We start from the raw sequence: 70751 nt of genomic DNA on the forward strand, positions 1-70751 counted from the left end.
AGGCTGGCTAAACAAGTATCAAATGAGTTCCCATAAACGGTGAAATCATCCATGAATATCTCAATGCATACTTCCAACAGATCCGAAAAAATGCTCATCATACATCGTTGAAAAGTCCCCGGTGCATTACACAATCCAAATGGCATTCTTCGGTATGCATATGTACCAAAAGGGCACGTGAATGTGGTCTTCTCTTGATCCTCTGGATTAACGTAGATTTGGAAATAGTCGCTGTATCTATCAAGGAAACAAAAATACTGTTTGTCTGCCAATCTCTCCAGCATCTGATCAATGAAAGGTAAAGGAAAATGATCCTTCTTTGTGGCTTCGTTCAACTTCCTGTAGTCGATGCACATACTCCATCCTGTCACTAATCTGGTGGGTACCAATTCATTCTTCTCATTTTTGACAATTTGTATCCCAGACTTCTTTGGCACCATATGGACAGGGCTGACCCACTCACTGTCAGGAATGGAGTAAATGATTCCTAAAGCAAGCAACTTCAATACCTCCTTTAGGACCTCCTCTCGCATGTTCGGGTTCAGCTTCCGTTGTGCATCTCGATGAGCCTTTGCACTTTCTTCTAAACGGATGTGGTGCATGCAAAGATCCGGACTTATTCCCACCAAATCTGAGAGAGTCCATCCTATTGCCTTTTTGTTCCTTTTGATGACCTCCAACAACTCCTTCTCTTGTTCCTTGGTCAAGTTGTTGTTGACTATTACTGGAAATGTCCCGTCCTCCTCCAAGTAAGCGTACTTAAGGCCTGGTGGAAGTGTTTTCAGCTCTTTTTTCGTTCCATTCGTCTCCTGGGGCAAGGGATTTTTGTCTGAAATTTCCGGTAAAGTCTCTTTCCCCGACCCAGGAGATTTTTCCAAGCTGGCCACATAAGCTGATCCCTTGGACCTAGCTGATTCCGGGCTTCTGCAGAATTCCATAATGGCCTCTGTGAGCTCTTCATCTGTCAATTCTTCTGTGTTCACTGCTGCACACCATCCCACAACTTCTTTGTCAATCGAATGGCTCAACTCCGAGTTGTCGATTTGTTCCTGTATCAATTCTGTCTCAAGATATTCTTGGACTAAAGGGTTAATAACATCAATAGCGTAGAGATTCTCAACATCTAAAGGTCTTTTCATCCCCTCATCTATGCTAAAGGTATATTTTTCCCCATTATAGTCCAAGCAAATTGTTCCATCAAACACATCGATAATGGTCTTAGCCGTACGCAAAAATGGCCTCCCTAAAAGTACCCCACTAGACTCAGCAGACTCATTATCATTCATCTTGATCACGTAAAAATCAGCAGGATATAGAAATTCATGCACTTTGACTATAATATTTTCCAACACTCCTTCAGGGCAAATGCAAGTTCTATCTGCTAGCTGGATCACTACCTTGGTAGCAACCATTCTTACCCCAGTTAACTTCTTATAGATCGAAAGTGGCAAAACATTTATTGATGCCCCTAGATCACACATGGCATGCTCAACTTTGATATCCCCTAAAGAGATGGGTAATGTGAACATACCTGGGTCGGTGCATTTCGAGGGCATCCTTCTTTTCTGTATCACAGCAGACGCAGTTTCTCCAATCACAATCTTCCCATCTAGCTTGGTTTTCCCTGCAATAAACTCCTTGATGAACTTACTGAAGGCGGGCATTTTCAAGGCTTGCAAGAATGGCAAGTTGATTTCCAACTTGCTGAAAATCTCCATGAGATCCTCTGTATCATCTTTTTTCTTCTTCGCCTCCCCTCGATATGGAAATGGTTTTGCTCGTTTTACTGCATTTGTGGAAGTCCCAGCCTGGGTTTCATCAACTGCTTTGTTTCCTTCCTTACTTACTTCCTCAGGTTCGGGGTCTAGGAAGAACGGGTCCCTTGATCGAGGTAGGGATCCCCCTAAGTCTCCCTTCTGGAGGTCGTCCTGAATAAGGATCTCCCTTGGTCTAGTGCCTTCCTCTTCAGTTTCCAACGTCGGCCCTTCATAACCCCACCCAGATCTCAAGGTGATTTGACTAATGTTTGCTCGGTCTGGCGGTTTGACGGTAGCAGGAAGTTTGCCTTCATTCCCTCGCACCTCATTCAAGGAAACTGCGATCTGGGAAAGTTATTTCGCCATCATGTCCATGGCGGCTTTTTGTCCAGACTGAGCATCTTGCAACTTGTGCACCATGTCATTGTTGGAATGTAGGTTACCTTGCATGAACTGCTATGAATTTACCAGATCATGGACCATGTCATCCAAACTCCGTTGTGGTCTGAAGTTGAATTGACCAAAATTTTGTCCTTGACCTTGGTTCTGTCGATAATTGCCTTGATGATTGTTGTATTGGTTATTCGACCCTTGATTATTGTACTGGCCACCAGACCCTTGATTTCCTTGGTGGTTCTGTTGGGAATTCTGAAAGTTGCCTTGGTTATTCCTTTGGTGAGGTGGCACATAGGAGTTTCCCGAATTGTTTTGGTTATTCTGATTCATATTTCCCCAATTTGTGTTGTCTTGATTCCTATATCCCGCTTGCAGCTGGCCTTCTTGATTCCTTCCTGACCAGTTATGTTGCCTCTCTGGGGGGGGTGTGTAATTCGTGATTTGCTGCGAGGGCGATTGATTCTGGTCATTTTCACTCCATCGAAAATTGGGATGAGTCCTCCACGGTGCGTCCTTCTGTCTTCCTTGGTTCCAACTTCCATCTGTATTCCAACTTCCCATCGAATTCGCCTGGGTATGACATTCCTCTTCGCTAGGTTGACCATAATAAGGCTGAATCTGTCTTTCCTCCGGACCCAGGGATTTCTCACTCCTTGATGGAGCGTGGGGGTTGTATTTTTCAATCGCATTCAACAGTGCTTTCTCCAATTGGTCTATCCTATCTTCCACCTTCTTATCAGTTTGCTCCGTTGCTGCGTTGACCTATCCCCTTCTCGAAGAATTCATCAGGTCCTTTGATTCGGGGTTTGCACCTTCATAAAACAGATAATAAGTTTCCGCCTCGATCATCCGATGATTAGGACAAGCATCCAGCAATCCCTTGAACCGAGACCAGTAAGAACTAAGGGACTCATCATACTCCTGCTTGCACTCCTAGATCTCTTTTTTCAGAGCGTTCGTCTTGTTGGATGGGAAAAAATAGTCCAGAAATTCTAGTTTGAAATCCTTCCACGTATTGATCGAGTCCGGCGGAAGCCTTAGTAGCCAAGTGTTCGCCTCCCCTTTGAGGGCAAACGGTATTGCACGCAGACGGTAGTCCTCCTCCGTCGCCTCATTAGGTCGCTTCTGAATGCTACACAATTTGCTGAATTCATTTAAAAACTCATAAGGGCATTCGTTCCTCCGTCCAGAGAACGTGGGCAGAACTCCGAGCACATTTGTTTTGATGTCGATTGACCTCCGGCGTGGGTTCGAGACTATAGCGTGAGCGGGTTCACCGTCAAGATGAGCGGTGAGCGACCCTATCTCCGGATCGGGATCTACTAGATGGGCCATATTTGGGTCTTCCTCCTCCTCGGTCTCGGAATGCTCTGGTGCTGTTGACGATCCTGGGTTCTCCTCGGTCGACGAATTCCACTCCTTTTCACTCTCTGACTCGAACGGGAATGGATCCTCCGTTCTCAATCCTGATCTAGTGGTGATGGTAGATGTAGATTCCTTGACTCGCCACTCGTACTGGCCACTCCCTGATCCAGATGAGCTTGCCCAACTTCCAGATTGGAAGCCTGCTCTCATAAACTGTCAAGGGAAAAGGAAATAACATAAATTAAAATATTTACACCAAATCCTTAAATGAAATAACAACAAACGCCATCCATCCCCGGCAACGGCGCCACTTGAAAGGTTCTCTGGTCTACGCGTGTTCAAATAGGAAATAGCAGGTTCCCTAGATCCAGCAAGTCCACCAGATCACTCGGTCTAGGAACTCGTGGGTCGCGAGGAATCCCGGTCGTCGGACACACAGATCACTTTTTCTTTCAAAAAACTCTCAACCACTTTACTAAACCTAGTATAGGGAAGTAGGGATCGATCCCACAGAGAAGGATGCGTAATACTCACGTTTAAGGATTTGGGAGTGTTTTTGGTGTTGGCTGCTGCCACGCATTTTCTTGGGTTGAGGAAAATCAAAATTAACTTGACTTGGGAACTTTTAAAAATTCTTAAACTAACAGCTAGACCTAGGAAATAAACCTACTGTGGGGACCATGTCTGAAAAAAAGCAAGGTACGGCTGAAAAGTTGGCAGAATAACTAACTCTCGTACCGACTGACAGTGACATCGTCTTCTACAACCAAAATTGCGTAAAACTTCTTAAGAAAAGCAGCATGAGCAAAATAAAAACAGAGCTACTGACTTGAAATCAAATTTATGCATAATAAACGAAGAACTTAACAGATCTGCATACCCTAGACGAAGTAAAATAGAAACCAAGAAGAAAAAAAACAAGATCTATCGAACTACTATCTTTCCACACGTCGAATCCAACCTCAGACGCTAAATCCACTCCGGATCCAAGCGTCCGACATGAACTCCAAACAGCAGAAACTCTCCATCACGTCAGATTTTAAAAAAAAAAGAACTCCGAATACTCAAACAACCACAGATCTGTCATCAAATTCCACATCAAACACCTCAACATCAAAATAAACAGAGATCGACATAACAATTGAAAAAATAAGCTAACAGCAGAGAGATCTATGCAAAATGACTTGAAATTTAACCGCTAAACGCAGATCCACGAACGGTAAAACAATTAAGCATCATCAACATCAAGGTCGACTCCCAAAAGTGAAGTTCGGCGGTGAAAACAAGCAAAAGAACTGAAATTAAAACTAATTGTATCTTCGCCCTCACTCGGACGGTGTTGCCAAACACGAGATTTTCTAGAAAGTACCCTTCCGATCACGACCACCCCAGATCCATTCCCAAGTGTGTGTAAAGTGTGTGAGCTAAGAAGAGTGAAAAAAAAAAACTCTCCCCCTTTTGCGTTGCATGCTCTTCTATATATATAGGCGTTTGAGTGGGCCCGGCGAGAGATAAGACTTTGTTGCCCTCAGCTGTAGACTCCTCTGTCACGCCAATTTTCCTTGTAAATCCTGCTCACTTCGTTCCTTTCCTTCGCTAGACCATCTCCTTCAGTACTTCCTTGATCTAGCGACTTTCTTCACACACCTGGCTTAGGAAACGTGTTAGACCCAGCAAATTATAACATTTTTCGCACATTACCGATGCATGAAATTAGCCTTATCAGTCTCTCAACCATTACTGGAACGGTTAGTAGTTCGTTTTATTGGCGACTTGCTTGTGTATTCAAGAATTACAGATGAACATGTTAATCACTTACAGTCAGTATTTCAAGTTCGGCGAGATGAATAACTCTATGCTAAGTTGGGTAAAGATGAGTTTTTGCTAGAACATGTGGTATTGTTGGGACACATGGTGCCAGGTCGTGGAATAGAAATGGATCTACAAAAGATTGAACTGGTTTTCAACTGGAAATGTTTCTCGATTATTATTCAATTGATAATGAAGTTAGTACGGCATAGTTCTTCTTTTATACGAAGTGAAGCATATCAAAAGATTTTTAATGAGTGGAAGCATCGGTTGAATATGTCACCTATTTTGGTTATCTCCGCTGGTACAAGATATTATGTTATTTATAGTGATCCGCTGAAACATGGATTTGGTTATCTTTTGACTTAATGGAAAATTTATTGCTTATGCGTCGTAACAATCGCAAGTACATGAGGTTTTCTTATTCTGTTCAAAATCTGTTATTAGCGACATTATTTTGCTTTGAAGATTTGACATCATTATCTGAAGGAACGCTTATGTGGTATTCTAGTATGTTATATATTGACTGAGATTCGCGATTTACTATCTCAGTCTTGTTAAAGTCTTTTTGTGAGTTTCACCTCAGAAAGGAGTCATGCGATTCGACCAAAAAGGTTAGCACTACCTCCAGAATTAGCACAGATTCATAATGTTTTCTACGTCAGTAGGATTCGACTTTATCGATCTGATCCTTCACATGTTCTGAAAGATTCTGATATACAGATTTCTAAAAATTTGACTTATATAGAAGAACTTGTCATTATAGTGGAACGCCAGATAAAACAATTGCGAAGAAAAGATATTCCAATGGTAAAAGTTATTTGGCAAAATCATGGAGTCGAAGAGACGACATAAGAAACAGAGGAAAAGATGAGAAAAAAAAAACTATCTACATTTATTTACTGGTTAGCAATTTCTTTGAGTACGTTAGCATAGAGAGAAATGAATTTTGCGGACAAAATTCTTAAAGAGGGGAAGAATTGTGACATGTCTAACCCGAAACATGCATCATTGCATATTTATATTGTTAGTTGTCTAATAAATATATATTGATACTTAAATATATATATACACGTAGGGGTGCACTATGGTGCCATCATAGATAGGATAACACCATACCACCAATATAGTCCGTTAGATCTCATTTATGGACGTCTAGGATTAAGTTTCGTGAAAAAACACGGGTTTGCAGTCTACTGTATTAGATATTGCAGTCGTGGTAGACTGCAATATTGTTGTGGTAAGACTGCAATATTCAATGAACAGCACTGCAATCTGGTAACGTAAAATTAGAAATTTCCTATTTTACTCCTCCGTGTTTTTACACGTGGCAGCATGGCAAGCACACGATTTTCAGATCCAATAATCTAAAATGGTGGTATGATGTTACAATAAAGAGGATTGTGATCTTAATACATCCCTATATTGCATATATATTGAAAAAGTATATGTGTGAGTGCATATGTAATAATGTGAATTTGTGTATGAAAATATAGCATTACAAGTCAATATGTGCATGGAAATATAATGTGTATATGTACAAGTTGTTATATACATGTAGAAAAGTGAACGTGACTAGTGTCCTAATTATTAATGTATGTTTGTATATTTTATATTTAATATATGAAATGATGTTTTTTAGTAATCTTCATCTCACCACTAAATATATGAGTGACACGTAGCACTAGTACTTAACTAAGAATATGCCATTTGGAGTTAAACTATCAAATTCATATGCATGAGTCGGCAAGTGACCGATGTGGATGTTTATAAATTATTCTTCCTATTTATGCATAAATATAGATATATATAAAAAAGAAAAAGAAAGAGATTTTTAGGATAGTTAAGTGGAAGATAAAAAAAAAGGGAAGAAAGCTTTCAGCAAATAGCATCACGTGTTGTGGAGCGAGAAATAGGAACAAGTTCCTAACTAGATAAATTATCGTACAGGTGTGTATAAATTACACTTTTAATTTTACATATTTTATGTGATTGATTGCTATGTGTTAAATTGGAGTGAGTATTTGAATCATATGATGTGAGCCTAAAATGGTTATGTGTTATTTGATATTGATGGTGGAATATTGAATATGTGAGTGGTGCTATGGATATATTTTTATATAGCATTAGAATTATTTGTATCATTAGATTAAAGATGATATGTGACAGTCTTGCCCTGGGTTCTACGGGTCATATTCAATGATAAAGGACCTACGGGCCAAAGAAAATGTGCAAAGAGGGGCCTTCGTGAAAAGGTCAAATAATTAAAAAGAACCTTCGGGTCAAATATAATGGAAATCCCAGGCAGATACCAGGCTTGATCTGAAACAAAACAATAAAAAGAACGGAGAGACATATGCATATGAATATTAAATTGTTATGATATTTATTACGTCTGGTGATATATTTTGGTGAAAGAACGTGTTTGACTTTTGTGATGTAAAATTAAAGGCAAGGTTTATACGCACTGAGTTGCGGCTCATATAAACCACTAATATTTTTCAGGAATAAGATATCAATGATGCGTGGGTTGATGTGAGTTACAGTTATTATAAAGGTCGGCGGCTGATGCGTTTTGGCAACCTTCCCCTCCTCATCATTTTTGCATGTAGATAAATGTGTAGTATATAGAGTGGTGAGAGGGTCCCACTACTGTGTAGAATGTTTTGAAATATGTATTTGATAAATAGTGGTTTTTGAAATTATATAATATGTGTGTTTTATGTACTTGAAGTGTAGTTATTATTTTACAATTTTGAATTTATATATAGTAAGTGTATAAGTCATAAGGGTTGAGGTGTGACACAAATAGTTTCAATTCGATATTATTGGTCAAAACCGATAATTAATGACAGAAAATAAAAATGAATTTAATTTACTCCTCATCCCTGAAAATTTGTCACATATTTGATATTTCCATTTCCGCCCATCTTATAAAATTTGTCATATTTCACTTTTTACTAATTTTTGTAGTGAATCCCACATTCCGCTTATTCATTCTCTCACATTTTTATTGTAAAACTAATATTTAAATGTAGTACTTTAATCCACTAAATTTTTCAACTCACTTTTTGTTACATTTTTTAAAATTTATGTCCAGTTAAAATGTGATAAAATTTAAGGAACAAAGTGAGTAATAGTATACTGTCTTAAGTTAAAACGTCGTGATTGGATTTGTAAAGGTGAAAATAATCATCGTAAACCATAAATTGGGATTAGAATATACTATCAAATTGGATATGCACGAATAATTCCGAGCACCTCTGGCTCTAAATGTACTCGAATGTTTCCTAACTCATCTAAAGTACATTGTGAATATGTCGGTGCTCGAAAACTCCCTTAATAAGTGAGCACTGTATTAGACATTATTGTATGAAGCGTCGAGTTCGAGCCTTCTTGACATCAATTGTAATTTCCTCCTTTATGTGGGAGTTAATTTTTTTATTTTTTTAAAAAGCATTAATAGTCTATGCTTGGATATATAATTCACTCACTTATTTATAAATCCCTTAAGACCATAAATTTTACTTATTCACACTCGTTTTTATGTGGAGTACAAAATATAGTCGAATAGTGCTCAAATTATTCATTTTATTTACAATATGCTGGCCCAAGTAGTCATGCATGAACATAAATACACGTCCATTTTCTCGTGAAACTCAAACTTTGTATAGATAGATGGAGAATGTAAATAAAATAGTTTTTTATGTATCTCCGAATATTAAAAGCCACGGGATATAAATGCAGATTTGGTCTTCTAAAATAATGTTGGCAAATCAATCGAATAAATTAAACACGTCAAATCAGATATTGGCAAATATATAATCCCAAAAAATCAAGAGGAATATATGTTAATAAGTACTCGTACAATGGTAAATTGCTTTTATGACAATAACCATGCCCAAATTTTAGAATTATACATGAAAACATGCTATAAAAAGCCAAGCCAATAGCATACTTTCTATATCAATCTCATATTTTCTCTATCAATCTCATAATTAAGTTAATTTCTAGAAAATGGAATCAAAAAGAGTTGTTAGCACCATGATGGTTGTTTATATGGGACTCATTTGCATGTCTTTGCTCTCAAGCTCTGTATCTGCAGGTGTGCTTATACATCGATTTTTTTATTCATTTTAATTATATATGTTTACATATACAAGTAAGAACTATTAAACTGATTATTTTCTTTATTATTATTTTCTTTTGTGATTTTCAGCGGAAAGACGTGAGAAAGAAACATGGATTCTTCAAGGGCCATGCTCAAACTATCCAAATTGCAATGATCATTGTGTTAAAACACGATATGCAAAATATGGAGGAAAATGTATTCCACTTGTTCCAGGAAAAAGTGACTCCCTCGTCTGTGTATGCTTAGCGCAAAATTAGATATTGTTATGATGATATATTGTTTGATGAAGTACTAATCATGTATGGAGGATATATTTAAAACCCTTCATTTAAAAGAAATTCTACCGAATTCTCGTCTAGTTGTGTATTCATTTTCATGAGAAATTCTAGAAAACATATATCTATTAATATAACGTGCATTGCTAAAATTTATTAATGCAATTCAGATTCGAATTCATTATGTCTAAATATAACGCGTGTAAATAATAGTTCATCCAGTCCATATATATCTCCATTTCTCATTAAATAATGCCCAATTGGCGATGATTTTACGCAGTCGAGTATATTATAAAGAGAAGATAAATTTACATACTCCTTTAATTTAGAATTGGATAGGATTAAATTTTTGAGAAGGTTCATAATTTTATGTGGTCGAGTATATTAAATTGGAAGTGTGTATTTTTTTTTAAGAGGATCAACAATGGTCCCCCATCAACCACGTGATAACTCGAACCCTCGATCTATAGATTAGAGGTGAAGCGTCTTACCAACTAAGATGCGCTTCGTTGCCTATTTGAATCTGTGATTGAGAAGGTGCATATTTATATTAGTCGAAGATTTAACCTTTCACTTTGATTTTTTTATTTAGACGCATAATTCGTTGAATATGATACTGTTTGAGTAACCCCCATAAAAATACTCTTTTGTTGCATTCTGTTTGATGGGTGAATAATATTTCATTCAAAAATATTCTGAGTAAGCCATATTCTCTTATTTTCATATAACTAATGACAAATATTATCATCTTAATATTTCTATGATAAATTTGCAATAAAAAGAATGCACATTGTGTGTATTGTAAATTAACACTATGAAATTAAATTACTGTATTTATTTGCAAATTAAGTTAATAACTCAATAGAGGACTATATACCTTTTCAAATAAATTTTCATTTACATTTATATTTCAGATTAATTTTTTTTCTGTCTTTCGTATTGTTCTTGGTTTTTTTTTTCAAAAACAAATTACTCAATCATTTATCTCAATATATGAATTAAAAAAAAAGTATGACTTTTTTACCTTATTTAAATTGGAACTATATACTTAATAAACTAATGTAGTACTAATAATGATGAAGCATTTTTCTTTTAGACTATCCTTAAACTTTAGTGTTATTTTTATTAAGTAAAGGTACTAATGAGAAATGCAGAGGATGATTAAGTAAACTGAAAATTTAGTTAAATGAATGAAACCATTATTTCCCGAGATTATAAAATTCTTAATAAAATCAAATAGTTTCATCTAATTAGATATTATTGGTCAAAACCGATAATTAATGACAGAAAACAAAAATGAATTTAATTTACTCCCCCACCCCTGAAAATTTGTCACGTACTATTTTATATTTCCATTTCTGCTTATCCTATAAAATTTGTCACATTTCACTTTTCACCATTTTTTTTAATAATGAACCCCACATTCCATTTACTCATTCTCACTTACATTTTTTTTATTATAAAATTAATATTTAAATGTAGTATCTCATTCCACTAAATTTTTCAACTCACCTTCCATTACATTTCTTAAAATTTATGTCCACCAAAATGTGATAAAATTTTAAGGAACAAAGTGAGTAATAGTATACTGTCTTAAGTTAAAACGTCGTGATTGGATTTGTAAAGGTGCAAATAATCATCTCTAAATCAAAAATTGGGATTAGAATATACTATCAAATTGGATATGCACGAATATTTCCGAGCACCTCTGAATGTACTAGAATGTTTCTTAACTTGTCACAAGTATATTGTGAATATTGTCGGTGCTCGAAAACTCCCGTAATAAGTGAGCACCGTATTATACATTATCGTATGAGGTGCCGAGTTCGAACCTTCTTGACATTAATTGTAATTTCTTCTTTTATATAGAAGTTAATTTTTTTTTAAAGCATTAATAGTCTATGCTTGGATATATAATTCACTCACTTGTTTATAAATCTCTTAAGACCATAAATTTTACTTATTCAAACTCATTTTTATATGGAGTACAAAATATAGTCGAATAGTGCTCAAATAATTCATTTTATTTACAATATGCTGGCCCAAGTAGTCATGCATGAACATAAATACACGTCCATTTTCTCGTGAAACTCAAACTTTGTATAGATAGATGGAGAATGTAAATAAAATAGTTTTTTATGTATCTCCGAATATTAAAAGCCACGGGATATAAATGCAGATTTGGTCTTCTAAAATAATGTTGGCAAATCAATCGATTAAATTAAACACGTCAAATCAGATATTGGCAAATATATAATCCCAAAATATCAAGAGGAATATATGTTAATTAGTACAATGGTAAATTGCTTTTATGACAATAACCATGCCCAAATTTTAGAATTATTCCTGAAAACATGCTATAAAAAGCCAAGCCAATAGCACACTTTCTATATCAATCTCGTATTTTCTCTATCAATCTCATAATTAAGTTAATTTCTAGAAAATGGAATCGAAAAGAGTTAGCATCATGATGGTTGTTTATATGGGACTCATTTGCATGTCTTTGCTCTCAAGCTCTGTATCTGCAGGTGTGCTTATACATCTATTTTTTTTATTCATTTTAATTATATATGTTTACATATACAAGTAAGAGCTATTAAACTGATTATTTTCTTTATTTTTTTTATTTTTTTGTGATTTTCAGCGGAAAGACGTGAGAAAGAAACATGGATTCTTCAAGGGTCATGCTCAAACTATCCAAATTGTAATGATCATTGTGTTAAAACAGGATATGCAAAATATGGAGGAAAATGTATTTCACTTGTTCCAGGAAAAAGTGACTCCCTCGTCTGTGTATGCTTAGCGCAAAATTAGATATTGTTATGATGATATATTGTTTGATGAAGTACTAATCATGTATGGAGGATATATTTAAAACCCTTCATTTAAAAGAAATTCTACCGAATTCTCGTCTAGTTGTGTATTCATTTTCATGAGAAATTCTAGAAAACATATATCTATTAATATAACGTGCATTGCTAAAATTTATTAATGTAATTCAGATTCGAATTCATTATATCTCCAGTGTTTGAAACACGTATATAAATATAACGGGCGCAGATAATAGTTCATCCAGTCCATATATATCTCCATTTCTCATTAAACAATGCCCAATTGGCGATTATTTTATGCAGTCGAGTATATAATAAAGAGAAGATAAATTTACATACTCCTTTAATTTAGAATTGGATAGGATTGAATTTTTGAGAAGGTTCATAATTTTATGCGGTCGAGTATATTAAATTGGAAGTGTGTTTTTTTTTAAGAGGTTCAACAATAGTTCCCTATCTACGAACCTTCAATCTATAGATTGGAGGTGAATAGTTTTACCAACTGAGTCTACTTGAGGTTGTGATTGAGGTGCATAATTATTTTTGTTGAAGATTTAACCTTTCACTTTGATTTTTTTATTTAGACGCATAATTCGTTGAATACTCTTTTGCTGCATTCTTTTCGAGTAAAACCCCCCCCTAAGAATACTCTTTTGCTGCATTCTTTTTGATGGGTGAATAAAATTTCATGCAAAAATATTCTGAGTAAGCCATCTTCTCTTATTTTCATATAACTAATGACAAATATTATCATCTTAATATTTCTATGATAAATTTGCAATAAAAAAGAATACACATTGCATGTATTATAAATAACAACAATATTCCTTCTGCTCTATATTGCAGGGCAAACTATGCAAGGGGCAGTGATCATACGCAGCATCACTAATGATCAACCATCATTCATCATTGGGAGGATTGTCCTCACGGTCGACAGGCTCCGATTGCAGGGATGAGGTTGTAGAGTTCACAGACTCAGCAGGTGAGTATGTGTTCGATGCTACACCATTCACAGCTGATGTCTTGTCCGCACTAGACTTAGCCTGGGGAACGAGCCCTTTCGCTTCCATTGCTGCTTGCTCTTTGGCCCGTCGAGCCTTTTCCAACACCTCATTCTGCAGCAACATATACAGCTTAGATCTTAGATTGCCACAACTGGCAATTCTTAGAAGCCTTGTTAGAAACAAACTATACTTCAACTGAAAAAGATTTCAAAGAAAGGGCAGAATGCATATAACATATAGTAGCAAAGGCACATTTGATTCACAATGTACTATTATCGTAGCTTACATCGGTAATGGCTTGCAAATGTACTAATGTAGGACATACAACATTGTTGTATTTCAAACTGACTATCACAACAGCACATGAACTAAAGGAACTTTCATGCTTTGGCTTATAGCTACAATGAATATAAGATTTAGCTAGCGACAAGTTTGCGATCTTGAACTTTTTCAACTTTTATGAGTACTAATTTTAGATGTTTTATTCGTAATTGGTCATCTCTATTTCATATGAATGCATAATCATGATCCAAAGCTTCAAAAGGCATCTACTTACCAATATGAACCACAATTCATATTACACCAAATCAAATTATCCGAGTCACCCCAGTTTTGAAAAGTGGAAATTCGAAAAATTAATTAAACCAACTTCCCATATTATGCTGGGCGAAAGCTACACTCTTTTTTTGTATATCTTGAGTGTTGAGATTTCTTGAGAAAATGTTACAATCTTTCAAACAATAGTTAAGGGAGACCATGATGTGACCATGTCACAAACTGATTATTGATCCATTGGAATTTATCTCCATGAAAACGATGTGAATCACTCTACCATGATAATAATCAAGTAAGCAAATTTCAAACATAATGACAAATGAACCGTTTGTTGGCACAGTGGAGTATCACATTACAAAATAAGGATGAATTTAAAAGGCTTATTTTCATACACTTGAAAAGGTCACAAACATTTCCAAATTCCAAACACAACAAGACTTGCTAGACTCATCATGTGTCTAATTTCTCTCAACGACGTTTAAAAATCGAAATACTGTTAAATCCTCTATAGTAAGGAGGTATTTACTTTGAGTGATAGGATAGATAGATAAAATAATACATGCTAATGTACCATCCATGTATTGATTAATTTTGAAATTGTTTGATTATCCAATGCTTCAAATACTCGATCATAGATTCATATGTCCTTTCAAACACCCCATAAAGGAATTAGGGGCACCACAGCATATCATGGCCTAAAAACAAAAGCAGATGGAGTGTAGAAACCAGTTCTCTCTCCAAAGCTCACAAGCAACACACCAGCCCTTTCAATGGTGAATTATCCCTTCTACACACTCATATGAATGACAAATGACGCAGTGGCTAACGAGCCAAAGTGTGTGGTAAGATATAGCCCCCTCATCACATGACATGAATCGTATACACAAGCAGTGATTTAGTACCTGAAACTCTTCTACTTGCTTCTGTTGTTCAGCTTGCAATCTGCCAATGGAGCTCAGAAACTCACCCACGGCCGACTCTACACGCTCATTAAGTGCTTCAGCCACTGCCTTTCCCAAGAAAAATGCATCTAAAATTGTTCTGCTCTCATTCTCACCTGAAAAATGACAACTTTTTCTTAGCTAGCGAAAATCATTTTCATCTTAAGCTAGTTTATTGTCATTACAATCGACATAATACATAATTGTCTCAAATCCCTATCAAAATTACAAATTGTATTCCCATTCTTAACTGATTTTTTTTTGAAAAAGGTAATTTCCAGTACAGACTTGTTTGTAGCATAGAATTTGCAGTTCCAATATCTGAATTCCAACTCTATGAACAGAAACCTAAATAGCTGGAACATAAACCCTAAAGAGCAACCACCAAGAGCACATAGAGAGAGGGGGGAATTACGGAAATTAAACAAAATAGGGTATTGAGATTGGTAAGCGGAGACAGTAAGGAGAAGAGGCGTACCGGAATTGCGAGTGCAGTTGCAGGTGAATGTAGTGGATGGAGATCTGGAGGAGTGGAGGTGAAGGTTGGAGGGGGAAAAGGGGAGGGCAGGTGGCTTGATAGAGCAGCGAGGGGCATGGATTATGGATGGGGAAGGAATGGAATAGGAGGGTGGGCAATGGGATGCTGTCAATCGCCCACTCATTTCCCTTCTCCCTTCGTCTTCTCTCTCCGATTACAGAAGCTGATCAAGTCCAGAAGTCGTAGGCGTCTCGTAGATTTACTGGAGACCACCCGATTAAAAATACCCAAAATTTAGTTATTTATAGGGAGATTAAAAAAATATTCATAGGTTATTTCTAACTCGCATTTTCTTCAAATTTCTTGATTTTGAAAAAAAAATTTATGTCCAATCTTACATAACTCAACAATGAAATGTTGAGTCAACTTGTTACAACTTCTATACTTCATGATTCGATTAGTGTTATTCTCATTTATCCAAACTAATCCACATTATAAGAATTTGGTAAGAGCATCCACAATGCGGCTAGCGCACTGGCTAGTCGATTCGCGTCGCTAGTCGGTCGGCTAGCCGAACCATTGGAGTCGGCCAGCGTCTTTTCGGCGAGAAAATAGGCGAGCGCACGCCGATTTGCGAGCGCTCGCCGCCATTGCAGGCTCGCGATCGGCCAGTGCAATTTTTTATTTTTTTATTTTTAAAATTTTTTGAAACACTATATATACGCGATTTTAGTTTCATTTTCATTTGCACCACTTGTATTAACGAGTTTTCTCTCTCTCTAAATTTCTATACAAGAGCAACATCGAGTGATGGACAACAACAACGAGTCCAGTCCGGCGACGAGTGGATCTCAGACTCCCACGGTACCCATGAGGTCTGGATGGGGGCAGATGGGCGGCCAAATGGGCGGGATGGGCTGGCAGATGGGCCAAGGGTACAACAACCCTTGGCAACAGTTGATGGGGTTGATGGCGGGCACGCAGGGGGGATGCCGGGCGGGGGGCAGGCAACGCCGGGGTGGGGAGTGTTGGTGCACGCAGCGGAAGAGCATGTAAATAAATCACATAATAATCAGATCTATTTAGCAGATTATTTAGACAAAATCTATTCGCGTAATTATCACATGTATCATGCTCATAACTTGAATTAATCATGCTTTAAGAATATTGAAAACCTAAAACATGCTTTTCTACGGAGTAGAATAATACCTAATTAATTCTCCAAAGAATTGAAGATGGCTAGCGACTTCTCCACGTGTAGCTTTAAGTACTAGACCACAAATCTTCTCTCTGGTTCCCGAACTGTACTCTAATATCAGTGTGGGCTGATCTTACTAGAATACTAGGACTTAAATAAAGAAGACAGAAGAAATCCTTTCTGGAATAGGACTCAAATTCGAAATCTCCTACAGCTGGGAGAGGTCGAAATTTTCGAAAATTACAATATGAGAAATTGTGTTTTCTGTCTCCTTTATTCTCCTATTTATATTAAGTTCCTTTTGGGCCCAGACAGGGATCTATGGAAGGCTTTGGATATGGGCTCATCCAATTTACTTTTTACTAATTAAATTGAACCCACAATTTAATATAAGTTATAATTGGAATATTACGAGCAGCCACTACAGAAGTAATATTGAACTCTCCCCATCCAAATCCGAAATTATAAGTAATCCGGGTTTCCGTTTATCTTTCATTTCCCGTGCTTAAGATTAATATGTCCATTAATTAATTAATGTCTGCTATTGACTTAATTAATTAACTTCTTATTAATTCCAAGAGTGGACTTAGCATGAAACACTCATTTATTATTCATAGAGTAATCATACTCCAACTAGCTAGGTTCCGAATAATAAAACTTAGTTTCGCGCTCCTCTTGAGGACATTATCAAACGAGACTCACCTCGTGCACGATTCAATATAATAGCAATCCTAGCACCGCTAGATATCGATCACCACTGCCCAATATATCAGGATAATTGGGCTACGAAAAACCCGCACCATTTGATAAGTCAAAGCAATGCATAATCAATACCGTATGCTCAATGCTAACCTACATTGATTAAGAAATAAATATTTATCAAGACCTCGCCTTTCAGTAGATAGCCCAAGGCAAGTCTTGCTGTTAGATCCGTTCAGTGCTATACCACACCAATGTCATCTTATTTCAGTAAGGCTTAGAAATATACGGACTGACATTGCAACCTTTCTCGATGGGTAGTCTAATTCCATCTAGGTTGTGAAATTCATATTTTTCTTTGTTTAGAACTGACCGTATTACCTTAAAGTGGACGACGCCCACAACCGGTCTACTAAAACAAAGACTTAGACTTTGTTAAGTTAACTTATACATTTAAACATGCATTAACATCCATTAAATGTAAAACATAACAACATTATGACAAAAATAATCTGTTTTATTCATTGGAAAATAAAATAAGAGTTTTACAGTATTCAATCACTCGAAACGTGATTTCTAGTATACAAACTCTAACAATCTCCCACTTATACTCAAAACACTTTCGAGTATACAAAATGTGCTAACGTCTAAATCTCCCACTTATACTGAAAGCGGATTGAGGTCTTGAATTAGTCGAACTCCCATTCCTTCAACATGGCTTTCATACGGCTTTACCGCTAACGCCTTCGTGAAAGGATCTGCCAGGTTGTTTTCTGACTCAATCTTGACCACTTGTATGTCTCCTCTCTGCACTATATCTCGAATGATATGATACTTCCTCTCTATGTGCTTGCTCGCCTTATGAGCCCGTGGTTCCCTCGAATTTGCCACAGCACCAGAGTTATCACAATAAACGGTGATGCACTTGGGCATATTCGTAACCACACCTAAGTCCAGAAGGAAGTTCTTAAGCCATACAGCCTCCTTTGCAGCCTCCGAAGCGGCTACATACTCGGCTTCCATGGTAGAGTCTGCAATGCATTTCTGCTTTACACTCTTCCAAACTATAGCTCCACCTCCTAAGGTAAACACATATCCGGAAGTTGATTTTCTCGAATCCAGATCAGCCTGAAAGTCTGAATCTGTATATCCTAAAGGACAGAGCTCGGCTGCATTGTAAACTAGAACATAGTCCTTAGTCCGATTAAGGTACTTGAGTATGTTCTTTACGGCAGTCCAATGTCCTTGGCCGGGATTTGATTGATATCTTGCTACCATGCCAACAGCAAAGCAGATATCGGGTCTAGTACAAAGCATAGCATACATGAGACTACCAACTGCCGAGGCATATGGTATTCTTCTCATCTCTGCTATCTCAGATGCTGTCTTAGGACACATCTCTTGAGACAACTGGATGCCATGTCTAAAAGGTAGGAAACCTTTCTTGGCATCTTGCATGCTAAAGCGTCTAAGTACCGTTTCGATGTAAGATTCTTGGGATAAGCACAACATTTTCTTACCTCGGTTCCTAAGAACCTTGATACCGAGAATGTGTCCCGCATCACCCATATCTTTCATCTCGAACTGGCTGGACAACCAAGTTCGTACTGATGACAACATCTTTTTATTGTTTCCAATTAGAAGAATGTCATCTACATACAAAACTAAGAACACAACATTTCCTTTTTCAACCTTCTTATACACGCAGCTTTCATTAGGGCATTTTTCGAATCCAAACTTTTGAACAGTTTGATCGAAACACTGGTTCCATGATCTAGATGCTTGCTTGAGACCATAAATGGCCTTCTTAAGCTTCCAAACCATGTGTTCCTTGCCCTTCACTACATAGCCTTCGGGTTGTTCCATGTAGATGGTCTCCTCAAGACTCCCGTTTAGAAACGCAGTCTTAACGTCCATCTGCCATACTTCCCAATCCATGTAAGCTGCTATAGACAAAAGTATACGGATCGATTTGAGCATGGCCACTGGGGAGAAGGTCTCATCGTAATCGATACCTTCCTTTTGAGTATACCCCTTAGCCACTAGTCTTGCCTTGAAGACTTTAACTCGTCCATCGGGTCCACGTTTACGTTTGTATATCCACTTGCTCCCAATGGCAGTACAGCCTTCGGGTAGGACAGACAAATCGTAGACGTCTTTGTCTAACATAGATTGTAGTTCCGAATCCATTGCTTTCACCCATTCGCAATGATCGACATCAGCCTGCGCCTCTGCAAAATTCCAGGGATCAAGTACATTGCTGTCCGAGGAGTGATCCATACACTCACCCAAACCAATGTATCTATCGGGCTCATGAGAGACCCTCCCACTGCGGCGCGGCACTACAATATCTGGAGTATTAGTTGAAGTTTCTGGAATTGTTGTTACACTTGGTAATTGTTCTTGGTTAATGGAAGTTGAAACTTGAGTTAGCTCTTCTAGAGCAATCTCACTGCTGGACTTATGATTCATTACATAGTCTTCCTCTAAGAATGTGGCATGAGTGCTCACAATCACTTTCTGATCTCTGAGACTATAGAATTCATAAGCTTTCGTTCCTCTAGGGTATCCTATAAACACGCAAACCTCAGTCCTAGATTCCAGCTTAGTTGGATCCTTTTCCAATACATGAGCCGGACACCCCCATACTCTGAGATGTTCTAGATTGGGCTTACGCCCATTCCACAACTCATATGGGGTAGTAGGAACAGATTTAGAAGGTAAGACGTCTAAGAGATAGTTTGCAGAAAGCAAAGCATGACCCCAAAACGAAACAGGTAACCGTGCATAACTCATCATCGATCTGACCATATTTAATAAGGTCCTATTCCTTCTTTCAGCCACGCCATTCTGCTGGGGTGTGCCCGGCGCAGTCGTTTGGGATTCAATCCCAGCTACCGATAAATAGTCCAAAAACTCGGCACTTAGGTATTCGCCTCCGCGATCAGATCGCAGGCATTTGATACTCTTACCATGTTGCGTCTCTACTTTAGCCTTAAACTCCTTGAACTTGTCAAAAGTTTCAGACTTGTAGCGCATCAAATAGATGTATCCGATTTTCGAGTAGTCATCTGTAAAGGTGACGAAATATCGAAAACCGCCCCTTGCCTCGGTTGACATTGGTCCACACACATCAGTATGAATGAGCTCAAGTACTTCTTTGGCCCTATTCCCCTTTGATCTAAAAGATCTCTTAGTCATCTTGCCTTCGAGACAGGACTCACACTTCGAAAACGGTTCCTTCTCAAGACCTTTAATAAGATCTTGATCAACCATCGCATGAATCCTTCTTTCGTTGGCATGACCAAGTCTAAGGTGCCATAAGTACGTTTCATTCATTGAAGTTGAAGGTTCTTTTCTTTTCTTAGAAATTTTCGATGTAGCATTGAGTTCTGATTTACGTTGATTAAATTGTGTAGAAGTGATCGTGTACAGATTGTTTTCCATGATACCGCGACAGATATAAGAACCATCTTTCTTAATAACGCAATTGTCATTAAAAGAAATCGAATATCCATCATAAGACAATTTAGAAACTGAAATTAAATTTCTTCTAAAAGAGGGTATCAACAAAACATTCTTCAAAATCAAAAATCTATCACTAGAAAAACGTAAATAAACGTCTCCCACTGCAACGGCCGCCACTTTCGTAGCGTCGCCCAGCTGGACCTCTATCTCACGATCATGTAGCCGTCTTGTCACCTGCATCAAGTCAGGATCAAAACATATATGATCAGTTGCTCCAGTATCAATAACCCAAGTATGAGTAGATGTCAAAGCCAAACATGACTCGACTACTAGAGCATGGTGCATACCTGTAGCCTTGCCCTTTTTAGGACAATCTGGCTTCCAATGACCTTTCTCTCCACACTTGAAGCATTTTCCAGTTTGCTTCTTGTCACCCCGCTGTTTCTTCTTTCCCTTAGCATTGTTGACTGCTACTTGGTTCGGTGCCTTTTTCTTTCCTCTTCTAGCCTTAGAGCCAGAGGAATTAGGCGCGATACTCATCATAGCTACTTTAGCTTGAACCATAAGGTCCTCCGCCGACTGAAGTTCAGTCAGCAACTCTGCTAAAGTATAATTCCGTTTGTTCATCTCAAAGTTGAGCTTGAACTGCTGGAAGCTAGGGGGAAGACTCTGAAGGATTATAGTAACCTGGGACTCGGGATCGATCGTCCCTCCCAATACCTCAATCTGGTTGAGGTGACTCATCATCTCGAGGACGTGTTGCCTCACAGACGAGCCTTCCTTCATAGACTTCGTCATGATACTCCGAAAGGCTTGAGACTTAGCCGTTCGATTCTGAGTACCAAAAAGATTTGCGAGATTTGTCATGATCTCGGCGGCAGTTTCCATGGCAGAATGCTGATGCTTGAGTACTGATGACATAGAAGCCAACATGTAGCACTTAGCCATCTCATTCGCCTTATGCCACCGTCTATGCGCATCTCGCAATGCTTGGCTGGCACTAGCAGCCGGGACAGCTGGGCGTGGAGTAGTGAGTACGAACTTGTACTCTTCTGCTGTGAGAACGATATCCAAGTTTTGTTTCCATTCGATGTAATTTTGGCCTTCGAGTTTGTTTTCTTTGAGAATGGCAGAAAGAGGATTAAAAGACATCTTGACGAATTTTATTGCACTGCAAACAGAAGATTTTACTATTTGTCATAAACTTATGTAAGGAAATTGAGTAGATTAACCATAAAACTTTTCAAAATCTTACAACAGCAAAATTAATAAATTGTATCCTCCTCAGGAGGTTAATACGCATTAAAATTTCGACAATTTACTGGTCACAACACCGACATATCAATAGCTTCCTCCTCTGGAGGTTGACATGTCAAATGCTTCCTAAGCACGACCACCTGGTTTAGCATTACAGTATTTTATTTCTACAACACACTCCCATAACAATGTTCATGTGTTGATAACAAAATCAAGCTATCTCATAAATTCCGATTGAACCCTGAAACTCGCAATTCCTTAGAATTATTGTCCCTACTCTGTAGGTGGCGATAATATTAGGAATCACTTTCTAGTTCACTCTATTCATTATTTGAGAAGTCCGCCCTTATGAACTTACTGTTTTCGTAGGATTATTGTCCCTACTCTGTAGGTGGCGATAATATTAGAAAATCAGCTTCACAAAATTTGGCAGTCCAACCGATGGAGACCATATATAAACCATTAGTTCATAATTATCGCTTAGATATTTGGGTTATGGTTTTAATTAATTATCCTTTAGCCTTAAGGCAGATTAAGACTAATTAAATTCTGTTGGTATTTAATTTACTGGATAATTAAATCTTTTATAATCTTTAATATCTTAATATAGAAACTATTAATCTAGAATTTAATTCTCATTCATGTCTTACTATAAGATATATCTAAAATAAAATACATTATTTATAATCTTAATTAGACATGAAAAATCAAATTCATATAATTTCCAAGTTCAAGATTAGGAAGAATATCAATTATATTATTTAATGTATTCTTATATATATCATATCTTATAATAGATTCTAGATATATATTATAATTAGGAAACTATTAAATTATTCTTATCTATATCATCTAGGATATAAAATATTCATAGATATAGAAAATAATCCAAATATTCCTAAAATCTAGGGAAATCTTCCCAAAATGTTTTATTTCATTAAATAATATTATTTTTAATGATATCTATTAATTAAACAATTAAATAATCATTAAAATAATCTTTCGTCAATTTCTAGAGATTCGAGGTTGGCACGAATCTACACAACGAAGATACGAAGATATCCCCGGAGATTCTCGCCGGGACGGCGTGTTCGCCCCCCGACGACCGCCGGAAAACCCGCGCCTTACGGCGCGCTCTTCCTTCTCCCTTCTTCCTCCCGGCGGACAACCGCCGAGTTTTCACCCTCCGTCGTCGTCGAGCCAGAAGGCGCAGCCAGAGCCACGACCTCCCGGCGATCTCCCACTGCCCGACGAGCTCGCGCGCACCAGCAGCCGGCGGCTGCTCTCGGTTGCGCCTCGCTAGGGCTGGGTCGGCTAGGGTTTCGGTATTAGGGTTAGGGTTAGGGTTTTGCGAAGAAGACCGGCGCCTCGGTGGTTCTCGGACGAGCCACCGTGCCAGGCTTCCTCCGTCCGACGCGTCTGGTGCCGCCTGGGCTCGCGGTCTCGATCGGCGGCGCGCGCGAGCCCCTGCTCGCATGCGCGTCGCCGCGTGATCGCACGTCCTCGGCTCCTGTCGCGTTGCATCGCGTTTGATCGGGGCCGGCTAGGGTTTGGCGGGCTTGGCCGGTGGCGCGCGCGAGCCCTTGCTCGCCGGCGCGTCGCCCCATGCCCGTCGCCCTCGGCTCCCACTCGATTGGCAACCCTCTTCGATCGATCATAGCGCAATTCGTCCCGGCGCAAGCGCCGACGAATCGCACATCTAGTTCGTTCGAATAATTCAAGTTCTATGATTCGAATGTTCTTGAGTTCAACATGCATAAACATAAAAAATAAAAACACAAGAACATGCTTCGTAATCAATCAAGACATGCATACATGAATTTCGCGAAATTTAAATCCAAATAATCAGAGCCAAAGAGTGGCTCTGATACCAATTGATGGTGCACGCAGCGGAAGAGCATGTAAATAAATCACATAATAATCAGATCTATTTAGCAGATTATTTAGACAAAATCTATTCGCGTAATTATCACATGTATCATGCTCATAACTTGAATTAATCATGCTTTAAGAATATTGAAAACCTAAAACATGCTTTTCTACGGAGTAGAATAATACCTAATTAATTCTCCAAAGAATTGAAGATGGCTAGCGACTTCTCCACGTGTAGCTTTAAGTACTAGACCACAAATCTTCTCTCTGGTTCCCGAACTGTACTCTAATATCAGTGTGGGCTGATCTTACTAGAATACTAGGACTTAAATAAAGAAGACAGAAGAAATCCTTTCTGGAATAGGACTCAAATTCGAAATCTCCTACAGCTGGGAGAGGTCGAAATTTTCGAAAATTACAATATGAGAAATTGTGTTTTCTGTCTCCTTTATTCTCCTATTTATATTAAGTTCCTTTTGGGCCCAGACAGGGATCTATGGAAGGCTTTGGATATGGGCTCATCCAATTTACTTTTTACTAATTAAATTGAACCCACAATTTAATATAAGTTATAATTGGAATATTACGAGCAGCCACTACAGAAGTAATATTGAACTCTCCCCATCCAAATCCGAAATTATAAGTAATCCGGGTTTCCGTTTATCTTTCATTTCCCGTGCTTAAGATTAATATGTCCATTAATTAATTAATGTCTGCTATTGACTTAATTAATTAACTTCTTATTAATTCCAAGAGTGGACTTAGCATGAAACACTCATTTATTATTCATAGAGTAATCATACTCCAACTAGCTAGGTTCCGAATAATAAAACTTAGTTTCGCGCTCCTCTTGAGGACATTATCAAACGAGACTCACCTCGTGCACGATTCAATATAATAGCAATCCTAGCACCGCTAGATATCGATCACCACTGCCCAATATATCAGGATAATTGGGCTACGAAAAACCCGCACCATTTGATAAGTCAAAGCAATGCATAATCAATACCGTATGCTCAATGCTAACCTACATTGATTAAGAAATAAATATTTATCAAGACCTCGCCTTTCAGTAGATAGCCCAAGGCAAGTCTTGCTGTTAGATCCGTTCAGTGCTATACCACACCAATGTCATCTTATTTCAGTAAGGCTTAGAAATATACGGACTGACATTGCAACCTTTCTCGATGGGTAGTCTAATTCCATCTAGGTTGTGAAATTCATATTTTTCTTTGTTTAGAACTGACCGTATTACCTTAAAGTGGACGACGCCCACAACCGGTCTACTAAAACAAAGACTTAGACTTTGTTAAGTTAACTTATACATTTAAACATGCATTAACATCCATTAAATGTAAAACATAACAACATTATGACAAAAATAATCTGTTTTATTCATTGGAAAATAAAATAAGAGTTTTACAGTATTCAATCACTCGAAACGTGATTTCTAGTATACAAACTCTAACAGGGAGGTATGCCCCAGATGCCGCAGCAGATGCTACAACAGATGATGGGAATGATGCCGGTATGGCAGGGAGGGATGCAACCCGGTATGCAGCCCGGGATGCAGGGGTCACTGGGGGGGACACGGTCTATCGTCCCACTCTTGATTTTTTGATGGCTTCGTCTCACACGTCGACCCCAGTGGATACGCAGTTCACTGGGGATGACCGTTTCTCATTACATGAGCTGGGGATCGATATCGGGGAGGCGGACACTGCCGTTCCAGCGGGGGGAGTAGAGGGGCATCGTCGGGCCGCGCCGAAGAAGAAGAGCAAGGGGAAGAGCAAGGTGGTCGGCGAGTCGTCGCAGCCGGCTATTGACGACTCGCCGACACGGAGGAAGTGGACAGAAGAGGAGTACGTTGCCCTGTCCAAGGCGTGGTTGTCGGTTTGCGACGATCTGCTGGTTGCGAACAACCAGCGGATCGTCAACATGTGGGCTAAGATTAGAACAGCCTACAAGAGGTACTGCCCGCACGGAAAGGACTACAGCGGGGAGGAGTGCCGGAAGGGATGAGAACGCATTAGGGCCGCAGTCGGCCGATTTTTGGGGTTGTACGCCAACACCCTCCGCATGATGAGTAGTGGGCAGACTGAGGAGGACTGCCGGAGGATAGCGGAGAGTCAATTCCCCAAGCCGGGGGTTTATAGGGAGTTCACCTTCTGGAACTGCTATCTGGTGCTGAAGGACTCCGAGAAGTTTTGGACGGGGGTCGACGCTGGGTGGCCGAATAAGCAGAAGCTGAACTATTCCGGCGATTACAGCAGTAGCAGCGGCGGTTCCCACGACCTTCCCTCCGGATGCTGAGGAGTTTCTGTCCCCTCCATCGTTTGCTCGCCGCACTTGCCCGGTTGGCCAAAAGCGGGCACAACGGGCAGCGAGGGGATCCTCCCCCCTATCGCCCCAGGAGGTCCAGTCGGCAGCCCCCGCCCCCCACTCGCATACACCTTCTTCTCGCGTCAAAAAACACGGGAGCAGATGTACACGGTCTTCCAAGATTGGAGGGCCGCCACTGACCCTACGGAGAAGAGGTTTCTTCACTCGATACTCGAGAGTATGCGGGTCGATTTGGATGCCGCGAGGGCACAGATGGGGGGCTCAGATGCCACCGATGTGGAGGTCCCGAGTGGCGGCGGCGGCGATGAGGAGTAGAGAGAGGCGGGGCTCGTGTGTGGAAGCCCGTTTTTTTTTTTAATTATGTACTTTTTTTTATCTATGTACCTTTGTTTTATTTAAATGAAATGAATGAATTTTCCCGTATATATCTCGTAAGTTTAATTCCGTAATTTATCGTGAATTTAATTTCGTAAATGTAGTTGTTTTTGAATTATTTTTATTGCGGCTAGCCTGTGGCTGGCCTTAGGCTAGCCTATTTGATTAAAATAATGATGTGACAGGTGGATTTTTAGTGCTGATGACGTGGCAGGAAGAGAGAGTGGCTGACCTATAGTTGGCCTATGACTGGCCTATTACCATTGTGGATGCTCTAAATTGACTCATTGTTTCATTGTTGTAAAGTGGGATATATTTAATAGATTGATTGTTTTTAAACCATGATATAGGTATATGTCTTAAAAATGATGAAAATAAGGGGCAACAATTATAATTAAAATAAATTGCGCTAGAGGTTTTTGGATTAGTATGTTTTACTATTTTGAGGTACTTCTTTTTAATTCTTGAACTATTTTTTTAAAAGTAAAAAATATAACAAATGAGTTAAAACATTAGTCCAGAGGCTGATGCAATTCATAAATTATTGAATAGACAATACTCCCTCCGTTTCGCGGTAGTTGAGTCATTTTGTCATTTTGATACGTTCCATAGTAGTTGAGTTATTTCCTTTTATGCAAAAGTCCACACATTTCTTATCTCTTACTTTACTTCTTACTTTACTCTCTCTTAATTTATTCTTTCTTCATCTCTCTATCGTTTTCACTTTTTACTTTATTCTTTCTTTATTTAACCCACTTAACACAATTTTTTTTAAATTCTGTATCGAAGAAAAACGCCTCTACTATCGCGGAACGGAGGGAGTAGTAAGAAAATAGGGACAGTGTATATAGATAACTTACTCCACACAGGATACAAGGAAGGGCCTTCTTTTTTCTTTTCTTCTTACTATTACATCAGTAGAATTTTTTTCGCTTGTACAAAAGCTCACAAGTCACATCATATAATAAAATATTTAAAAAATCCATTAAATTCGAAACATGAAATTAAGATTATATAAATCCTACCAAAATAAATTTACTGAGTCCATATAAGTTGACCCAATAATAAATCCTTATCTAGTCCATAAACATAAAGAAAACACAAATATACCCAATCAAAAGATGTTTTCCATTCAAGAAGTGGGTAACTCCACAATCTAAAACAACCACCCATCAATACAAATGAGACCCTTTATTCGTTACATCGATCTCCACAAACTTCCCATCTCCAAACAACATATACACATATCATTCATATAAACACAACACAATTAAAAAAATCAACAAGCCAACTGATCTCTAAACTGTGAGATCTCTTCAAAAATCGGCAGCCTTCTCGTTCTAGGAGGCGCCCATTCGTTCATGACACGCTCTAGAGCTTCGACAAAATCATCCTCGAAGACAAAATCATCTTCGAAGGAGGGGTCGTTGGGCAGCTTGAAGTCGAGCTCCAACGACAGCTCCCCGGCCCTATTCCTCGACTTGGGGTCGTCAGAGCCCGGGAGCTTGTGTTGCAGCACCTCTTGAAGAACCAAGCTAGCGTCATGGTAACGAGTTTGCTTGATGAGGCAGTGGCATAAGTTTAAGGCCTTGTTCGCGTCCGGATCGATCATTTGAGCTTTTCGATATACCACTTCTGCTGCTAGGAAGTTGGACTTTTGCATATATGCCCAAGCTAAGTTTCCCTGTGTTTTCAAAATAATCAAATTATTAACATATGCAACTTTTATATATATATATATATATATATATATATATATATATATATATATATGTACTCATTGAAGTGCAATAAATTAAAATCCACATACCAAAATTCTTGATGTTTCTTGCTTGACAGAAACCTGAAACTTCTTCCCATGAGATCTTGCAGTTTTGGTGGGCTTCCCATTGAAAGCTTCCCCTAAATATATGAGTTTGAGCTTATGTTTTAGAAGCACAATTTGCTCATCAACTTTTCCACATTTCTGCAATGTTTATATCCAAACATCAGTATGTGTATAAAAAACATTATAGGAGTACTATGTTAAGGGGCCGTTTGCTAAGGTAGATAACTCATTTGTCTTAGAGTTATCTGACCGAAAATGACCTAATCAAATGGTCCCTTAATGTATAGATACACACCTTGTACAAGTCTATGAGAATGTTATCAAGTGACTCTTGGGAATTTCTGGGGCAAAAGGAGCGGAAGGATTTGATGGCTTCGATTGCCTCTTGAGGTCTGTTGAGTTGCTTCATGACGACGGCCATGTCTTTGAGGGCGCTTTCGACTCTATCTCCTGCGTTTATAGCCTTCCAAAACCACACTATCGCTCCCTCCGGATCCTTCTCAACTAGCTGCAATCCAACATGTAACCATTTCATATCAGAAAAATACGAAAGCAAAAGCATAGTTGTGTTCATGTTGTTGATGAACAAAATAGTGTTAGGAATGAGATTCTATCAATGTATTTATAATTTTAACTTAATTGTTAACTCAATCAGATCGATTCATCGATTGATAAATATGCAATAATAGTACTAAGATTTAAAAAAAACAGTCATTTTTTATCTTAATTGAAGTGTTTATACAAAAAATATTGTTTGAAGTGCAATTAAATAGGAGGATTTAATACACAAACCAATCAAATCATAATAAAATTAATTACAACATAGTAGTATATTTAGTGTAGATTAATTAATGTACATATTAACATAGAATAAAAATACCTGAAATGATAAAAGACAATGTCAAACTACAATATTTTTTCTCATACTCTCATTAGATTAATCAGATACAACAATAATGTAGCACAAATATTCCTAAACTATATCATATCATCCTTATAAGATCTAAAATTTCATTAACATCTTTAATTGATCCTTAATTTGCTAGTTAGCATCATAATCAAACTAATGATGAACAGTAAAACATAAAATCTCAAAAAGGAACAAAATTGAAAAAGTGAAAAGGTAAAAAAGAGAAGTACTATGTGATTACCTGAGCATGTTTAGCTCGGACATAAGGCCCATCGCCGCAAGGAACTTTGTGAATTACATGAAAGAGATCATTTCCTCTCTTCTTCCTCGACCCACTTTCCATTTTTTCTCTCTCTATGTATATACTATATATATATGTGTATCCAATTGGTGAGCAAGATATTGGAATGAATCTAGGAAAAGGGCAGATGCAGATTGAGATTGAGAGGGAGAATTGTAGTCATTTCATTTATATGCAGAAGAATAATAGAGGGGCGGAGGCTAAATTATGAGAGGTAAATGAATCTAGACGGTAGGACGTCCAGGTTCGTTCCGAGCTTTGTCAACACAAGGTTTTCCACTTATCCAATCTGACACGTGTGAGTTTACTCCCTTTCGTAAATTCATCGCCAAAAATAGTAAAAAGTAAATGAAACAATTATTTATGGAACGACAAAAATGACAAATTTAAATGATTAATGCCGAACGAATGAAATAGTAAACTCGAGGGAGAATTCGGTTTGAGCAGACTCTAGATTGAATTGTCTCGTGTAGTAAACTGAATTTGTATTGGAAATGTTTATCTGAAATTGGTTGACAGTCCGACACTTTTATGGGGTAACTCAAAACCTATAAAAGGAAAGGTTGTTTTTTTCTTGTTATTGCAAGAGATCCCAATTGAATCTATTGCAGCCTCGCAGGGATGATTTCATCTAGGAAATTTCATTCTTTTACACAATTTTATGTATAATTAATAGTGAAATGGGTAATTCAATTTTTGATCTTATTATTAAGATGAGTATAATTTTACATTTTTTTATTGAGATCATGAGTATAATTTTATTGTTATGGTGAGAATGGGTATCCAATGATTGCTTTGACAAATATTTTGACTAGGACTATTGAACTAAAACTCATCAGAGTACTACAAAAGTGGGGTGAGTGCAAATTAAGAATGCCCTTCTGTAATTTGATAAGAACAGATGTATCTAAACTAACTTTCTAGAAATGATTTAAGTGGACTGTAAAAAGAAACACAAATCAAAACAAAAACATTCTTGAGAAGCCACAGAATGAATCTGGCCTTCAATACAAGAAAGATACATTATACATATATGTATGTATATATGGTGACGGCAACTTAGTTAACCTTGTTCTGGAATTTGGCTTAATGAATCTGGACGATTATTTGGTAGGTAGCTTACTGTAATTAAGTGACATGACAGTATATATATATATATATGTCTACCATTTTTTTGGAGCTGTAATTCATACATTAAACACCACACTCAAGCACATTAAATTGATAGGCTCGCTTTAGTATAGTGTACATTTTAAAGACCTTATAAGCTAGTTATGAAATTACGCGTTAGAGAAAAAAAAAAAAAAAGAAAATTTATATTTAGACATAAAAAATTACGAAATGGGAATAATATGCAAAATAATAAATGATAATATAATTATTTTTGTAAATCGACTAGTGCTTATAATCTTTCGAGAAAATAATTTGTCGTTGAAAAACTTATTTTTGAGGGGAATTATAATTAAATGTTGAACTTTATAAGCTCGGCAGGTGTCCAAGCTCCCAATCAACGATCTCTGTATCGATTTCAAAATTGGAGAAGACGAGGGAGATGAGAGGCGACGACCGGTGGCAATTGAGAGAGAAAAGAGCTAGGATCTTGTAGGCGACCAGGGACGGAGCTACTTAAGTCCCACCTAAAAAAAAATCATTCATAGTATTTTAATAGTACTCTTTTGATTCACTTGGATTTTACATGACTTTAGAGGGTAGTTTTACTTGGTTTTGATCATATATTGTGTACTTTGAGATATGGTTATAGCTACTTCTCTATTATATTGGTATTTTGACCATTTTGTGAAGAATGTGTAGAAAAATGTACAAAAGATGTGGATGTGCAGCTGCTCAATGTTCGAGACAGCTTATCTGGAGATTTTGAAGTCCGATTCGCATGTAATTCATACCATTCTCTTCGTTTTCGAAAGAGCTTCGCGTGGATATCTTAAACGTCTCAATAGGAGTTCGGTAAAAGAAGTTATGGCCGTTTTACCAAGACTGCGCAAAGCAGTGACATAGTTGGCGACCCGCCAGGTTCGCATGCAAACGAACCTGGCGACCCGCCAGCAAAAGACGAGAAAAATGCCGTAAGCAGCTGGCGACTCGCCAGCTTCAACGCACACCCAATCTGGCGACCCGCCAGCTTCGTTCGACAGTTTATTTCGGGCCCAAAGTCAACCCTAGGTATATATATGCCTAGGAAACGCCGCCAAACACAACTTACACGCCTCCTACCCCAAAAATAACACTATTTCACCTAGAAAGAAGAGAAGAACGAGCAGAGGACGAGTATTCATCGCAAGATTGAAGAAGAGGCCTCCAATCAGCCCAATCCAATTTTAGGAGTTCATCTTTTAGTTTTATTCTTGTTCAAACAATGTTTTTGAATATTTCTTTGACTTTTGTATTGAACATGAGTAGCTAAATCCTTCGTAGAGTTCTACGGGGGAGATACAATGATTCTTATGTTTAATTGATTTCCTTTTTCTATGCCTTGGCTCATGTGGTTATTTTGATTTCTTCTGTGCTTATACATTTATTTGACTGATCACCTTATAAATGCATGTGGATTTTACTACAAGAACTGAGAAGTGAGTAGTTTAATTTGAAAGAGAAGAAATTGACGTCTTTGCCAATATAATCGAGAGATTTGAGCCTTTGAATGAAGCTAAGTATCTTAGGAGCTATCAGGAGTTGTTGCCTTAGTTCTAGGAAGGAGACTTCGGTTCTAGGTAGCAATCTACAAATTATATGCTTTGATAAAAGATATAGTTTTACCTTAGTGATAGCTTAATAACCCTTGAGACCCTTTGTTGGCATAGTTAGGGAGTTAGTTGAGCATAGGATAGTTGTTATCGATCCCGTAGGATTCTACCTTCTCATCCTTGATCTACATCCGTTTTCTTATTTGCTTTTAGTTCTCTAGTTGTTTTTAATTGTTTTTACCTTGCTTTTAAATAGATTTAGAAAAACCAAAATTTCGATTCATCTAGATAGTAGTTGAGGTTGATTCGTGGTGATTAGGTTGACACTCATTGTCTCTGTGGATACGATACTCTTTGCTTACTATTTGCTACATTAGCCCCGTACACTTGCGGGTATACTTGTGTTAAAAATAAGTTGAGCCATCTCTCCGTCCCAATTTAAGAATCCTAATTAGTTAGGGCACGAGTTTTAAAAAATGTAAAGAAAAGTGGGTTGAATAAATTAGTGAAATATATGAGTCTCAATTATATACTCCATAATACTTTTATAATAAAATATGAGTTGAATAAGTTGGTGGAATGTGGGGTCTATTTACTATTTACGATAAAAGAAAAATAGGATTCTTAAGTTGGGACGGACGGAAATGACAAAACAGGACTCTTAAGTTGGGACGAAGGGAGTAGTATTTAATTTTTAATGTTTTTCGAATTTCTTTATGTATATATTCCTTTTCATATTCTCAAAAATATTCATATATATATTTATGCCCCCACCTAAATTGAATTCTTGGCCCATTCTTGCAAGCGACGCAAGTGGTGATAAAGTATGATGATGAGTGTCTACCCTCCAAGATTTTTACTGGGAGAAAATAAGAAAATGTTTAATAATAGGACAAAAGTGATTGCAAGCGGGTTGTGAAATTGACGAATTTTAGGGCTTGCACATGGGCCTAAAATTTTAATAGTGTTCTTATTCTCATAAGATTCTAATTATATATTGTGGCAATAAACACATAATTAGACTAATTAGTAGTAGTAATTAATAAAATATATATATGATTAAATTTTTTAAAAATAAACCACTATACGAATATCTACATTAATTAGCTAGATGGGTAGACCCATTCGATTAACAGGTATTACAAAAACCAATTCTATCAATGCATCCCAAATTGATAATCATTTGATATCGGATCTAGTAAACAAAACTCATGAGGCAGCAGTGGATTGATCGACCCCTGGCCCTACTTGGATCCGCCACCAGGGCATGCAACAACATATCAAGTTGCTTAAATAGTTAGTTAGCAAGAAAACAAATCTTAAAAATTAGTTGAGACATATGCATAGCTAGTATTGATTAGCATGTGCACTACCTTCATTAAACAAATAGAACTTCAATAATCCAACCACAAACTAACATAAATTTCCTGACATTTCAACCGATAAACATGGCAATTATGACATGTGAAACATTAGATCTCTGCGTCCGATCTTCACAACTCCAGCACAACAACTGTCCAAAATTAGTAAAATGTTATAATTAGATCACTATTTACTAATTCAAATCATAATTAAGCAAAGTCACTTATATACACACTCACATTCAGAATCAGTGGTGATCCAGTTTCCCGGCCGAGCGTGGCCTCTAACGCGCAGAGGCGTGGAGTTCAGTGAGGATGCACCGAGGAGGTGGTCGTGCCTCAGCGACGAAGCCACTGCAGAGATGGCGGAATAGACAGATGAAGTGGTGGAGCAGCTCTCCACATCCCATCTGAAGCTTATTTTTGGAGAGTCGTTGCTCAGCTCGTCCTCGTCTCTCACCACCTTCAACCCGGCTGATTTGTTCCTAAAATGCAACACCTGCACATCCCGATATAAGAGGCGGATGCAGGAAAAAAAATTTGCGAGACAAGGGTGCTAAAATTGAAAATAAGTAAATAAACAGTTTTTCCATTAACTACTAATCGTCTTAACCGTAAATCACATGAGTTTTAATGTAAATTTGATAAAATAAGGAAAACAAATGTTAGTCAAAGTTGAATAAATTAATAAAATAAGACTATGGTTAAATGGTTGTAGACTTGTGGAGAAAAAAATATTTTAACCTTTTGGGGGTGCTCGAGCCCCCCAAAACATCCGGTATGATATCTCACAATCAAATAGGCAATTAATGTTATATGGTCAATGATAGAGGGCCGTTTAGCATTCTAAATCGAAAATCTTGGATCTGTCACTGACAAGCAATATTCTCAAAAATGAAATAAATATATGTACAAATAGATGTTGTTACCTTTCTACCAATGTATTTTGCTCCTTTGTCAGTCCTGGCAGCTGCTGCCCATTTCAGCAACACCTTCATCCTTGCAATGGTGTTCATCTTGTCGCCTTTCGTCTTCTCTTTCTTGCTGTCTGCGTTTGGACATTGTTCGCTGCTTGCTGCTGCTGCTGACGACGATGCTGAATCAGTTATAGGCAAGACTTTGTTTCCTACATGAGATGCTGCAGAATCCACCTTGTGATTAGCAATCTCTTCTTTCTTAGTCTTCATGTAACCTTTTCCCTCTTAATTTCTGTCTCCTCCTTAATTCCCCTTTCAATTAAGGATCTGTTTTATATATAGTACTATAATAGATTTGTTATAATTATTTTTGCATGTGAACAGCGATTATTTTGGTTCAAGAAATTGCGTGGATAGATCAGCTGCATGTTACGTTTTGTTTATTTTTTATTTAAATGATTCCTAAATGTGGATAGTGAGGAGAGAATATGTGAGACAGTTTGTTTGGTCAAATAGGACAGCAATGGTAATCTATCTGTGCTGTCTCTATATCCCTAAGATTCTAACACTTTGCCAATTTCCTCTAGTGGAAAATGGAGAAATTAATAACTTAGAAATGAGAAGATATTTATATGTACATTTCAATAAATGTGATCAGTATAAGATGGTGAGACAACTAGGCAGTGAGTGGGGACTGGTTGGCTTGTGATTCCAAAAGTGTATTATTTTTATAAGTGTCGTCATGTGATTAATCATGAAATTACTTAACCTCTACTTATGTACTACTAATATATTAATTATTTGAAATTACATTAGGTGCTTGTTTGAGTGAAGTGCGGTTGATAACAAAGGATGTTTAATTTTCATGGGTACATGCGTGAAAAGTAGATTCTAGTACGTGTTTTTGGTGGACGTGTGAAAATATAAAAATGCACATATTTTGCGGACTAAGGAGTACTAATTTTAAAATTTAACAAGCGATTTAGTGTAACCAGATCTAGCCGAACCGAGGCTCATCTCAATAAGAGTTCGTTAGCTAGCAAAAACAGGTCGAAAATCGAGCTTCAAATGAGGACCAACATCTATGTTTAATGAGCGGCTGATTTAGCAAGGCTCGTACATGGAGTAAGTATAAAGCACTATACTACTCCACTAGATATGGTGCTGGACGTCTGTAGCGTTAGTAATTAAGTCTTGTGATTATTTTCTTAATACACTGTGGTATTAGGGTGAGTTGCTTATAGAACGAGAAAAGTAGTGATTTCAAGGCAATTCCTAATTTTTAGTTCGAATTTCTAATCAATGGATTAATGGTCATTTAAGTCCATACAGTTTAAATAGGATCATCAAATCATAAGGTTTCATTTTTTTGCAATTGCTCAATCCGTGTGCAAAACAATGTATTCTAGTGACGATAAAAATAATGTCATTTTCTTAGAAAAAATAACTTTTTTCGTTATTCTTTTATTTATTTTTTGTCCTATTTTAATGAAACAACGTCGATTTGAGTACAACCAAAGGACGTTGTTGTGTTTGAAGTTGAGATAATTGAGAAAATTGAAACTAAAAGACATCTTTTTGTTTGAAGTTGAGATAGTTGAGAAATACTCTCTTCGTCCCACGGCAAGTGGGGCGCTCTTTCTGGGCACATGATTTTAGGTTTGTAATCGATTAGTGGTTAAATAAGAGATACATTGTTGTTTTTTGCCAATAAAAGAAATGCATCAAGTTGGTCGACTAAAAAGGGAATACGAACGGAGAGTGCATTAAAACTGTCTTTAAAACCTTATTACTGATTTCCCGGCAACTTAAATGAGAGTGTTCTGTAGGGAAATTAATATGTCTGCCTAAAATATGGCTAATTTTAGTAGCACGGCTTCTAATAATTTTCATTGCGTCACATATTATTGTGCGAGTAGATTTTAAAATACTAGTAGGTGCTCTGGTGCAATAGTGGTATTTGTGAAATTATTTGAGCAAGTGTGGTTGATATAACAAAGGATCGAAGGATATTTTTCAGATACTTGAAACGTATTTTTCAGTGGACGAGATAAAATATAAAAATAGACATATTTTTGCAAATGAAAGAGTACTAATTTTCAATTTTGACTAGTGATTTAATAGAACCAAACCGAGCCAAGCCGAAGTTCATATCAATAAAAGTTCACATGAAAAAACAAATCGAAAGTTGAGCTTCAAATGAAGACCTGCATATATGTTTAGAAGCGGCAATGGACTAAGGCTCGCACGTAAATACTAACACTCTACTAGGGTGTTGGACGTTTGTAGCATTAGTAATTAAGTCAACACTAGAACAAACTGTTAGGATCGTCGACTGTATGAGTTTGTCATCCAGGCCCAACTCAAAGCCACCTGGGCTCTGATACCACTTGTTAGGATCGTCGACTGCACATATTAGTTTTATATTGTTCGATTTGGGTCAAGCCTGCACAGATTTATTTTGGGTCACTCCCAAAAGACCTCAAACTAATCGGGGTTGGACAAGAATTATATACAATTTTCAACTTCCCTCCTTCATCCGATATGTGATGGGTTTGTAACCCAATACAAACTTATCATGTAAGGACACAAATTTAGAGATGAATTTATTTTATTGGTTTTTGAAAAATGACCAAAAATTAAAGGAAATAAAACACACTTGGGTTGAGGATACAATTATCCACTACATCTTAATCTTTTAATCTTTTGTATTTCTTTGACGTTTATATTTGTGTCCCTTAATTTTAATTGAGACAATAGTACACTTTTTTAGTAAAGAGTAGAATATGTATATAGAAATACTAATTGACATGTCATCCTAGTTTAATTAAAACGTGTCCTTAGACATTCATTTTAGATTATTTTCTCAATACACTAGTATTTATATTAAGTTTAGAATTACTCCTATTAAATTACTTTTTCACTATAATCATTTGTCTTATCATATTGTGTAGTATATTATTGTGACCATAATTTTATAATATAGTACAAAGGTTATATAGTTCTGGAATTATATAATTTTAAAAAAAATTATAATTATGCATCTTATTATTTTGAATTGTTTATTATCAATTACCTATAATCTTATAAATTTTATGAGGTTTATACGCGCCAATAATTAAATAAACGTTGTATGTTGGTGTTGAGTGTAAAGCAATTATTTGGGGAAAGACTATTTAAATTGTGAAGTTTATTCAAATTTTGATTAAGCATAAAATTTGAAAGTGAAATATTAAAAACTTACTAAGTTTATGTTTTAGCTATCTCATCTGTGCATAAACAATATATTTTGGACTTTTCCAATTAAATAAGAAAAGAAATGAAAAGAAAAGAAAGTACCTGAAAATCTGAAACAATGTCATTCAAGTTATTTTATACACGGATGAAATAAATGCGAAAAAATAAAACATTGTGATTTAATATATTTTTTTAGCCTTATGAAAGTGAGTAGAATTGGAGTAAATTCATGATTTTAACGATTATCATCTCAATAAATTACGAGGCTTGTTGTTCCCTAATATCCATATCAGCCGCCACTAAACCTAGATCCTTTAAGTACATCAATTGTGCTAGTATCTTACCAACTAATGCCAAGTCATGTCAACTTGGCCATAAAATCACCTTATAAATATGATGAGTAACCAAACTTTGTAAACACAAATCAAAAAGAAATATTGAAAAATGTCTACCCTTAACATACATGCAACTATCCTCAGCAAGCAACTAAGTCGTCTCCACAGCTCGGAGGTGAGGAGAGCTTCAAAAGTGTGCCCCGTCCCGTGCACTGCACCTGCTGCTCGCCTTCGGGCTTCTTGCTCCGCACAACAAGAAGCTCGACGCTCTGGAAACTACCAGCCTGCCCATTGGGATTTTAGTTACATTCAATCTTTGAACACTCAATATAATAAGGTATCATTCTTATCAACTAAACATTCACGGATGATACTCAACATTTCACATTCTTATACCATTATTACCGATATTGAGTATTTATTTCTGTGCTAGCTTAGTTGGTTGAGGTCGTGGAAAGGTTGCGTGTTCGATCCACGCCGATCTCTCTCTTTCCGGTTTCCATTCAAATATGCCTTTTTTTTATCTCTATTTTGTTTTTTTGTTTCATTCATTACTTTTGTTTTTCAGTTTCATATTTTTTATTTCTTTACAAAATATTCCTTTATAATACTAGTATTATTTTGTGTACGAAATCCTAGTACTATTATTTACAAAAATCTATTTTATAGATTTATATTATGTGATGAATAAAATATTCTAGTACATATTGACTAATCGAATAGAAAATGAAAATGTTGATTACTTTATAAAATAAATTTATATTATTTTTTAAATAAATAATTTTAGATTTTGATAAGATTAAATATGTAATAATATCATAATATTAAATTTAACTAAAAACTACTCCTATTATTTTATTCTTGAAAAATATTACTGTATTTGATTAATTATTTAGCATTTATTATGCATTCTCAAAATATTTTTTTCACATTCAAACTATATTTCTTACTTCTTACAACTCAATATCACCTATATTGTAGCATCCTTCAGTGAAACTAACATCGAAAAATATTTAAGATATGGGCCCCCCAGCAAAAAATTTTCTGGCTTTTGTCACATTCAAAAAATTCTTACCATAACAATTCTCTCAATATATATATATATATATATATATATATATAGTTGTAATCAATGTCGAACCCTTCTTAAAGACCGAACTAGAGAATAAATCTGGGCCATAAGATCTAGTTTTTTGATGAGATATGTTGCTGTGTAAATTTTTTTCGCTCTTCATTACAAGCCAATTTTACTTCATTGTATAGGTTTATTACTTCATTCTGTACGTAATGCATTGAAACTACAACATGTTTTTACTTGCTTCAAGTAGGTTTTGAAATGATTCAATATATGCTTCGTTCGAATTCATTGACATGAGTTTTTACTTTATTCACATTAAAAAATGCAATTTATTCAAGTGAATTTATTACTTCATTCAGAAACGTTATTACTTCATTAGATAAGGTTTTTACTTCATTCCAGTAGGACTTCAAATGCTTCTACACATACTTCATTCATATAATTTATTATATTATTCCATGTGTTTATTACACCATATCAGCGTCGCAGCGGTGGTGATAGATATTGTAGAGAGAAAGAACGGCACGCGACGGCGAAACTGCATTTACGCACTAGAATGAAGTAATAATCTTATTATAATGAAGTAAAAACCTACCGGAATGAAGTAATATATTCTGGAATGAAGTTAAATATTCGTAACGTGTTAGTATGACTTATTTACCTTCGGATGAATAATAAAAGACTGGTGATGAAGGAGAAAATAATTTATACATTTTTGAATCTCATCCATAAAAAACTAGATCTAAAAGCCCTAATTTGGTAGGGTTCGGTGGTTCGGTCTTTAAGAGTGGGTTTGTGGATAATGGGACTCTATATATATATATAGGATTTTGATCCAAACAAGAATGCATCTTGATAAAGAAATGCAGACCAATTATAGGCCCTTGGATTTGGCGACTTCATTATCTGATCACGTGATCTAATGGCTCCATTAATTTGATTATTTTTCTATTTTTAATTAAGTGTAAATCGCTTAAGGCTATAATTGATATTTTGTCACCTCTCTTGTAATGGTAATTCCTATAATCATGCATTAGTCTTATTTCCGTTAAGATTTCATTCTCTCCTTCCATATCTGCGTGATTATTTTTACACCAGAGTTTGGTTCAACTTCATATCCTTCATCACTCCAGGCTCCAGCGGCAAGTAATTTTTCTATCTCATTGATCTTCAATCTAAACTCATTTAATTTCTGAAAACTTATTAGTGAACGCAATACTCCATAAAATATTTTTTATTTTCTACACCAAATTGCCATTCGATTTCTTCTCCTTCATCACTCGATTGGTAATTTTTCTATTCACCTCCAATCTTGATTATTGATTTTTCAGAAAATCTATTCATTTTTAAGAACTATCATCGTAGAACTAAGTACTCTTCATTTAACTGTTATGACACGTTTATACCCTTATTATGCTCTATTATGACTTAATTATGCCGCTCTTATGCTCGGATATTCTATTAGTATGACACAAATTGGCACCAGTATGACATTGTGGAGTAATTCTCACAATGACTCTAAGTTGCATTTTCTATGACATAAGTTGATCCCGGGTGTCCTCATACTGACTTATTAAATATTCATTATTAGCACAACACACACAAACATTGCATGTTTGATTATTTTTGCGTATCTCTTTTTTTTTTTGCTAACATGACCATAATACGCATACAATATGAAATAACAAGAGCTTGTTAGGCACTAAAAAATGAGTCGTTTTCATATATAAATTGAAGAAAAAATAACATCTGATGTCATTTCTAAAACATCATCAAAACATGTAAAACTAATTTGTTTAAACATCCTTAATTTAAAACAGTGGTAAACAATAAAAACGAAACAGTCTTTTAAGTTATGACATAACCATCGCTTAAGATCTGTAGTTTGCTATCATCTTTTCAACGTCGATCTTCACTTTCTTGTAATTAAGTTGCATCAACATTCTCTACCACTGTACCTGTACAGATAAATGAGTTCATTCTTAATCTATTTTTATGGCATAATAGTAAGCATGATCCAAAATTATCTAAAAATGACATCCGTATTTGAAATGAGGTCATTCTTAGTCTATTTTTATGGCATAATAGTAAGCATGACCTAAAACGATCTAAAAATGACATCCGTATTTGAAATTAGGTCATTCTTAGTCTATTTTTATGGCATAATAGTAAGCATGACCTAAAATGATCTAAAAATGACATTTGCATTTTTCAAATCCGGATTTCATACAATGACATAAAACAATCTCAAAATGACATAAAACAAAATAACGATGTTCTACAATGACCTAAAATAAATTTCGGGTTATTTTAACCATTTCATGTTGACGTAAAATTACCTATTTTCAACCAAATCACATATCAATCAAAAGAATCATCAACCACCATGTAATTTTAAATTAAACTCAATTTGTAGAGGACTTCATTATTTCGGTGGAGAAATTTATATTAACCTATCAAATGATGATAACCTAGAAAAGATCATATTAACCTTGTTTTGGGTCATCGATCATGTGCATTTTCATTCGACGAGTGCGGGCTAGTTACTGTAGCTGTTTAGGAAGATAATCACCAATAGTAAAAAAAAGTGCCAATATAAATCGCACCCAAATGACCCAAAATATTTTAGAAAAAATACCATTTTTCATTTTTGGTTTGAGCGATACCCTCTTCTTCGCAGCCATCCTTCCTACACTAGTTTTGAGAAAACCCAAACAAGAGAAAATTGCGTCAGATTTGACTGCATATTCTGGAAAATTTATGATTTAGAAACCCTTACTAACCTTTTCTGTCATCCTTCGCTGTTCCGGAAGCGCATGATTTAGAAAATCGCTGAAAATCCGTCGACGAGGAGACATTTGGTTGATTTCAGAAGCGAGAGTTAGAGTAGATTAGGATTTTGTGTCGCCGATTTGTGGAATACGCGTTTTGTGAATGTGTTTTTGTTTTAAGGAATTAGTAAACTTTTTCACTCTCTCACTTAATGAATTAGTGTGTGGAGTAATCACTCCCATAAAATCCGCCCACTAAAAATGGAAACGACGGTTCCACTCATTTGCACTCCCCAAAATACCCTCCAATGACATAATTTGCTCTTATCATGACACAAAAGAAACACTTTACAAAACAAATCATGGCCATTAACTAATAGATCTAACGCTTGATAGTAGGGCTGTATTTTGGTACTTAAGGCCTTCTTTTGATAGATTAAAACCATATATATATATATATAGGGTAGTGATAAAATGCAAACTTATATATTGTACAAACTCAAAACTCATCAACAAAGCTTCAACACAGTTTCAATACAATATCAACTCAGTGTAAAATTTCAAGATTTTAATGTCAACACAGTATCAACACAATATCAACACAACATCAATCATTGACTACCGTTGAAATTCTGTTGACATTTTCCTGTTGATGCTTTTTTGTGATCTGTTGACATTTTTCAATGGTCCAGATCATAGTTTTGAGTTTGTAGAATATTTAGAGTTTTCATTTGATTACATACCTATATATATATATATATATATATATATATATATATAGAGTCCTATTATCCACAAATCCACTCTTAAAGACCGAACCACCGAACTCTACCAAATTAGGGCTTTTAGATCTAGTTTTTTATGGATAAGATACAGAAATTTATAAATTATTTTCGCCTTCATCACGAGCCTATTTTAATTCATCTGAAGGTAAATAAGTCATACTAACATGTTACGAAGATTTAACTTCGTTCCAGAATATATTACTTCATTCTAGTAGGTTTTTACTTCATTCCAGTACGTAAATGTGGTTTCGCCGGCGCGTGCCGTTCTTTCTCTCTACAATATCTATCACCAACGCCATGGCGCTAATATGGTTTAATAAATACATGGAACAATGTAATAAATTATTGGAATGAAGTATGTGTAGAAGCATTTGAAGTACAGAATGAAGTAATAAACCTATATAATGAAGTAAAATGGGCTTATAATAAAGCCGAAAAAATTTTCACAGCAGCACATCTCATCAAAAAAACTAGATCTAATGGCCCAGATTTGGTCTCTAGTTCGGTCTTTAAAATTGGTTCGACATTGATCACAACTCTATATATATATATATATATATATTCAGTGACAGAACACCTCTTATTAATTATACATTCACAATTTAATGTATTCACTATTTGTACCTTAATAAATTCTTGGCTCCACTCATGGATGTGTACATGTACATTTGCATATATAGGAGGAGAAGCACTTAAGTAGGAGAGAAGAGTTGATTGTGCAAGTGAAGATGATTCTGCAAGAGGGAAAAATGGAACATGTTCAACAATTGGAGTTGATTGACGACTTGAAATATTTGGGATTGTCTTACTTTTTTCAGGATGAAATTAAGGAGATTTTAGGTTTTATACATAGCCACCACAAATGCTTCCACAATAATGAAGCATGTGATCAAAGGGGTTTGTATTTCACAGCTCTTGGATTCAGAATCCTCCGACAACATGGTTTTGATGTGTCCCAAGGTGCTAACACTTTTTATATGACATATTTAGTTAAGTAAATTTACTGAAAAACCATGAAATTTGATAAAATTATGGTCTTTCTCATAATTTTGAATAGTTGGATTCACAATTATTCCATGACTAATAAATTCAGTAGCTTACGTGCTGACCTATATTGTTTCCAGTATATATAGGCGATATCATGTAACTCATTGGCGGTGACACTATTTTATATGGTTTTCCGGTTACCATATCAAACACAATTTCGCCAAACAAATCTACTTAAGCATATGCAAATTTCATGGGTTTTCAAGTTGAGTTTTAATATTACTGGACGGACCATAATTTTACCAAACGTTATGATTTTTCGTTCTCCCTATAATATTGTTTCTATGTATAACTAATTAATCTAATAATCCAAGCTTAATCATAATCGCAGAAGTATTTGATTGTTTCAAGAACGAGAAAGGTAGTGATTTCAAGGCAACCCTTTCTCAAGATACGAAAGGGATTTTGCAACTTTATGAAGCATCCTTCCTTTTGAGAGAAGGTGAAGATTCATTGGAGTGTGCAAGAGTATTTTCCACAAAATGCTTGCAGAATAAACTTGATGAAGGTTTTGATGATAATCTATCATCATGGATTAAACATTCTTTGGATCTTCCTCTTCATTGGAGGATTCATAGACTAGAGGCAAGATGGTTCTTAGATGCTTATGCAAGAAGGCCGGATAATAATCCACTTATTTACGAGCTTGCCCTATTCGATTTTAAAATTATGCAAGCAACATATCAACAAGAACTCAAAGATATATCGAGGTATAAAATTAGGAAAAATTAATATTTTTTCTACGTCTGTCCCTGTATATATATAGCCAATCTGACACTTCATTTTTATATTTTTGCCTTTGACAACGTTATAGCTGGTGGAATAGATTAGGCCTTGCTGAAAAACTCCCATTTGTGAGGGACCGAATTGTGGAGTCCTACTTTTGGGGAGTTGGGTTGTTTGAGCCAAGTCAATATGGATATCAAAGAATAGCATCGGCCAAAATGATTATGTTGGCAACAGTTATAGATGATATTTACGATATATATGGTACTATAGAGGAGTTGCAACTATTTACCGATGCTTTTCAAAGGTTAGTATATTATATATATTGTCTTCGTAATACGTATTATTAGATGTAACACTGAGCTTTTGGGATGTTCAGTTTCAATTCAAACCAAACATGTTAACCAACGTATAATGATCAGTTGATATGACGATTTCCTTCTAAACCAATAGATTGTCGGTTCGAGTCAGACAATTATTGATTGATTAATTGAGATTAAATTTCAGATGGGATACTGAATCAATAGGCCAACTTCCTTAATACATGCGAGTTTGTTATTTGGCACTCTACAACTTTGTTTCTGAGATGGCATATGATACTCTCATCCAAGACCAACATTTCATCAGTTTCCCATGGTTAATAAAATCGGTACCTTTTCTACTCTATATGCTATCTAGAATCACTTTTGAAAGGTACTAGTTCTGAGGCTTTCGCAAGTAACTACTTGTCGCTTTTATTTACAAGAACAATCACTTTTATTTGAACGTACGATGAGAGAGAGCTCATACGAGATTTTTTTTGTTATAAATTTGGCAGTGGTACGATTTGGGTGTATCATATTTAAAAGAGGCAAAATGGTACTACAGTGGATATATTCCGACCCTAGAAGAGTATATGGCCAATTCAAAGGTTTCTGTGGCATCTCCAAATATAATATCCCAACTTCATTTCACATTGCCAAATTCAAGTTATGACAAATCAACCATCGAAAGTTTGTATGAATATCATGTCATACTTTACTTATCAGGAATGCTTTTGAGGCTTGCCGATGATGTCGGGACGGCACAGGTAAGTACCTAACGTATTAACGTATTCAAATTTTATGCAAAAGCCACTATTTATAATCCGAATAACTTATAAATTATATTTTGAAGTAAAATTAAAAATTCAGCCTCTGCTAATATTTATTTTTGTGTCCACCCATGTTCGCCTTCCCCCTAAATCCACCACTATTTGCAATCAAAGAGGACATGCCCTTGATTAATAAAACTAGCTTTGTTTAGAACCAATTTATTTATATTTACCATTCTTTGTTCAATTAATCTAGTTTGAGCTCAAGAGAGGAGATGTGCAGAAAGCAGTCCAGTGTTACATGAACGACACAAATGCTTCGGAGAAAGAGGCGGAAGAACACATTATGTATATTTTGAGGGAGTCGTGGAAGGAGATGAACACAGCCATGGCTGCGGGTTATCCATTCGAGGATATTTTGGTGGAGTCCGCAGCTAATCTTGGAAGAACGGCGCAATTTATGCACCTCGAGGGAGATGGTCATGGCGTCCAACACTCGGGAATTCATGAACAGATAGCCGGCTTGTTGTTCGAGCCATACGCCTGAATAACCTACAATATATCTCTCTAGGCTGCTTTGTCATTTATTATCTATCTATCTATCAATCTTATGATTTCTCATGGTTTTTCTTCTCTATGTGCTTTGGCTTGTTATTTTTTGTTTGTCCCCCTTTCAGAATTTAAATGATGAATTACAAAGTTTAAAAAATTCTCACCTATTGCATCTAACCAAATTTGTTTATTTTCTATTTGAAGGCTCAAAACGGTGGCATTTAGTTGTCTACATTGTCACACTGATGCACGTTTGTGCCACTATTCATCATTATCACTAAAAAATTTATGTGTATGCCGACCCAACATTGCATTTTCCCATAAAAACTCTCCGTTGACCAATTGCAAATTTTAATTTACCATTCAAATTTTGAAAGAGGCTGAACAAACTAGAATTTGAATAAACTTCATAGTTTATGCATCTCTACGCAAGAAAGATGACTCATTATATTTGTATCTCTACTTTATTCTATCTTCACTAAACTCAAAAACTAATAGTACTATATAAAATTTCGTAGCACCCAAGGAAAGTGTCTATCTTCCTTGGGGCGGAAGGAATATTTTTGGGTTTGTCGAAATATCTGGATGTTGTGGATCAATTAACTGTTCAACAAATTAGATATTACAATACTAAAACCAAATTAATTAGTACAAGCCCGAGGCATAAAAATAAATTAGGACCGAGATTAAAAGGAATGTAACGGGTTAATCTTGTATCATTGTAACCAAATATATACTACATGACTATTTAACTGACTCAAGCTAATCTTGGGCCTATTTGAATTGCCTTTCTTTGGTAAAATCACAAAAAAAAAACTCGCATAAATAATTGGTCCAAGATGCATATGAGCATGTAGATAAATAGATTCAATTCTTGGAAATGATCCAATGTCAGAATATACATCTGGATGCTCGATTCATGGTATTGAGAATGTAAACCAAAAATGGGTGCCAAATGTAAGGAAGTGAAATAAAATCTTACTCCATCATTTAAATATTTAAATCTGAGCAGCCCATGCGGCTTTGTGTATAACGACTGATTCTTTTAAAATAGATAAAAGAAAAAGGAAAATTGAATATGAGAAAAGAATTTGTGATGAAAATGTTAAACTTGAAAATGGAGTAGAAGTAAAAGAGGAACAAGTTGGATAGGGTTTGGCGGTGGAAAGTCAGGATAAAAATGGGGCAATTACTGGCTAACCCCATCACCCCCTTTATGAGTAAGAGAGAGAGAGACGTGCAAATTGTTGGATACTAGCATATGGCATTCATGACCCTTGATGACTGTGAGCAGGATTCATTTAATTATACCATTCATAAAGCTATATTAAATATAGTAGATTTTAAAAATCTATAAATTGGAAGGGTATGAAGTTTGAGTTGTTGGAATCACTTAAAGTGTGTCTGAATCAATCAGGAAGCGGAACTTGTGGGATCGAACACAGTTAGCGTCAAAAGGCAGAGGCGGTGTAGTGGTCGTCGCTGCTAATGGATGACGGATGAAGAACGGAAGTGAATCCTAACCCCAAAGAGTTGGCATAGAGATCGCCGACGAATCTATAAGTCAAATTTAATTGATTTTTCCGACTCTGATGGGCCTGTAGTAGGGTCTCGGCTTCTTTTTGAGAATACATATAGAGTCATAGTTTTCTTTGTTATTATTATACCCTAAATAAAATATAAAAGAATAAAAACATAATTTCAATACATATATTAATGAAGCATGAAAGATTTTTTTGAAGAAAGTAAAATAAAAAAAAGAGATAAAGAAAGAACATGGTATATGGGCATATATTCCAGTAACAGGTTAGTTGAATCTGTATAAAAACCTCAAATTTTGAGCACTCTTTTTTATGAACAAGATAACACCAACATACAACTACATCTCAACTCATCCTTCCAATAAAAATACACAATCAATTTGCCTGAAAAAGGGTAATAATCTTTACACACACACTCTCTCTCCAATCACTCTCTTCAAAAACTACACTCTGAGTTGAGTGAAAGAGCATTTATCTCTTCTCTTATCTCTTCTGTGTGGACCCATACATACCACCTTCTCTTGTGCCAAATGTCTCAAATCCCAATGCACACTCTCCCTTATAAATACCACACACACATTCCAACCTTAACCAACATCTCCTCTCCTCCTCCTACATTCCAAATCAAAATTCAAATCAACACACACTACTACAACAAGATTCAAGACTCTTCTATCAGGTTTGTTCTCTTCTCTACTCATCTTTCTCATTTTTTTAGTTCAGTTAGAGTGGACAATATCATACTAATGTGAGTTCAGAAGTGCATCAGCGAATTCTCACATCTACACTAGTTGATCTATTATTATTACAAAACAAATGGAGATGACTCGAACTTCCAACTTATTAAACAGGAAATGGAGGGCTCACCAAATAAAGGAGAAGAAGCAACAAAATCATTTCCATGCACATATTGTTCTAGAAAGTTCCACAGCTCGCAAGCGCTAGGCGGCCATCAAAACGCCCACAAGAAGGAGAGGAGCGCCGCGGGAAAGACGAAGAGGGCGGGCTCGGACTACGCTCTGATGGCGTCGCCGCCGCCCCTCATCTTCTCTCCAGGCTACCCCGTCGGCATTATCAATCCGGCGCAGTACGCGGTTCACGGTGCGGCGGCGTTCGAAGACGTGGCGGCGTTGTATCAGTACAGCCTTGCGCATGACTGTGGCCAGTGGAGTAGAGTTAGGTGCATCGACGACGAGGATTATCATGAGAGGCGGCGCAGGGACCAGAAGCTTGATTTGTCTCTGCATTTGTAGACAAATCACAAATGTAATGTGCCCACACAATTCAGCTTTTAATCAACGACTACTAATAATACATAGTCTTCTGATTTCATCTGTGGCGGATCTAGAACATAATTTTGTGGACACGGAAATAATTTGCAGTGAACGAATACTTTGGTAAAGGGTAAAATTATAATTTTATAATATTTATTTTTATGAAATTCTCAAAATGATATTTTTAGACGACGGAAAGTAAAATTTAGACCCTCTTGTCGGGTATCTTGCTAGATCCGCCACTGCCCAGTGAGTGGGCATCACAAAGGAAAATTAAAATTTAGTGAGTTGATTATTTTTTTTTTTTTCGTTTTATGTAATTTTAGGATTTTAATTGTTATGTTTCAATTCTTTTATAGTAGTAAAATGTAATTTAGAATTTTAATGAATTTTGTATTTCAGTTAAGTTATGGCGGATTGAAATTAATCAGAATTAAATAGTAATATGAAATAAAAAAATGAATAAAATATAAAAAGATTGAGGTAAAAAGTACGGTTGATGAAAAATGTAGATTGTGGTCTGTGGATAACCAATGTGTTGTGTGTGTTTCCGACATCTTTGTCTCGGATATAGATTGCATAAATGTATCTCTCTCTCTAAGACTATTAGGCAATAATTTAGTTATAATCACATAAAACATGCATTCTGAACTAATATTGGGTGTGCTTTAAGACCAACTAATGCTGCCGGTCAACTATAAAAAAACTCATTCGTTGTGGTCAAATAGCAAACACCCAACTCTATAGAAACACTAACCAATTTTTTAACTAAAAATTATCTTCTCTCATCACTATTTATATTATTAACATACAACAATATTTTGGTCATATCCCACAGACACCACAAGTCATAGAATTCAAATTCGTAAATGACACGAGAGACATATGAATTCTAAGCTAGGATGAAAATGGAAATTGGAATTAACCTAATAATTGACCTAACTGACGACGGTTAAGTCTAAGTCCAAGTCCAATTAAGTTGGGCAAAAGACAATGCAATACTACTCCCATCTTCGCATAATTGTATACGTACGTGGACTCTCCCCCTCTTTCTTCCCTTCCATATGTATATAAACACTCTTGCACCTTCTCCAATTCAATCATCTCATTCATTCCTATTGATTCTTCACCTCGCAAGCTTATATCAATGGCGATTTTCTTCAAAACATTTGCTCTCTCTATATTTCTGCTGCTCGCCATTGCAACTCCCGCCGCATCAAGGTATTAAATTATCTAATTCACTCATCTTTAATCAATGTGAGTTCATCAATTAAATTTGTTTTCTATGGTTTGAACTTGCAGATCAGAAAATGCAACTGAAAATGTAGTTGATGATCCCGCAGCTGTAGCTGCCATGGTTCATATGTAAGCACCATCATTAATTACATTGCATTCTTTTTCATTGATTACATGCATGGCGAAGGGGAAGAGTTTAAAATTTATATTTATAATAATTAATTAACTTTTCAACGAAAATATAGGACTATTCGAAACCGAACCGAATCGAGGAAGTTGGAGTCCTTATCATGTGGGACTGGAAACCCCATCGACGACTGCTGGCGGTGCGATCCCAACTGGATCCGCAATCGCCGCCGTCTGGCCGACTGCGCGATCGGCTTCGGCCGCAAGGCCGTCGGGGGCCGGGACGGCCGCTACTACGTGGTGACCGACCCAAGCGACGAGGACGTGATGAACCCGCGCCCGGGCACCCTCAGGCATGCCGCGATCCAAGACCAGCCCTTGTGGATCGTGTTCAAGCGCGACATGGTGATCATGCTCAAACACGAGCTCCTCATCAATAGCTTCAAGACCATCGACGGCCGCGGCACCGACGTCCACATTGCCAACGGCGCATGCCTCACCATCCGGGGCGTCACCAACGTCATCGTCCACGGCCTCAGCATCCACGACTGCAAGCCCACCGGGAACGCCATGGTCCGGACCTCGCCCACCAGCTATGGGTATCGGACCATGGCGGACGGTGATGCGATATCGATCTACGCGTCGAGCCACGTGTGGATCGACCATAACTCGCTTGCCAAATGTGCCGACGGGCTCGTCGATGTAACCATGGGATCAACCGCGATTACTATTTCCAACAATCACTTCTCTCACCACAATGAAGTTATGTTGTTAGGACACAGTGACTCATACATGGGAGACAAGGGGATGCAAGTAACTGTGGCATACAATCATTTTGGGGAGGGCCTAATCCAAAGGATGCCAAGGTAATATACTACTAATATTTATCTAAAAGCAATTAATTAAAATATAATACATCTACAATGCTAATTAGACCAACAAATTGTATTTACGATTCAGGTGCAGGCATGGGTATTTTCATGTGGTAAACAATGACTACACTTCATGGGAGATGTATGCTATTGGTGGTAGTGCAAATCCCACCATCAACAGCCAAGGCAACAGATTCCTTGCCTCCAACAACCCTTTTGCTAAAGAGGTTTATTTCAATAACAACTTCAAAAAAGCTTAGCACCAAATTATAGAAATATTAAAGTATTTTTCAACCTGTCAGGTAACGAAGAGAATAGTGAATGATGAGACGTGGAAGAGCTGGAACTGGAAATCGGAGGGTGATCGTCTGCTAAATGGCGCGTATTTCACAGCGTCAGGGAAACGGGAAGCAAGAAGCTACGCTAGGGCTTCGAGCCTTGCAGCCAAGCCTTCTTCGTTGGTAGCAACACTCACCAGAGATGCTGGGGCACTACACTGCCGCAAAGGTGTCCGCTGCTGATCATCAGGATTATATCTCTCATTGACGACAGATTGCATCACATTATTTTGACATATGTTTCAGTTAGAATGAATTAAATTCTTTTAGACGCACATAAAGTTATAGCAATTGATTTAACCAATATGTACCTTTGTCTAGTCTTTACATGTAACTTGGGAATTCAATTTAGTTTTTTTTTTTATTATAACCATTAAGAAAATACAACTGGAAAAATTATATGGAAATTTTCAAGTCAAGAAATGTATGAAACACCTAATAACTGGGCAACTTATTTTATTTTCCAGTCATTACAAATACACATAAATCACAAGGAAAAAAGGGGGGAAGGGGTGCATAATTGATCAAATTTAGGCTCTTAAAACATGAGTACTATATTAATTGTGAATAAACTCAAAGAATCTAGTGAAGGAACCTGTGTACAGATCAATGAGCATTAATCATCCGAGCATAACGCTGCTGTAAATGCAATATATTAACTTCATCCTTGTAAATATTCCATCAGATCTTGTTGAGTTTGTAAATCCCATGTGACTACCTTGCCATCCAATCCTGTGATAAGAGTGTGACAATTGATTATACAAGAGGTTGTGGTACGTTAAAATTTGAGGAAAAGTTGGTTCAACAAACAAGTGCTGCAATGTATTTGAACCTGCAGTGGTGAAGGTCGTAACTGTGGCATCCCTTGTTTTCTTCAAAGGCACAACAGAACTAGAATATGGAAGCACGAAAGAGGATAAGGCCAATGGCTATACAGTATTTCTTCGCTTGTATGAAGAAGTGAAGAGGAAAACAAAATGTACAGTTGAGGAAGAGGAACAATAAAAACAAGGGGGTTAGAGTCATACGTTATACAGTTATCATGAGCACGTATTCTTGAAGACTCACTGGCCTCATTGCTACCAGACTTTGATTGGCCGTACAATTTTCCAAATGTCCCTGATAACTGAACAGAATGAAAATTAATATCAGAGTGTGCTTGGTAATCAACAAGATATATCCAAAACCAACTAGTTTATGTCAACTATTATTATTTTCCCGTAACAAACAAAAGAGCAGGGTTAATACTTGTTTCACAAATAAAGAACACAGACATTGTACTTTTGAGCTGACTTGTAGCTGCACTAAAATAGTCTAGGTATAATAAATCAAGCAATATTGTGAACTTAAAAATTACATTACCTACAGATCTAAAATTTTTTTGTGATTTATACGAGTCATTAATTGTAAATTGTGTGATGACTAAACCAGAAGAGCACATACCTGCGAACCATATTTTGCATTTGAAGTTTGTTTCCTCTCATCAAGAAACCTCAAGAAACTCCTACAATTATAAAACAAGAATCAGTTAGTTTGAACTCTGGCATAGCTATGAAATGCATCCTGCTGATGTCACTTTGCCTGCACTCTCCAATTTTTATTGGTCATTTAATAGATAAAGGGAAAATCATTTAAGAAATCAAAAAATGGTGACTTTCTATTGGCCAACAAACACTCGTATAAGTTAACAGGTACCATTAAAAACATGTCTCAAAAGTTAATGGGCAACCATTAAACTCTTCAAAGAAAACTTTCTGATGAAATATGTGACTTCCTGAGAATGAATTGACCACCAGGTTAAGGTAGCATGCATTTAAATGTTAAGTGGACGAGTTAGTACTCATTAGTCATGATCATACTATGATAAAGTTGATGACTATTTGATTTTTAGTTGAACAAACTTTTCTGTAACATATACACAGTGGAAGTATATAGTGATACAATAATAACAGAGAAATTCAAGACAAATAAATCTGAGCCACACTATCCATGTTATTAACATATGAATATAGGAGGAAATAAAATAAGAAAAGCTAAGTAAAAAGTTCATCCTACCATAGTCCCCTTTCATCGGCCGCGAATACCATGGGATTGCAATCATATCCCACACCAATAACCATTCTTTCAGAAAGGAATAAAACCTGAATTATATACATCATGAAAAAATTATACATAAAGAAGATCAAAAGAAAAGCTATCAATGTTTTAGAGTGGATGCTGACCCACATCTCGAAGAGGCAGATCTCGGAATGCTACACTTTGAGCAGATGGAGAGGGACCAATTTCGTCAACAAAGTAGATCATCGAATCATGGCCTATTCACAACAGAAAACATATGTGTCATGAAAACTGATTTCAAATCCCAAGAGCTGCAGCTAAATAGAGTTTGAACTATAGAGCTGCAGCATGTAACAATAGAGCTCCTGGATCAGACCCCATGGACTAACGTAGTCTTAAAGGATCTGTGAAACACTATAGAGCTGCAGCACGCAACTAAATAATAACTGATCTTTTGGTGATTCACAGATCTTTAAGCCAAAGTTAGTCCATGGGGCACTACAATCCAGGAGCCTATGTCCCCCATTTATCAAAGGATTCCTTCTCTTCTTTTCTAACTCTTTTTGCAATATAAATCAGCAGCATACAGTGACATGAAGTTTTAAGTAAGACCTTTGTGGCAACAGAGAAAATAATTATTAGCTCACCTGCATAGGCTAAGGTATTTCCACTTGGGGACCACCTGATACCAAAGGTCCAACTGTGTGAAAGATCAAGCTGCATGATTTGCTGGACAGCAAAATAATGTTACAGAGACAATCAAGTAAGTAAATAGATAGAGAACAATGCGCTGCAGGATGAAACTTAGAAGGATCAACTCTCCTCATAAGCCACTATTTTTTCTAGTAAAATCACTATAAGATCATTCTCATGCTATTGCTCTATTTTAAGAATTTAAGTGCTTCACTGCTTCTACAAATTTTCTTATTGATAACTTATATCTTAAGTAGTCCAATTATCAGTATTACAGAACAAATTTTAATTCATTGCATATCAGTTGATGAATCAATTTCCAAGTAGAATAGAGGAGCATTTAAACTAAACTAATGTAGGAATACAAGAGAACATTTGTGGTGCATCAGAAACCAAAAGTAAACTCAGCAGTCAGAGCTCACATTATAAATCAGACCAACAATGAACAGCCATCAGTTCAAATGTTTCAATATTTAACTAGTCTGAAAGGAAATGTCAACAAAGATTCTGCAGTTCCCAGCCCCAGGCAATAATTTAAGCAAATGATTTGTGCTTGTGGGAAAGTTCTATACTGTTTTTTTCCAAAATTTTGGAACTTCAAGTTGCTGACGTTTTTTTTGTATAAAACATTCAAGACTAGAAGTGACTGAATGACCAAGAGTATATCGGGAATTACATCCAGATAATGATGAACTAAGCCCCATAGTAAGTTCAGCAGGTAGGCCGTAGACAAACTTGTTTCTAGTTAAGTAATGAAGAACGACATCAAAAGATTAATATCAAACTATCAACAGATACTTCTTTCTGACTCTATCAAGGCCAAATTATTTTAGTGTTATTTTAAAGACAAGCAAATTACAGCCACAATGCTCAAGATGCCTACTGATACCAGTAAGTCAGAGACACTGCTGGATTTGTTTTACTTTTACAAAAGAACTTAGCCTAAACATACAAATTAGAGCTGGCTGCTGAGGAAAATAAATTCTAAGAGCTGCTCCTACAGTGTCACCTGCAATTACATTTCAACCGCCACGAACATTATGGTGTATTGTTACCTTATTAAAGCTTTTAGCTATAAACAAACAATACTACTAGCATATCATCAACATCTAGACTAGGCTATTTACATGTGAAAGGAAACTATCAGTACCTCTCCGAATTTTGAATCAGAACCACTGGAAGTATGCCTGCGAGATTATAAGATTAAGTATAAATACAATTATAAATGAGAACTCAAATGACTGAGAACTTTGTGCAAAGATACATACTTGGTATCTACACCTTTAATGAAAGTGGAGAAAACTCTGCATTTTCCATCTGTTGAGGTGGTTGCAAGTAATACCTGAACAGATGTTGAGACTAAAGAAGTAAGAGAATGTAGTTAAGCCTTCTAAATTTAGAAAGCAAAAGGATATGTTACTTTATTGTCAAAAATTACTGATTGACATTTCAGCAAACAGAACTGTGCCTTAAGGCCAACTTGGTGTCCCGGAGATCATTATACAAGACAATAATTATCATATTCTAAATGGAAAATACATGTGGATGCACGACCCTTGGCAGTGCTTGTCCAAAGCTGTTTTTCTTAAGACACAATGTGGCTTGATGACAAACTAACTCAACTGAACTCGAACTTCAGCAATTACTTACATTCATTTACATACCCCATTTACTTGTTATCTATCAAGTGCTTCACGCACAGGCTTCATAAATCTCTGAATCAAAGTGCACACGATGCTCAAGTACATCACATGTTACATACCAATGTTTTCCTAGATATTAAGTATAGAATACAGATATATTGGTAAAGAAAATATCACTGAGAAGCCTCACATTATTAGGATGCCAAGCAATACTTGTTACAGATGAATCATGCCGCTTCCGTATAATTTTACTGACCCACCTGTAAGAAATGTAAAAGATCAAATATTAATGCACAGACTGTCACTCCTTCATAAACAAATATATTAAAGAAAAGGAAACATTTCAGAATTCTGACAATGAAGAAGAAAAATATCATAATGTACTCAAACATATCTTAAAGATCAATTTGATGTTAATTGACCCATCTAAATTGCAAGATATGCTATTAGAAATGATCATGTATGGCTATATTTTCCATTCAAATTTCTAAATTATAACTTGCTATGGGAACAAAGAGACTAGGATATCAGAATCTTGGCCATAGTTCACTCAGCTGTCAGCTTCCTGATAAACCTAGTAAAATCCTTCTATCCAAGTTAAACTCACCCCTGCAAACCATAAATAAGAGTAGCTCATAGCTATTCCCATACTGGAATTCCAAATTATGCTGTCTTTCAGGAATATGTTTTCTTTAGTTTCTTCATTGATCCACGCAATTTGCATTGCAAACGAACTGAGTATGTTGTAAATATAACAAGTTCATAGCCACCATTTTTTTTTCTGGAAAATGCCCTTAATAAAGCAAAAAGATCTTTACTGACTAGGTATTTGATTCAAATTTTTTAAACGAATTTTTTGTTTCATGTTTATTCTAATTCTGTTAACTGTATCTTGTGTTTGGTGCATAGAAAGATATTGTAGCTACCTTAAAATGTGAAGTTCAGATTTTTCTATACGAAAGAAATTAATACCACTGAACTGAAATTGAGTATAAGAAATCACATTCAATGTTTTAAAACCAGGTTAGCGATAGAATCATAGAACCACTAGCCTTATAGGCCACTGGTGAGATTGATCACCCAACTCAACTACATCATCTCATATACAAATGATAAGGAATCAACATTGGTATTAGTACTAGTAGATCTTACCAATTGTTCTCTTGCTCATAGTAGCATACACAAACAGTTTTGGCTCCACTTCCAACAGCAAATTTGTTCTCTAAAAGCGAGATATTAGTTAGACAAAATACTGAGATAGACTCTTCAGATGCAAAATCAAGATTACCTCTAGTAATTTTCCAGAGTTTTTATATGGTAATATTATAATTCTAAAAGACAGTTTCAAACTGAACTATAGAATAAATGGCAATATACATGACAAGAAAATAGAGTCACCATATCATGCATTGATAGATTTTATATTCATCTCAAGATACTCAACCAATGAAACTTGATTTAATTGTTCATCAGTTAGAATAATCATCACCACCCTTATTCACACAGTCACACATTAGCATAATTCAAGAACTGCTCAAGAAACCTAATCAAACAACTTTATGTATATCTCGGCTCACAGTCTAATCAAGAAACATCATCAGTTTCACTTTCAACAAATCCATAGATAGCCTGCTTGCAAGAGTATCCAGTTTTTGGGAGTTAAAACGCTGGAGAAAGTAAGCAAGTAGCTAAAATAAGAATGGAGAATTTTTGGGAATGCAGTTCAAAGGTGGAAATAAGATAGGAGGGTGCAGATTATATTAGCTGCAACTGAAGTAGGAGCTTTTACACATCCTTATATGTATTCTAAATTGAATTTTGAATTTTGACTTAAAGAGATTCACTTCAAGAAACTTAAAACATACTGTATAATAGATACATTACCAGATGTTACATTCATATATAATTGAAATACTGTACAAAATATAGCGATGCAGAATAACAAAAATATTGGACATGCAACATATACAAATGATACTCCCAGTGTCCCACAGCTTTCAAAAAAAGGCAAGCCAAATACTCTGAATGTTAACACTTTCCCCAGCATCATGTACCATACATCCTAGCCTCATAGTAAATGACTACTATGCAACATTTAGCTATAAGTTTTATTCAGTACAATGTAGATAAGGGCTGAATATGAAAAGTGTTGCAAAATTATAAAGTATAGAAATTGCGTATGACATCAATAAAATGAACTTGGTTAAGGTACCTTTTGGACTCCATTGCACACAAAGTGCTGCACGGTTTAGCCTGAGGATTACAAGAGTTGGGACCCATTCCGATGCTTCTTGTGACCAAACATATCTAAGAGAAATAGAATAGTTTGTCAGTGTATAGATCAACTGCAGCAAGAAAGTGTCAATTGCATCAACTAGCAGGAAGAACGCAAGAGAAAAGCTAGCAACAAATTAATAATAGGAACTAATACATAGTAATTTTAATAGCAGAAAGACTACTAACGCTTAAACTTATGGCCACTTACGAATTCCGATCATGAGAAACAGTAACTATTTGATCCGTTCGTCTGCTCCAGTCTATTCCTGAAACAAGTTGATCATGCTGCAACCAGAAGTTAAAAGTAAGAAGAAAAGAACTGATAGGAAACTATCCTCTAGAGCAATAAGCAATAATTTAGATGAAAGACTTGGACTAAATAGGGTGCTTGGTGGTGAATTCAGGGAAAAAACGAAATGGAACCGAAGCTGCTGTGTGGTACAGATGAGCTATTCCTCAATGGTACTTTTGATGCCCAAAAGTGAGAATCAACCATACCCTAAAAAATAGTGGATCCAAACCCCTTGCCTATCTATTGTCAGTGCTCTTAAGTCCTCAGTCGTGACCAACTGACCATATAAATAACTCAACAGCGATGACTTCAAGCACCATGACAGCACAATTAACTAGGATATTTGATTTTAAAGTTTCGCTAGTTCGTATGCAAGTGCCAGGTTTGCACTTGATCAGGATAATTTCTATTAGGGGAGCTGTGTGAAATTGCCAAAATCGATTCACTAGCCTTGAGAGAAATATTGTCCATAATATTCTTAACTTCATGACATTGTTTTTATCCAAGAAGACCCATCTATCAAATTGAACACTGTCACCGCAGAACTATGCCAAAATACAAAGAACCATACCTACAGAGAAGAGCTTCGTCACTTTCTAACTAAGGTGTCCAATGTTCTATCACAAAGCACATTCCATAAGATGAAGGATGCTGGAAAACCACTCTAATTTCAACCAACCATCTCTCTCTCTCTCACTGTCACACACATACACATAAAAGGTCGTCACGGTTTACCTTATGAAGAACATGGATCTTCTCCCACTTGCCTTCCAACATCTTATAGATATGCACTTCGTTGTTATTGGGACAAAAAGCTATCACTACAATTCGAAAACGGGGGAAATTACGAGCAGTTCAAAATCGCCCAAAACCACGCATAAAAAAGAAAGAAAAAAATCATGAGAAGGGTTTACTGGATTGATCTGGGCTCCAAGCATGACAGGTGATGCACGGAGCGAACTGATGAACTGATACTGAAGCCATTATCGCATCCAATTCTTCTAAAAGTTGAAATGATTCAGAATTCTTCAACCAAATTTCAGGACTTTATCGGGAACGAAATTGAAATCGAAATCGAAATCGAAATCGAAATTGAAGCGATGGGTAAGAGTAAGATCTAATTTGATGGCATCGATGTACCTTATGGAAAGAAATTGAATAGAAGCTAGATTGTCTTCATCAACTCAAATCGTCATGCTTAAGATTGCTTCCTTGCTAATTACTTAACTGATTATTTTTTAGTAGGAGTAGCTCTATCTCTGAAGCAATGGGCCGATCCAAATAGATTGAAATTATTTATAACTAGTATCGCACCCATGCACCGTCAATTTTATTTTCTTCAAAATATAAGATATTTATTTTAAATAAAAAAATATTATTATGTGGATCTATAAGTGTAAATTTATTATAAACATATACTCACAATAATACATTTGATAAAAATAGTAAATTTTATTAGTGTATAAACATTACTTATTCTTAAGAAATCTATTTTATAAAAAGATACTCCATTATAGTCGAGCTTCATTTCATTCTAATATAGTGACCCTATACACTAAAAACCCTAACCTTGAAACCTAAATCCTAAACCCTTAACTTTAAAATATACTCATCATGACCAACAAATGAGCTAAATATCAATAAAATTTTCCCTCTGTCCCAGTTCAATTTTACTTTGTTAATCACTTATCTATTTTGAGGTTTTTGATATGTATTCGATATTCAATATCTTACACTGGGTCGGCCTACTTGATAATCCTTACTGATAGTAGAGGTTTTTTTTACCTGAATTTTGGCTGTAAATATGTTTAAATGTTCATATCAAGAAAGTGTTTTACAATAGAGCTATGTGAACGGTAAACAAAAAAAAATCTTGCTTGCATTCATCCAAGCATCTATTCACCCAATGGTATTATTTATTGGAGCCGAAGTAGTATTTTGTTGAAGCTATACTTGTAAAAAAAAGTTTAAATATGAACTACATCAGTTAACAGAGAATGATCCTCCGAATAGGATTTAAAAGTGATAGTTTCATTATGATATAATTTAAAAATAGTTCTAACGTCACCAAATTATTTCTCACGACTTTAAGCTTTAAAATGGTCTTAGATATACAAATTTTTTAAGTTACTAATTTCATTTTCATATACTACGATTTTTAAAATAAATAAGTATATATGTATATAACTATCTAAATAAATAAGTATATTTTTCTATTGAGAAATTGTAAGTTTATAACATTGTATTAAATACGTAGGTTAAACTATACTTTGCAAGTTTGGGTACATAAAAATATTTTTAGTAGATACACAAAAATTGTTGTATCCAAAACGAAGATTAAAATTGTGGTGGGTTTACATTTAAATTATGAAATCATTCTAGTAAATTGTAAGTATGTACTTAGTAAATTTATGAGAATTACTCAATTAATATGCTATTAATATTCTAGACAAATTCTTTAAAAACTTTTTCCACTTTACTTTTTCCAAATTATCAAATTATCAAAAAGTTAAATATTAAAACATTTTTGCTTTCTCAATTTTAATAAAAAATAGTACTACTAATAAATTGCGTTAAGATGAACATGTATTAGGGATGTCTCAATTCCCTTAAGAATTGTTAGAAATATTAAGATAAAATTCTTTAACCATATACAAGTGATACTCTAACTATTACAATTGAAAAAAAGCAATCGTACAAGGAATGAAAAGTACGATGAAAATATTAAAAAAAATACGAACTGTAAGTCGAGTCAAGGAAAGTCATCTTTCCACAAGACAAATTATTTTGTGCTAAAGCTCTCGGATTGACGTATTATCTCTAAAAATAAAATGACTTCCTCATATCATGTAGAAACACCTCAAACCCGCTACGCGCTGAAAAAGTTGATGGAACTCCGAAAATCAAGCAATACAGTGCCTTATAAAATACGCAATATAGAGCACTTGAGAAATGAGGAAGAATGCTTTTAATGGTGTGTATTTCATATACAATTCAAGCCTTTTATAGGCATAAAATAAGAATATAGAAAGACACACCTTAAATAATAAAATTAAGATAATTAAGTTTAAAAGAGGTGAAAAGTCAAAGGGCTACCATGATCCTATTCCATTACTCACGCCATTTATGCACATGAGTCCCAAATTTATACGGAGCATTTCATTATCAATTTGTTACAATTTTTTAATATTCTGTTCATGCTTGAAATCATTCAAAATTATATGTATAGATTGTCAATTGATTGGTCCAAACTTCAAAGTGGCCATGGAATAGGCGGTTACATGATTTTTCAATAGTCATAAAAAAATTTAGAGTAAAAGTCCTTTTTGATCCTTAACATATGTCGATTTTTTGATTTTGGTCCATAACATTATCTTTTGAATTATTTGGTCCTTAACAAATAAAAATCAGTCACATTTAGTCCGAATTGGATGAAAATGGTTAAATCTAACGGTCAACTAATATTAATTGAATTTTGACAGGATTAATATTCAATTAACTGTTTTTTTTATTAATATTCAATCAACTACGGCAATGCGCCACCCCTTTCTGGTTCGCCGGCACCGCACCCTCAAATCCTTAAGATTCCAAAACACAATCTCTGGCACACATTCTCCATATCCCTTCCATGGCTCCTCGCTCTATTCCGACACCAAAATCCCTAGCGCCACCGATACCTTCATCGGAGTCCCATACATACTCCATGAAACATTGTCATCAAAATCCCTAGCGGCACAAGCAGTGTGATTCTGTCAAACGACAAATACAGAGAGGGGTACCATTTCGCGGCGAGGCTAATTCGGTTCAATTTCCTCAATTTCAACATCTCCATGTCCAATCTCAACCGATCAGCGAAGAGGTCGGAAATGCAATCGTGCAGAAACCTGAAATCAGCGTCGTGATTGACCGGTCTCCTCGCTATTGCTGAATATTAATTGATTTGTAAAAATAAAAAAACAGTTAATTGAATATTAATCCGGTCAAAATTCAAGTAATATTCGTTGACCGTTAGATTTAACCATTTCCATCCATTTCGGACCAAATGTGATCGATTTTTATTTGTTAAGGACCAAATAATTCAAAAGATAATGTTATGGACCAAAATCAAAAAATCGTCATATGTTAAGGACCAAAAAGGACCTTTACTCAAAAATTTATAACGTAAAATGCCTAAACTTTATTAGCTAATTAAAAACTTATTATTAAATCAATGGAAAACGCCTAAATTATTTAATCAATGGAAATTAAAAACTTATTATTTAATTTCCCAGTATTAATAATATTGAATGGAAAGTGTGAAATGATTCAAAGCATGGGAAGGCAACGTCTATATTATAGTTTTCATTCTTAAATGTCTACATTATAGTATCTAAATTATATATTTAAGTTTAAATTATAGTTCCATAAATACCCCAAAACTATCCTTAGTAATTTCATAAATACTCTCAAAACTCCCCCTTTATATATGTATAGATTATGACCCGAATTTTTGTGGGTTTATTACTATCTTTTATTTTGGGCTAATTCTAATCTAACCCATCTACTGTGATTGAAAATTTTAGGGCCGATTATGACCGTGGAATTTGAGTTTCAAGCCTCCCTAGTGTTTGTCAAGTACTAATATTTTCAACAAGAATTCGTAGTAGTATAAATTTGAGTATCTCCCTTCTTGCGCCTAATTTTTCCGAGATTTAGTACGACGGGGTGATAAACTCACACAATATTTGGGGATTAATTGTCTTGTTTTCAATTGAGTTAGATGTTTAACAGGAGCATATATATTTAGGTTTATTCCTTAAAATTTGTTACGTATATTGTTTAAGTTTGTTGAATTTTTTAGGAAAAAGAAACTAAATTAATTATTTTTAATTAGCCGCTAAAGGAATGTTTGCACACCTTAATTGCAGCTATGTGAAGAGAGCTAAGCCCAATTTTGGGAGATTATAGGCAAAATAGTAGCGCCAGAAATTTTCACAATTATGTAATCTCTCTTTTGTGAAATGAAAGCACAATTTTCACTTAGAATTAGATCATGCGTAGGTGAGTAACTCTCTTATTTTGTTTTAATTTTTTATGCATTAGTCACGGTGAATAGGACATGTTAACATTGATAATTAAATAAACATGAGAATTCAGAACAAATATATGAGAAACTCAAATATTCAAAGTTTTGTTACTTATATGAAAAAGAAATTGAAAATAATAACATCACATCACATCACCATCATTATTTTATTATTCCTAAAACTTACTTTAACGCATTAAACATTACTAATAATTTTTAGTCTTTTGTGCCAAGAAAAATGCTTCCGGAACTTTATTATATAATGTATAAGTATGACCGATATTCTTGTAGTTTCTCTCACTCACGAAGTCAAATAGAGAATTCACTGTGACATGTCGGAGTAGTATTAATAGAAGATCATGAACTCCAAATTTAGAAAAGAATGATAAATAGAGTAGTGCTGGCTCTCACAATTTAGAAAAGAATCATAAATAGAGTGGTGCTGGCACATGAGAGGAATGATACGCTATTTATATAGTTAGTTCAATTATAATATATTAAAAAATATATAAAATTTTTAATTTCATAAAATTCATAAAAATCAAAATTTAATTTATTATTTTATTAATTTATTTTAAATTATAGAGAAAACGAACCAATAGAGCTTATTTTTTTATGAATTTTGTGATATTTAAAATTTCAATAATATTTTTTAATATATTAGAATCAAACTAGCTAAGTATATAACCGAAATGAACAACACTAAACATACGTCAAACGAGAGTTGTATTCACACTAGGAGCTACGAATATATGTAGCATATCATTCCTATATATATATATAGTGGTTCTAGTAATTTTTTTTATACTAGTAAAAATAATACTCCTCCGTCCACAAAAAATAGAGCACATTTACAATTTTTGGTCATCCCAGAAAAAAAGAGCACAATCATTTATGGAAAATTTTCAACAAATAATAACCCTACACATCATTCCACTAACACTACTTCTCTCTTACTTTTTTCCCTTCTTTTTTACTTTACCATTCTACATTAAAACCCCTTTTTTCCCTTCTTTTTACTTTACTATTGTACATTAAAACCCGTGTCATACACCAATTGCTCTATTTTTTTTGAACGGCGAGAGTATATTTAGTACAAAATCATTTAAATAGTATTACTCTCAATATATCTCAGTAGCATTCCTAACATTGGTACATTTCTGCTACATACTGACTATATATACAAGGGAAAGAATAAGTAAACATTTGGTTGAACAACAAAAATGTAAAGAGAATTAAGAAAAGAGAATTAAGAACACATGATCTTCTGATAACAAACAACTTATTGACACGAGATTACATATTATTAATTCGGTGTTTGTTAATAACAATAGAAATAAAAACTACTACAGCAAAGGATGTGGTTGCTGCTGAAGGTGCAAAATAACCTAGGAGGGCCAAAATGCTTATGTACCACTATTAGGATTTAGGACCCATGAAATATTCATAGAAGAACAACACAAGTAGTTAAACCCAAACTCTGTCAGTTGGAACATATACACCTTTCCACGGCCTCATACCAGATTCATCTTATAGCCTGTCTGATCGGAGCAAGCGGGGAGGAGCTGTTGCCACCGAGCGATGATAGGCTTCGTACGGTTCTCCTTGCCGGCTTCTTGCCCTCAGATTTGCCACCCGGCTGTCGCACTTTGACTCCTCGAATCATCTGTGTCAAGCCAGCCAGCATTCGAGTAAGTAGGAAATTGAGAAACATTCAACACCATGATCATATTAACAACATAATTAACTTACATATTTCCCACATTTGGTGTCTGAATAGATGACAATGAAATCTCCTTCCTGAAGTCCATTGGCCCTCACAAAATCCCCTATAATTAACAACATAAATTAAATCATAAGGTAATTGGTAAAAGATCGATTTCCCGGTAGCAATATATGGTCTTCTTTACCAGTATTCTCCAGAAGGTACATTCTGCTTTTGTTGTTAGGCCAAAACCTGAAATTAATCCCCCGAAATGGAAGTTTAATCGCAAAAATGATAGTTGGAAAAAAATACAGAATGTCAAAGTCCGATCCAACTTAATTCGAAACTATTACCTGTAACGCATATTCCAAACACAAGAGGTTCCAATGTCTTCCATGGTAATGGAAATCCCATCTCTTGTTTCCAGTTCTGGGAGATGGCTTTCAGCCTCTTTCTGAAACCACATTGCAATTTAATTTGTTTAGATCTCATAATCTCAATGCCAAGTAACAAGAAAATCTAACTCATCTTTAAGCAATTTTATCAGAGGAATAGCAATCATTTTAATCATGAAGCTTGATCAAATTATGATGAGTCTTGTAATGTATGAAAACGGAAAACTAACTAAGTTTCAACAGTGGAAAATTGAAACTTTGTGATTCAAGTATTCAAAAACCTTACGAAATTCGCAAGAATATGACCAAAATTCGTGATTTAAATGACTATTGTTGTTTTATGAAACTAAACAAAAACAAGCAATTAAGAAAGGCAGAAGTATACTTTTGGCAGCACAATTCTTCCCAAGTTACCAACATCACTTTGCTTCAACACTTTCTGCAGCAAAAACTTCAAGTTCTTCTCAGTCTTCCAACCCTAAGCACAAACACCAAATATTTCACAATGTAATAAATCATACAAACATCTCACATTAAAAAAAAATGAACTACTATTTAACAACTCAAACCCAACCTGTTGTGGCCTCCGATCAGAAGCAGCAGCCGGCCGTTGGCCGTTCTGCTGCTGCACAGCAGCTTGATCCACAGAATTCGGTTGCTGCCCGGCCGTAGGAGAGGGGTCGACACCTTCACCCTGGGCCCAGTACCCCCAATCCCCCAGAGAACCATCATGCTCGCCGCCATCATCCCCACGAGAATCGTGCAGCTGGCTGTCTCGCTGCTGATTCGAGCTGCCAGAGTGACGGTGAGGGTGCGGATACAGCTTCCGCTGTCGCGCCATTCTCTTCTTCCTCGCCTCCTTCGTCGCAGAAGCCCCGAGTCTCATCACCCTATCCCCATTCGGATCATACATTTGGTACGGATTACCGTACCGGTTGACAACGGTTCCACCATTCTCAGGAAAGGGGCTGAACTGCTGCTGCTGGAACGGCGGCGGCATCGCCCACGACGGCGCGTGCTCCATCATTGGATACTCCGCCGAATGCTGCAACGGAATGCCATTCACAACTCCTTGATTCATCGGCATCGGCTGCGCAAAAGATGGGTGCAGAGCCACCTCCTGCTGAGGCTGCATCCACTGGGGCGCGTTTGGATCAGGATTGTAAATGAAATTAGGGTTTGGATTGATCGAATCACCAAAATGAGCAGTCTCATGGAAGGGGAAAGGTGCGGGGGCGGCCTTCTTCTGGAGACGGTGCTGCTCGACCCAGTCGAGGATGAGCCTTAGAAGCTGCTTCTTTCCTTCACTGGTGGTCCCCAATTTCTTCGAAGCGCTCTCAATGGTGGAGCGCTTCAGCTTGATGCTCCTCATATCCTCAGCAGATATGTAATCCTTGTTCTGCTTCAGCCATTCTAAGAAGATCATCGCCAGCTCCGCATCCCCTTGCAGGAAGCTCAAACCGCCAGTCTCATCCTCCGCCACCGCCGGCGCCTGCTCCTCCACCAATTCCTGAGGGTTTTCACTCTGGAAAACAGACGAGGGGTCCCAGAGCTCGTTGCAGTCGATCAGATCCATGTACCCGAAGCTCTCCATCATGTCAGCATCGGAGGCGGTGGAGGATAGCGCCGCGCCGCCGTCCATCTTGACCTCGTCCTGAAACTGCTGGAAGCTCATCCTTGCGGCGCTGTCCTCCTCCGCATCGGACCTCATCACCGCCCACGACACGGCCGATGTGGCCGAGGAAGACGAGGAGGTCACCGCGATCGGCTTCAGCGCAGGCTGAGTGGAGGAAGACGAAGACGAGGACGACATGCAAGGGAAATCCGGCAGCGAAGGGAAATCGTCGCAGAAAATGGAGGCATCGTCCATGTCAAGCCACATGTCCTTGTCAACAATCGGATCGAAACCGCTAGGGTTTTGATCTTGCTCCGCCGCCGTCAGATCTTGCTCCGCCGCTTCAACTTTTCCCATCTTTCAAAATTAAGAGAGAGGAGATGGAATATGGATATAGGAAATAATTGGTACGGACAGATTTTGTAATTGATTTAAGGAAACAAGTGTATGAAAAGGGGCTTCAAGTACAAAACAAGGATATTGCAAGTTGCAGCAACATAAAACATCTGAGATTTGATATTTAGGGAGATTGAGAGAAAACCCTAGAATTGCAAATTGCAGGCAAGAGTGAGAGAGCACCACCACACTTAAATAGGTTGCAAGCCAACAACCACCATGAATGTTCTGGAATTGCTAATTAAATTTTCTTTGCTACAATGGCTTTTTCTTGGGTGCAGATAAGTTCAAATCGGTTTTTTTTTCTTCTGTTAAGTTAGAGAGAGAGAGAGAGAGTTTGAACTTTTTAGAGAGAAAGAGAAAACAACCAAAAAATTTCAGAAAACCTCGTGCTATACTTCCTCCAATTTATCTCCGGTTTATCTGCATTTGTCCATACTTTCCCATTTCAAAAAGCAAACCAAAATTGTCAAAAAAAATAGTATTATGTCATTGCAAGTTCCATAGCAGCTCAATTCTCTCTCCACCTCAAACAATATTCAATGCGGTTATAGATACAAACTCACATATACATACAGAGAGAGAAAGAGGGAGATTGGACCGACTGAGGGAAAGGCTTCTTGCTTAATGTGGCTGGAATTGTCACCATTCGTTGATGAAACTGTGACGCTCTTTGCTTTTCCACTAAATTTCCCCCTCTCTCTCTCTAAATTTTCTCGTCGTTTTGTGAGGATGAATTTTATTTTAAGAAAGGCATAAAATTAGCCAATAATAATTTAACACGTTAATTTTAATTTTATTTAATATAATTATTTTAATTTAATTATGGTTTTAATAAGTTGGTCTAAGATATACATATGGGTTTTGTTTTGGGAGCCATGCAGTTTGCATGCGGTGTCGTGCTCACGTGAACAGTTGAATTTACCAAATGGTTACTAGCCACGTCATGTCATGTGGTGATGTGGCGACCTTTGCAAGCGGTGGAATGCGGCAATGTCCCACTTTTAAGTTGGATTTTGTTATCAAAATAAGACATGATTTTATTGCACACTTAAAATTTAAAAATAATATATGTATGTCTTATTTAATTTTTTTTAAATGGAGAAAGGCTTTTATGGGATTTGGTTATGTAATTTATATTTATGATAAAAATTCACATATAAAAATTGATAGCATTCTTTATTTTATTATATTTACATTATTTTCGTCTATCACATGTAACCGCCGCAATCGACAAAATCTCATCATCGCATTATTTCAATTTTCCGATTTTATTTTCGGCTACCGAATATTTCGATGTATTCTATATAAGATTGTTGTATTTATTGCAATGTGCCCATTTTTTGCAATGGCAAACTTTTTCGAAAGTCTTCTCATAGTTGAAACATTTCTTGCATCTGCTCATAAATATTCAACGCATTTTTGAGATTATTCGTTATTTAGATTCGCTCCTTTATTGTGACTTCCCGGTGAGCGCACATAGATTTTAAATTTCAAAATTAGTGGTTTTGAAGTAAAATCAAAACACCCAAGGTTTTGCGATAGATATGAAACCACTCGACTTCTTGACTGACAGTTGTCCTTACACGTCAACAAAAGTCTTTCCAGCATGGTCTGTACCCATTAAGAGCATTTCCAGCCATTTACATTGGACTCAAACTCATTTTAGAATAAATGTCACATCAAGTAGTGATTTTAATCCAACCATTTAGACTAAATTCAAACTTAAAAAAATATTCTTAATGTAATTTGGGTTTGTTTCAATGTAAACCTAAGATAGGTATATTTTGCTAAAAAAAGATTGATTTTGGAGTACCATTGAAGCTAATTACCTACTACATTTTGAGTTATATTGTACCATGAAAGATGCTCTGACTACCCGGCTCCTTGACTCATAGTTCTCCTTGCATACCAGACTAAACACGTTTAACCTTAGAGTTATTTATAAGATGGACACCTCTCCCTACCAAAAAATCATCTTATTGGTATGAGTAGTTAGGGATGGTAAAACATATTACTGCCAAAATACACTTAGAATATTGTGAATATGCCAAATTTTCGGTATAGTAATTTTTGGTACAGTAAGATACTTTTCTAAAAGATTTTGATACATTAAGACCAATGAATCGTAACACCAAATGAACTATACTTAGAATATACTAATTCTTTTTCCATTTATCTATAACTATTATGATTCAAAACCTTATAAATAGTTTTCTTTCTACTATAATTTTTCTATATACCTTTAATCATAGATCTAACTCAACAATAGAATTCAATGTAGATTATTATAAATTGAACCAAAGATGGATTAACTATTTTTTATAAAGACCAAATTTTAAAATTAAATTTACTGTTATTATATGGAGTAATATATTTTACATATTAAATATCATTAATAATAAATAATATTTGAATAGGTTAATTCATGAGAAGTGAAAATCGTAGAATACTGTGAAGTAATAGTAGAAAGATAAACTAAATATAATGGTGAACAAAAGAAAGAAAAGTTGTATATGGGCTACTAAAAAGGTTCGGACAAACAAACCTATTTTAATGTATATCACATAAAATATTACTATTTTTTTACTCTAATTATTTATACAAAATTCAAACGTTAAAAAATATTTCTTATTTGTTACCTATTTTTACTCACAAATACAAAATTTATGCTTGTTTTAATCTGAACATAAAACAGGGAACATATTTCACTCAAAAGCTGAAAATAAAATTAATTTTAAAACAACAATAAAACTAATTTTGAAGTATTATTGGAGACGGTTCAATAACATCAATTACACATGAATATATAATTATAAAAAGTTTAATTTATTGTGGGCCCAGGGTC

At 36.1% G+C, this 70751-nt stretch overlaps 7 protein-coding genes, 2 long non-coding RNA genes and 1 pseudogene across 11 annotated transcripts; 4 read left to right on the plus strand and 6 right to left on the minus strand.

Moving 5' to 3' along the window:
* The first annotated feature begins 7139 nt into the window (after nucleotides 1–7139).
* LOC148933617 (uncharacterized) lies at nucleotides 7140–8054 on the plus strand. The gene is made up of 2 exons (XR_016134675.1): nucleotides 7140–7277; nucleotides 7833–8054. It is a non-coding gene; the product is annotated as an uncharacterized LOC148933617 (long non-coding RNA).
* A 5210-nt stretch (nucleotides 8055–13264) lies between these two features.
* LOC125219175 (uncharacterized) lies at nucleotides 13265–15816 on the minus strand. The gene is made up of 3 exons (XM_048121079.2): nucleotides 15544–15816; nucleotides 15027–15181; nucleotides 13265–13680 (listed from the first exon to the last, which is right to left on the minus strand). The coding sequence occupies exons 1-3, from the start codon at nucleotides 15725–15727 to the stop codon at nucleotides 13465–13467; spliced, it is 555 nt and encodes a 184-aa protein (XP_047977036.2). The 5' UTR covers nucleotides 15728–15816; the 3' UTR covers nucleotides 13265–13464.
* A 12046-nt stretch (nucleotides 15817–27862) lies between these two features.
* On the minus strand, nucleotides 27863–29962 carry LOC125219149 (protein SULFUR DEFICIENCY-INDUCED 1-like). Its single transcript, XM_048121036.2, has 4 exons — nucleotides 29735–29962; nucleotides 28879–29091; nucleotides 28566–28721; nucleotides 27863–28439 (listed from the first exon to the last, which is right to left on the minus strand). The coding sequence occupies exons 1-4, from the start codon at nucleotides 29834–29836 to the stop codon at nucleotides 28035–28037; spliced, it is 876 nt and encodes a 291-aa protein (XP_047976993.1). The 5' UTR covers nucleotides 29837–29962; the 3' UTR covers nucleotides 27863–28034.
* Nucleotides 29963–33797: 3835 nt separating this feature from the next.
* On the minus strand, nucleotides 33798–35063 carry LOC125218141 (uncharacterized). Its single transcript, XM_048119745.1, has 3 exons — nucleotides 34787–35063; nucleotides 34098–34356; nucleotides 33798–34009 (listed from the first exon to the last, which is right to left on the minus strand). Exons 1-3 carry the CDS (start codon nucleotides 35042–35044, stop codon nucleotides 33990–33992), a joined length of 537 nt encoding a protein of 178 aa, XP_047975702.1. The 5' UTR covers nucleotides 35045–35063; the 3' UTR covers nucleotides 33798–33989.
* Nucleotides 35064–38455: 3392 nt separating this feature from the next.
* Nucleotides 38456–46397, plus strand: LOC125218140 ((+)-bornyl diphosphate synthase, chloroplastic-like; annotated as a pseudogene).
* Nucleotides 41129–42355, minus strand: LOC125218142 (uncharacterized). Of its 2 annotated transcripts, XR_007175886.2 has the most exons (4): nucleotides 42208–42355; nucleotides 42063–42118; nucleotides 41916–41976; nucleotides 41129–41382 (listed from the first exon to the last, which is right to left on the minus strand). It is a non-coding gene; the product is annotated as an uncharacterized LOC125218142 (long non-coding RNA). The 2 variants fall into 2 exon arrangements; XR_007175885.2 differs by lacking the exon at nucleotides 41916–41976.
* Nucleotides 46398–48518: 2121 nt separating the features above from the next.
* LATE (C2H2-like zinc finger protein) lies at nucleotides 48519–49474 on the plus strand. The gene is made up of 2 exons (XM_048082092.2): nucleotides 48519–48597; nucleotides 48770–49474. The coding sequence occupies exon 2, from the start codon at nucleotides 48773–48775 to the stop codon at nucleotides 49169–49171; it is 399 nt and encodes a 132-aa protein (XP_047938049.1). The 5' UTR covers nucleotides 48519–48597; nucleotides 48770–48772; the 3' UTR covers nucleotides 49172–49474.
* An 840-nt stretch (nucleotides 49475–50314) lies between these two features.
* Nucleotides 50315–52128, plus strand: LOC125220897 (putative pectate lyase 1). Its single transcript, XM_048123029.2, has 5 exons — nucleotides 50315–50413; nucleotides 50495–50557; nucleotides 50674–51420; nucleotides 51515–51653; nucleotides 51729–52128. Exons 1-5 carry the CDS (start codon nucleotides 50340–50342, stop codon nucleotides 51945–51947), a joined length of 1242 nt encoding a protein of 413 aa, XP_047978986.1. The 5' UTR covers nucleotides 50315–50339; the 3' UTR covers nucleotides 51948–52128.
* A 59-nt stretch (nucleotides 52129–52187) lies between these two features.
* LOC125223104 (actin-related protein 2/3 complex subunit 1A-like) lies at nucleotides 52188–60002 on the minus strand. Of its 2 annotated transcripts, none has more exons than XM_048126084.2 (16): nucleotides 59868–60002; nucleotides 59642–59728; nucleotides 59463–59548; nucleotides 58644–58720; nucleotides 58371–58465; nucleotides 57311–57380; nucleotides 56349–56418; nucleotides 55784–55857; nucleotides 55666–55702; nucleotides 54470–54551; nucleotides 53991–54079; nucleotides 53820–53905; nucleotides 53208–53268; nucleotides 52793–52890; nucleotides 52597–52655; nucleotides 52188–52496 (listed from the first exon to the last, which is right to left on the minus strand). In XM_048126084.2, the coding sequence occupies exons 2-16, from the start codon at nucleotides 59709–59711 to the stop codon at nucleotides 52426–52428; spliced, it is 1125 nt and encodes a 374-aa protein (XP_047982041.1). In that variant the 5' UTR covers nucleotides 59712–59728; nucleotides 59868–60002; the 3' UTR covers nucleotides 52188–52425. The 2 variants fall into 2 exon arrangements, with proteins under 2 accessions (XP_047982041.1, XP_047982042.1); XM_048126085.2 differs by having other exon boundaries at nucleotides 59642–59725; nucleotides 59868–59985.
* A 5039-nt stretch (nucleotides 60003–65041) lies between these two features.
* Nucleotides 65042–68244, minus strand: LOC125218188 (B3 domain-containing transcription factor ABI3). Its single transcript, XM_048119812.2, has 6 exons — nucleotides 66467–68244; nucleotides 66278–66370; nucleotides 65851–65951; nucleotides 65703–65749; nucleotides 65545–65621; nucleotides 65042–65458 (listed from the first exon to the last, which is right to left on the minus strand). The coding sequence occupies exons 1-6, from the start codon at nucleotides 67862–67864 to the stop codon at nucleotides 65318–65320; spliced, it is 1857 nt and encodes a 618-aa protein (XP_047975769.1). The 5' UTR covers nucleotides 67865–68244; the 3' UTR covers nucleotides 65042–65317.
* Nucleotides 68245–70751: the final 2507 nt, after the last annotated feature.

This window comes from Salvia hispanica, chromosome 1 (genome assembly GCF_029641045.1).
Source record: "Salvia hispanica isolate PSC_SH4W2 chromosome 1, Shi_PSC_v1, whole genome shotgun sequence".
In the NCBI taxonomy this organism is placed as follows: domain Eukaryota; kingdom Viridiplantae; phylum Streptophyta; class Magnoliopsida; order Lamiales; family Lamiaceae; genus Salvia; species Salvia hispanica.

What these genes read in the sequence shown, in the direction of transcription:
- LOC125218141 (XM_048119745.1), bottom strand. Translation starts at nt 35,044, where the DNA reads ATGAAGACTAAGAAAGAAGAGATTGCTAATCACAAGGTGGATTCTGCA. An exon ending in CAAAATACATTGGTAGAAAG is followed by an intron (nt 34,357 to 34,786) that starts GTAACAACATCT and finishes CGGGATGTGCAG; the next exon opens with GTGTTGCATTTTAGGAACAA. An exon ending in GATCACCACTGATTCTGAAT is followed by an intron (nt 34,010 to 34,097) that starts GTGAGTGTGTAT and finishes AATTTTGGACAG; the next exon opens with TTGTTGTGCTGGAGTTGTGA.
- LOC125223104 (XM_048126084.2), bottom strand. Translation starts at nt 59,711, where the DNA reads ATGGCTTCAGTATCAGTTCATCAGTTCGCTCCGTGCATCACCTGTCAT. An exon ending in TTGGAGCCCAGATCAATCCA is followed by an intron (nt 59,549 to 59,641) that starts GTAAACCCTTCT and finishes TTCGAATTGTAG; the next exon opens with TGATAGCTTTTTGTCCCAAT. An exon ending in TGTGCAATGGAGTCCAAAAG is followed by an intron (nt 57,381 to 58,370) that starts GTACCTTAACCA and finishes TCTCGCTTTTAG; the next exon opens with AGAACAAATTTGCTGTTGGA.
- LATE (XM_048082092.2), top strand. Translation starts at nt 48,773, where the DNA reads ATGGAGGGCTCACCAAATAAAGGAGAAGAAGCAACAAAATCATTTCCA.
- LOC125220897 (XM_048123029.2), top strand. Translation starts at nt 50,340, where the DNA reads ATGGCGATTTTCTTCAAAACATTTGCTCTCTCTATATTTCTGCTGCTC. An exon ending in GTAGCTGCCATGGTTCATAT is followed by an intron (nt 50,558 to 50,673) that starts GTAAGCACCATC and finishes ACGAAAATATAG; the next exon opens with GACTATTCGAAACCGAACCG. An exon ending in ACAACCCTTTTGCTAAAGAG is followed by an intron (nt 51,654 to 51,728) that starts GTTTATTTCAAT and finishes TCAACCTGTCAG; the next exon opens with GTAACGAAGAGAATAGTGAA.
- LOC125219175 (XM_048121079.2), bottom strand. Translation starts at nt 15,727, where the DNA reads ATGAGTGGGCGATTGACAGCATCCCATTGCCCACCCTCCTATTCCATT. An exon ending in CAACTGCACTCGCAATTCCG is followed by an intron (nt 15,182 to 15,543) that starts GTACGCCTCTTC and finishes GTCATTTTTCAG; the next exon opens with GTGAGAATGAGAGCAGAACA. An exon ending in AGCAAGTAGAAGAGTTTCAG is followed by an intron (nt 13,681 to 15,026) that starts GTACTAAATCAC and finishes ATGTTGCTGCAG; the next exon opens with AATGAGGTGTTGGAAAAGGC.
- LOC125219149 (XM_048121036.2), bottom strand. Translation starts at nt 29,836, where the DNA reads ATGGAAAGTGGGTCGAGGAAGAAGAGAGGAAATGATCTCTTTCATGTA. An exon ending in TCCGAGCTAAACATGCTCAG is followed by an intron (nt 29,092 to 29,734) that starts GTAATCACATAG and finishes GTTGGATTGCAG; the next exon opens with CTAGTTGAGAAGGATCCGGA. An exon ending in AAGAAACATCAAGAATTTTG is followed by an intron (nt 28,440 to 28,565) that starts GTATGTGGATTT and finishes TTGAAAACACAG; the next exon opens with GGAAACTTAGCTTGGGCATA.
- LOC125218188 (XM_048119812.2), bottom strand. Translation starts at nt 67,864, where the DNA reads ATGGGAAAAGTTGAAGCGGCGGAGCAAGATCTGACGGCGGCGGAGCAA. An exon ending in CTGATCGGAGGCCACAACAG is followed by an intron (nt 66,371 to 66,466) that starts GTTGGGTTTGAG and finishes GTTTGTGCTTAG; the next exon opens with GGTTGGAAGACTGAGAAGAA. An exon ending in GAAGAATTGTGCTGCCAAAA is followed by an intron (nt 65,952 to 66,277) that starts GTATACTTCTGC and finishes ATGTGGTTTCAG; the next exon opens with AAAGAGGCTGAAAGCCATCT.